This window comes from Rana temporaria, chromosome 3, assembly GCF_905171775.1.
Source record: "Rana temporaria chromosome 3, aRanTem1.1, whole genome shotgun sequence".
Classification (NCBI taxonomy): domain Eukaryota; kingdom Metazoa; phylum Chordata; class Amphibia; order Anura; family Ranidae; genus Rana; species Rana temporaria.
Genome location: NC_053491.1, coordinates 31483212 through 31555300, shown reverse-complemented (window position 1 = coordinate 31555300; position 72089 = coordinate 31483212). Strand labels below are relative to the sequence as shown.

The window sequence follows — 72089 nt, the reverse complement described above, 5'->3', positions numbered from 1 at the left end:
GTATTCGGGGGGGGGGGGGGACTCTGCACCCCCTAAATGATTGCTTTGTGACGCCTCTAATTGTATCGGAGTAATCACAGCAGTAATTGTCCTGATCAGAGTAATTATTTTATCTCGGGGTATTTATGATCTCAGTGCAGACAGACACATTGATTTCTTTCATCCAGGAGGCCAATTCCAACAAATCGATAGAGATTGCAGCAAATGAAGAGGCAGATCTATTTATATGATGGGTTTTCATAAAAAGCTGCGTCCAACTTTCCTTTATTTTTATTTTTTATTTTTTTGTGTGTGTGGCTAAATGCAGTGCACATGTGCAAATGCAGCTGTGTGTATGAGCAGCACAAGTCTGATCATTGGAGGAAAGCAAGCTTATTTCCCAGCATAGCTAGGGAACTGACTACGCTGTGCTCTCATGCCTAGTGTGGTCAGTGTAGGAAAGCGGAGAGAATGGCAGGAACACCAGGGATTTCACACAAAGGAATAGTGGTGCAAAGGATCGTCCGTGTTCAGATCGGCACACCACGTGATCCGCAGATTGAGCTCCTCGGCCATAGGAAAGGCCGCGGCTTCGGCCTAGCTCTAGAGCGGCGGCCATCTTGGTACACCCGGCGGCGGCCTAGGTGAGCTCCCCATAGAGCGGCGTGCTGACGTCGTCACCCGCCTCAACTGCTCGTGGATCTGCCTGCTTGTGTCATTCTGTTCTGTAATGGTAAGACTGAGCAAGCAGACAATCGCAGGGTTTGACAAATTTGCTTGGAATCTAGGAGCCAGCTAAAAAAGTTAGGAGCCAGAAAACGCGCCCCGTCCCAACGAGCTCGCACACAGAAGCGAACACATACGTGAGTAGCGCCCACATATGTAAACGGTATTCAAACCACACAAGTGAGGTATCGCCGCGATCGTTAGAGCGAGAGCAATAATTCTAGCCCTAGACCTCCTCTGTAACTCAAAACATGCAACCTGTAGAATTTTTTAAACGTCGCCTATGGAGATTTTAAAGGGTAAAAGTTTGTCGGCATTCCACAAGCGGGCACAATTTTGAAGCGTGACATGTTGGGTATCAATTTACTCGGCGTAACATTTATCTTTCATAATATAAAAAAAAAATGGGATAACTTTACTGTTGTCTTATTTTTTTATAAAAAAAAAGTGTATTTTTTTTCCCAAAAAAAATGCGCTTGTAAGACTGCTGCGCAAATACAGTGTGACAGAAAGTATTGCAACGATCACCATTTTATTCTCTAGGGTGTTAGAATAAAAAATATATATAATGTTTGGGGGTTCTAATTGGAGGGAAGGAGATGGCAGTGAAAACAGTGAGAAATGACACATTAGAACTGGTTTTACTTGTAATGCCAACGGCTACCACCAGATGGCGCAAGGTCACAGAAGGAAGCTCACAAAGCCGCAGCCTCAATTACCGGCCGCCGAGGTGCACGGAGACGCCCACCTCCCGGGGGCACCTGTGCGTCCCCACCTCTCGGCGGGCGCGCCACGGCCGGTAATTGAGCCCGCGGCTTTGCAGCCTTGTAGGCCGCGGCCTCAATTACCGGCGGGGGCTGGCGCCAGGTCACAATTTCTTGTCGCAATTGCGACCTGGCGCCCGGATATTTTCGAGCTCTGGACAATCGTATATATGGACATTACAGTTGGGACTATATATGGTGGTGATCTGAAAAATGATCCGATCCGTGACTCTGATCCGAGGAACGATCTGAACCGTGAGTTTTTTGATCCGTTGCACCCCTACAAAGGAAGCAATACAAAGAACAGGACAGGGGACTTAATCCTCGTACACATGATTGGATTTTCATCGGACAAAACAGGACTTTTTTGTCCGAAGGGCGTTGGCTGTGAACTTGTCTTGCATACAAACGGCAAAGAATTGTCGTCCAACAAACGCGGAACAACATGTTTTTTCAGATCTTTAGCGCCACCCTTTGGGCAACTTCTGCTAATGTTGTGTTATGGTGAGCATTGCTTCTGAGCATGCGTGTTTTGTACTTTGGAGTTTTGTCGGACGGACTTGTGTACACATAATCGGATAATCCGAAAACACACATTTGTTGGCGGACAATTTTGAAGCATGCTATCCCACATTTGTTGGTGGAAAATCTGACTACAATTGTCCAACAACAAGCCCATCATCACACAATTCATGTCGGATAATCCGATCGTGTGTACGAGGCTTTAGTCATACAAGTACGTGGCACAGCAGGCATATATGAGGAATATTAAATGTTGGGTTTGCTTATTTTTTTAAGGCTAAATTTACAAACGATCGCGATTCCGCCCCACAATTTCAAATGGCTGCAAAACGCGGGGGCGCAAATGTAATGCCATTACTTCTGATTGCACCCTAATGGCTACACAATTGTTGCGTGGTAATTCGCTCTGCATTCGCGTCAAATGCTTTCACCCAAAATAAGCTTGTGTCCTTTCTTGTTCAGTGTACTGCTGCTTCTCTTCCCCCAGCTCTTATGAAGCCTGAGAACAGAGTCGACGACGCGATTTCAAATGGCTGCAAAACGCAGGACGTGATTGCAATGCCATTACTTCTAAAAGCACCCCAAATGTGCCACAATTGTTGCACTGTAAACCATGCTGAATTTGCGACGCTTGTGATCGGTGCGGCGCTCGGGAAGGAGTTACAATCACCGATATCACTGTATAGATTTCAATAAAGCAGCTGAAAGCCGCGGGAGGGAGAGGAGGAGAAGCGGCTGTCAGCTGCTTTATTGAAATCGGTACAGGGAGATTGGTAATTGTAACTCCTCCCCCAGCGCCGCACCGATCACCCCTGACTGTTCAGGTATTGGAAGCATCGGAGCATTTGCCCGAGTACAAGTACAAATGCTCGGCGTATACAAAATTATCATTTTTACATTCCTTTTTTTTCTCTCCTTGATTGCAGTGTTCTAGGATGCTTCTGCAAAGATAAAAAAAGGAAAAAACGGAAGTGGGAGCACAATGCACAAAGAGAAGCGTGCCGTCACCCCGGAGGCCGGGATATAAAGCTTGTCAAACAAGCTATGAAAATGCAGAACATTCTTTCCCTTAGACCCAAAGAGCAGCACATTCCTGACGTTCCACTGAGGTCTGGACTAAACAGAATTTGCTTGTTGCTACAAATTCTACCTAGAGTAAACGGCCATGGGGGAAATGGGCTGAGCCAAATCGCACAACTTGCATAAAGCAAATCTCATCTAAAATACCCCATGCAACGTTGTAGTGGGTAAGTTTACTATTCGACGTGTAGCAGATGTGTATGACTGAAGAGGGACGAGAAGGCCTGCTTGCAGAGCTAGTGCAATGGGTACAAGATCAGAGTCCTGATCTTTTATGCATCTTTCTCTTAGTGTGTATCAAGTACTATTCCCACAAGCGGCTTACCCGCACCATCAGCAGAAAATAATAGTAAGCGGTACACCATTTTCCATGCAAGATAATCATATATGAAAAACCTATAGGAGGAGATTTACTAAAGCTGATACACGCAGAATCTGGTGCAGCTGTGCCGAGAAACCAATCAGCTTCCAGGTTTTATTGTCAAAGCTAACCACTTGTCGACTGTGCAGTGTAGCTTTACTACCACATGCGGGCCGGCTGCGCAGAATCACGTATGTGTGTGTGTACCGCGTTTCCCTGAAAATAAGCCCGGGTCTTGTATTAACTCTTTCACACCGACGGAACGCATATATGCGTCCTCGGCTTTCAGGGGTTATACCGGGATGATGCCTGAAGCTGCAGGCATCATCCCGGTACTGTTGTTTAGAGCCGGCGATCGGCTATCCAAACATAACAACCGATGCGGCTAAAAGCCGCTCGGTTGTTATGCCGGAGGAGCGGGAGGGGACATCCCCCCCCCCCCCCCTCTCGCCGCTCTAAACGGGCCTCCCGTCCCACCGGGAGACCCGATGCGGCGCCTCCAGTGTCCAGGCGCGCTCTGAAACAAAGCCGTAAACGGCTTTGATTCAGTCTCCGCATTGAAAACACGGATGCGACATCATGATGTCAGTTCCGGGTTTCTCGGCTGCCAATGGCGCCGGATTTAAAAAAGTACACAGTATTCAGAATCGCCGTTTTCGGCGATCTGAATACTTTGAAGTGCAAAGGAGGGCTCAGGGGTCTTTTAGACCCTCGATCCCTCCATAAAGAGTACCTGTCACCACCTATTACTGTCACAAGGGATGTTTACATTCCTTGTGACAGCAATAAAAGTGATCAAAATGTAAAAAAAAAAAAAAAAAAACACAATTTAACATTATAAGAATTTTTTTTTTTTTTTTAAAGCGCCCCTGTCCCCGCGAGCTTACGCAACAAAGAAAACGCATACGGAAGTCGCGCCCGCATATGAAAACGGTGTTCAAATCACACATGTGAGGAATCGCTGCGATCGTCAGAGCGAGAGCAATAATTCTATCACTACTCTGTAACTCTAACCTGGTAACCGTAAAAAAAGTTTAAAGCGTTGCCTATGGAGATTTTTAGGTACCGTAGTTTTTCGCAATTCCACGAGTGCTTGCAATTATAAAGCGTGACATGCTTGGTATCTATTTACTCGGTGTAACATCATCTTTCACATTATGCAAAAAAATTGGGCTAATTTTACTTTTTCATTTTTTTAAAATTCATGAAAGTAAATTTTTCCCAAAAAGTTGTGTTTAAAACACCGCCGCACAAATACAGTGTGACATAAAATATTGCAAAAATCGCCATTTTATTCTCTAGATTCTTTGCTAAAAAAAATATATATATATAATGTTTGGGGGTTCTAAGTAATTTTCTAGCCAAAAATATGGATTTTAACTCGTAAACACCAAATGTCATAAATAGGCTTAGGCATGAAAGGGTTAATATTGGCAACCAAAAACACGGTAGGGCTTATTTTCAGGGTAGGGCTTGCTATTTATTGTGCGGTCTTCTTTACCCCTCTCCCTCCCTGCCTGAAGGGGATCCCCTGTGTGAAGTAAAGTAAAATGTCTTGGGTCAGGTACCTTATTATAGCGCCGCTCCTGGCTTCCATAGCCTGCCTGAGCTCTCTTCCACGAGCCAAGCTTTGAAGAGGGGGGGCCAAGATCCCCCACTGACAGGAGAAGGAGATCTGAGTGCCACTCTGGGCTTTCATAGCCCGTCTGAGCTATCTTCCACAAGCTGAGGATTGCAGAGGGAGGGGGGTCGAGATCCCCCGCTGACAGGCAGGAGAAGAGGAGGAGACACCCACTTTAAAGTAGGTCTTGTTTTAGGCATAGGGCTTATATTGCAGCCCTCCTGGAAAACCAAGGTAGGTCTTATTTTCAGGGTAGGTCTTACTTTGGAGGAAACACGTTATATACGCGATTATGGTTCTCCGGGTAGGGGGCGCGCGTGCTGCCGGTGTCCCAGCTGTGCTGTAATTGGTCACAGCACAAGCCGATCAGCGGGTGGCGGCCAATGGATGACTGCCGCTACCTGATAATCGGCGGGGAAGAAGACAGGACAGAGCTCACTGTATGTAAACAAGGCAGAGGTCTCTCCGGTCAGTGAGGATATGCCGGTTTTTGTTTCTCTGCAAAGCACATCTTAGTAAAAGCACCACATAGTACACAGATAAAGACTGGTTAAGCACACGGTTAACTCTTTAATGGCCCCTTATGTTAACCCCTTTCCAGCCAGTGTTATTAGTACAGTGACAGTGCATATTCTTAGCACTGATCACTGTATTAGTGTCAGTGGTTCCCAAAAAGTGTCAAATAGAATGACGGGCGATCTGACACTAGAGCAGTGCCACTATAAGTTGCTGATCGCTGCCATTACTGGTATAAAAAATTTAATAGAAATGTGTGTGTAAAATATATGTATGTATGTGTGTGTGTGTGTGTGTGTGTGTGTGTGTGTGTGTGTGTTAAAATATACAGTGAAACCTCGGATTGCGAGTAACGTGGTTAATGAGCGTTTCGCAATACGAGCATTTAAATAAAATAAAATCATTACTCGGTTTGGGAGTGTTGTCTCGCAATACGAGCTGGATTCAAGCCTGTGCAGTACCACATTTGGCCAGAGTTGCGGGGGCGCCGGAGCTGATCGGAGCCGCTCGGAAATATTCCTAGCTTTCCTAGTTCAGCCGAACTGTCCCCTAGTATTTCTGAGGCTCTCCGGCGCCCCCCCCCCCACCTCTGGCCACATGCGGTATTGCATGCCATAGAAGTCAATGCGGAACAAATTATTTGCTTTTCCATCGACTTCTATGGGGAAACTCGCTTTGATATGTGAGTGCTTTGGATTACCTGGAATGGATTCTACTTGTAATCCAAGGTTCCACTGTATATATCATTTCTCTTTATCGCAAGCCAATCGATATACACTTTTTAAAAAAAAAAAAAAAATGTTCTTTGCCAATAGCAATACATATTGGGCTAAATTTTATGAAGACATTTTTTATTTTTTATTTTTTTAAATTTGGGATATGTTTTGTAGCCGAAAGTAAGATTCTGTGTGTGGGGTTTTTTTTTTTTTTTTTTTTTAACGCAGTGGTGATCAAATACCACCAAAAAAGCTCTATTTGTGGGAAAACCAATGATCTAAATATTTTTTTTATATACAGCATTGCATGATTCCGCAGTTGTCAGCTAAAGTAACAGATTCCCGTATACCGTAGCACAAAATGGCCTGGTCATATTAGTGAATAAAGGATTTATTTTTAGTAGTAGATGTTGCTGTACATGTTATGACTCCGGTAGCACCTGAAAAGTCCCAACATTTTCTCCTTTTTATTATTTGCAATGAAACTGTTGGGTGGTGGTGGGAGTTTTAAAAGTCTTACTGCTAAGAAGTTTTCATTCACTTGGCATCATCCGAATCCTGCTCGGCTGTATCCTGTGGGTGCCTTATGGAATAGCTGTTAATTACGCCTCCACACATAAAGAAAACTCCAGGAAGCATATTGTGATAATTATAGAAAATTAAGAGCCATTTCTTTACCTAGAAAAAAAAAAGAAATAATATTTTTTTATATAATATATAATTTTCTATTTCAATGAGGGATAACTTGTTCCTCTATCTGCAGGGGAAAGATGGATATAGATAAATGGGTATAACTTGTGTAGGAGGATTTTGTTTCATCTCTGTGTATCCCCTGAAGCCAGCCACTTCAGTGGGTATATGTAAGCATTTACAACCGATTTAAAACAAATGTTCAAGGGGCTGGTGCAGTGAGGCCATCCACAACATTGCCCCCCAACTACATCACCAACCTCATCTGCAGATATAGCTCAAATCTTCCTCCCAGGACCTCCTGCTCTCGGGTTCCCCTGTTACCTTCTCCCATGCTCGCCTACAGGACTTCTCCAGAGCCTCTCCTGTCCTCTGGAACTCCCTGCCCCAGTGTGTCTGATTTGCTCCTATGCTGTCCACCTTTTAGGCAATCCTTGAAAACTCACGTATCCAGGGATTCCTACCCCACCTCCATCTAAGAACTGTACTTGAGTCCCCTTTATCAGATAATCCCATGCAGCCATTACCTTTTGTACCACCTCCCCCTTCCCTTTAGATCAGTGGTTCTCAACTCCGGTCCTAGGGACCCACTAACAGGTCACGTTTTCAAAATAACTGAAATTAAGAGCCGGTTCACACAGGGGCAGCACGACTTCGGGGGCGACTCGGCCAGGTGACCTGAAGACGACTTCTAAGGCGATTTGCAAAATGATAAAAGGATGGAGTTGCGCTAGTAAAAATATGTCTTGGCAGATCATAAATGGTGAATACACAAAAAATGTCCAATAGTGAATGTGAATCTTCTCAAGATGTGTATAAAGAATGAAAATAAAAATGAAAAAAATTAAATGAATAAATATGTATATAAGTCAATGCAAATCGCCCCGAGTCGCCCCCGAAGTAGTACAAGAACCTTTTTCTAAGTCGGAGCGACTTGCGTCGCTCCTATTAGAACGGTTCTATTCACTACAATGGGACGCGACTTGTCAGGCGGCTATGTCGCCTGACGAGTCGCTCCAGTGTGAACCGGGTCTAACTGAAACGTTTTCCTCAAGGTAATATTTAAAATCTGGCCTGTGTGTGGGTCCCGAGGACCGGAGTTGAGAACCACTGCTTTAGATTGTACGATCCAGGAGCAGGGCCCCCTATTCCTTCTTTGTAACTGTATTGTAAATTATGCTGTTCCATTTTTCTTATTCCATTTTTTTTATTGTAAAGCACCGTGTAAACTGTTTGGTGTTCTTATATATAAATCCTGTATAATGGCCTATAACCCCATTCCTACCAAGTTCTCTCTATCGCTCTCTCTTTATTTAATCTTTTTTTTTCCGCTCCTTTTCTCTCTCGCTCTTTCTCCAGGGTCACAGGAATATATTTACTTTTGTTCTCCCATGGCCCAGAGTGAGCCTTCTCCACACTTGGCACTCATTTTTTTTGGGGGGGGGGGGGAGAGTCTGAGTGGAAGGTCACCCCCCTCCCTTTTCTCTGCAGCTTTTTGTCACATGTCCCAGAAGGCTGTGGTAACCATTTGCACAACTCATGCATGCGCAGTAAAAGGCTGGCTGTGAAGGCACAAGGAGTAAGTTTCCTTTTTATTAACCACCTCCCGCCCGCCATATTGTCACATGACGGACGGCGGCGGCTCTCTCGTTCTGAGACGACATCATATGATGTTGCTCCACTCTTGCCATGCTTGTCTCCCTGGGACACGTGCATCACCAATCTCCGTAAAGAGCCGATGTTGAGGATCTTTATCCCATGTGATCAGTTGTGTTCAATCCGATCACATGTAAACAAGGAAATTACAGTTATCGGCATTCCTTTCCTCTGACTGACAGCATGTGGGGAGAAGAGCACTGATCAGCGGCTGTACAGATCATTAGGGCTGCCCCAACAGTGCTGCCAGTCAGTGCTGAATTTTAGTGCCGCCTATCCAGGCCCAGCAGTGCTGCATAATAGTGCCGTGTCATCAGTGCCGCCTCATCAGTGTAGCCTATCCATACCCATCAGTGCAACCTCATCAGCACACATTAGTGAAGGAGAAAAATTACTTCTTTACAAATCAAATTTTTTTTTCTTTTTTTTTTTTTTTCTTCTAGTGTGACCTCCTTAGGCTGCATTTACACCTTGGCGTACCTAATCGCGGCGCTTTGTCCCGCGAATTGCGACGACAAATTGTGGCGTTTTGTACCGCGATTTGCGGCGACAAAATTCCGCGATTGTGAATGCAGCTTACCCCCGGGTCCACATCTCCTATGCCGAAAGCCGCCTGAAAAAAAGGCCCGGGACTTGTTTTTAGGCGTACGGCATTCGGCGTGGAGATGTAAACCATATCCATAGAGGGCAATGTAAAATCATCCCTCCAGCGTCTTAGGGGCTGCTGCGGCGTCGCACTACAGGCGTATATACGCCTAGGTGTGAACAGAGCCTAAACCACTTGCCGCCTGCCATATAGCAATATCACGTCGGCAACGTTGTTCTTTTATCCTGACCGGAGGTCATTTGACGTGATCAGGATAACAAGCCGCCACGCATCGCGGCGATCGTTGTTGCGGCGCGTCAGTCTGACACACCTCAACCGTGAACTAGGTAAATAGTCTCTGATAGTTACTCTTTACCACGTGATTAGCTGTGTCCAATCACAGCTGATCACGATGTAAACAGGAAGAGCCGTGTATCGGATTTTCCTCACTCGTGCTTGACAGAGATGAGTAGAAGAGAGACGATCGGGTGATCTCCTGACTGGAGGGGGGGGGTCTGTGCTGATTATCAGCGTAGCCTCCTGAGGATGCCCACCCAGGACCACCAGGGATGGCCACTACTGATGACCCCCAGGTATGCCACCCATGGCCACATATGATGCCAATCAGTGCCCATTAGCAATACCTGCCAGTGCCTCCATAGCAGTGATGCCCATCAGTGTCACCCATAAGTACTCATCAGTACAGCCTTTCAGTGCCACCTATGAGTGCCCATCTATACTGTATGTCAGTGTCGCATATCGGTGCCACAGCATCAATGCCCATCAGTAACGCCTTGTCAGTGCAGCCTCGTCAGTGAAGGAGAAAATTTACTTATTTACAACATTTTATAAAAGAAACCTTTTTTTTTTTTTTTTATTGACTATCTTTTTTTATTTGTCTTGGCAAAAATAAAAAACCCAGAGGTGATCAAATGCCACCAAAAGAAAGCTCTATTTGTAGGAACAAAATGATAAAAATGTTGTTTGGGTACAGTATAACATGACCGCGCAATTGTCATTTAAACAGCGACAGCGCAGAAAGCTGAAAATTGGTTTGGGGGGGGGGGGGTCTGTCTGGTATTGAAGTGGTTACATTTCTGATATTACCCATCTGCGATAGGAAGAAAAAGGGGCACCACTATTAAATGAAATGACATCTTCCTAAGGTACCGTCAGCCAGAGTGTCTACTGGCGAATAAATGGTTAATTTCCAGAAGACTGAGCGTGATGTGTGAGAGAGTTTTGACCTTTTTTCATTTACTTAGCAAATTCAATTTCCTCCAGCAGGTCTGATGGAGCATTGCAAATCAGATTTAGTCATATTATTAGTCTACCACAGTGCTTCTCAGCTGCTGTCTTTGAGTCCGTCTACAGTAAATGTTTGAGAACCTTTAGCAGTTTTCTGCTTAAATGGTTCCTAAAATGCGTTGTGATTCTTATCTAAATCGTAAGAAGAAGTCTCGTATCTAAAAGTCTAACACTAAACTTGCGCATGTGGCAGAATTTGTTACCCCTCGTAAAGTGATTGTAAATCTCAGATTAGAAATATGAACAAAGCATATCCTTCGATAGTGCGTGCCTGTCTCAATCTAGAGCACCAAGAGTCATCTGGGACTAGTGTGTTTCCCAGAAGACAGCGAGGGGGGGGGGGGGACCCCCGCGAGAGTCTATGCCCGGTGCAAATACCTGTCTTAGACGGATATCTGCACCCCCCTCCCCCTGCAAGGTGCCAAATGTTACCAAGGCTGGACTGGGACAGAAATTTGGCCCTGGACTTAATCCAGACTGGCCCACTTTGACAGGTCTCTCCCATGGTGGTCGGACAACTCCCGCACCCCCCCCTCCCAGCCACCCAAGCCCCCCCGCCACTAGCCATTCTATTTATTAGCGTAGAACGGCTGGTACTCTTATAGGCAGTACCAGTGGGGAAGCTAGACATTTTTTCACCCGGGACAAAGAATCAGTTCGGTGCCCCCCTTATGGGACAAGATTAGGCAGAAGTGAGAAACTCCCAGGCCATAGCTGTTGAGTCAGCTGTCATGCTCCTCTGTCGTCCCCTCTGCTCCTCCCCCTGCTTCTTTGTCCCCCCCAGGTGAGTGGTGTGGGGAGGGAGAGGAGGTGAGCACTGCGGGGAGGGAGAGACAGAGGAGCGGAGGGGGGAGGTGGTCCGCTGTCACTGAAGCCGGCCCACTGAGCCATCGGCCCACCGGGAAACTCCCTGTAGTCCCAATGGCCAGTCCATCCCTGAATGTGACATCGGAGGGGGGAGGGTTTCGAAAAGCGGAAGTTCCATTTTTGTGTGGACCTCCGCTTTAAGCATGCTAAGCAGTACAGATACAAGATGTGACAATTCAATTACCGGAATAGAATATTATATACCTCTGCATTCTGGGTTTCAGCTGCCAATCCTTACTACAGGACCCGGGGGGGGGGGGGGGGCTTACTGAGACCCCGGTCTCTATGCTGGGAGCGTGCCCCTAGTACAAAGACGCATGAACATATATGCAGCTCCACAGAAAAAAGACCAGTCCAGTGGGGCCACATACATGTGTACTGTCGGTAGAGCTGCACAATTAATCGTTAAAAAATTGTGATCTCGATTCAACCCCCCTGACGAATGCAGAGTTTGCGGGCAGTCTGCCAAGTTTTTAACGGGAAACATTGTAACTAATGCTTCCTTCTTAGATCAAAGGGATAAACTTCTGTGTGTGTGTGTGTGTGTGTGTGTGTGTGTGTGTGTGTGTGTAAAGAAAAAATCCAGGCAGTCTGCCAAGTTTTTAACAACATGAAACATTGTAACTAATTTTGATAAAACGAATGTGTGTAAGTGCAGGAAGTTTAACCACTTAAAGTCTAAATCTTTTCCTGACACTTGTTTCTTACTTTAAAATCAATATTTTGTGCAAGAAAATTACTTGGAACCCCCAAACATTATATATATATATTTTAGCAGAGACCCTAGGTCAGTGATGGCGAACCTTTTTGAGCCCGAGTGCCCAAACTCCAACACAAAACCTAATTTTTTTTTGAAGTGCCAACACTGCAATTAAACATGAATACCAAGGTTTTCGTTTAGAAAAATCAACTCGTACACTTGTCCAAACTAATTAACAGCTTTTGTTTTAAAAGAAAAACACAATAACAGAGCTTTCTATTAAACATTTTTTTTTTATTGAAAAAGATTCTCAACAACTGTACTTGTGCATGTATTTTTGGATAAGGATACATTTGCAGATCGCTGGTAAAGATGCCTTTGCTGATCGCTGGTAAGGATGCCTTTGCTAGGCATTTTCAAAGATGGCTTTGCTGGGCATTTCCAAAGATGGCTTTGCTGGGCATTTTCAAAGATGACTTTGCTGGGCATTTTCAAAGATGACTTTGCTGGCCATTTTCAAAGATGACTTTGCTGGGCATTTTCAAAGATGACTTTGCTGGGCATTTTCAAAGATGACTTTGCTGGGCATTTCCAAAGATGGCTTTGCTGGGCATTTCCAAAGATGGCTTTGCTGGGCATTTCCAAAGATGGCTTTGCTGGGCATTTCCAAAGATGGCTTTGCTGGGCATTTCCAAAGATGGCTTTGCTGGGCATTTCCAAAGATGGCTTTGCTGGGCATTTCCAATGATGGCTTTGCTGGGCATTTCCAAAGATGGCTTTGCTGGGCATTTCCAAAGATGGCTTTGCTGGGCATTTCCAAAGATGGCTTTGCTGGGCATTATTAAAGATGCCTTGGTAAGGCATCTTTAAAGATGCCATTGCTGGGCATTTTTAAAGATGCCTTGTCTGGGCATTGGTAAAGATTGGTAAAGATGCCTTGGCTGGGCATTAGATGCCTTGGCTGGGCATTGGTAAAGATGCATTTGCTTACACAAGGGATAGAGATCTACAATGCTGTGATGGGTACAGGCACAGTATACTTTGCATAGCTAAAAGACATTATTGAACATAAGCAGAGGATGAGTCTAATGATCTATTGCTGGGCATTATTAAAGATGCCTTGGCTGGGCATTGGTAAAGATGCCTTAGCTGGGCATTGGTAAAGATGCCTTGCCTGGGCATTATTAAAGATGCCATGACTGGGCATTTTTAAAGATGCCTTGGCTGGGCATTGGTAAAGATGCCTTGCCTGGGCATTATTAAAGATGCCATTGCTGGGCATTTTTAAAGATGCCTTGGCTGGGCATTGGTAAAGATGCCTTGCCTGGGCATTATTAAAGATGCCATTGCTGGGCATTTTTAAAGATGCCTTGGCTGGGCATTGGTAAAGATGCCTTGCCTGGGCATTATTAAAGATGCCATTGCTGGGCATTTTTAAAGATGCCTTGGCTGGGCATTGGTAAAGATGCCTTGTCTGGGCATTGGTAAAGATGCCTTGGCTGGGCATTGGTAAAGATGCCTTGCCTGGGCATTATTAAAGATGCCATTGCTGGGCATTTTTAAAGATGCCTTGGCTGGGCATTGGTAAAGATGCCTTGCCTGGGCATTATTAAAGATGCCATTGCTGGGCATCTTTAAAAATGCCTTGGCTGGGCATTGGTAAAGATGCCTTGTCTGGGCATTGGTAAAGATGCCTTGGCTGGGCATTGGTAAAGATGCAATGACACATTTTTGTTTTTTTCATTTTAGCCCTTTGGATTCTTCTTTGCAATTCTTGTAGATTAGAATCTACAGCAGCTTCCAGACCCAGCAGAGCAGTGGGCATTTTTAAAGATACCTTGGCTGGGCATTTTTAAAGATGCCTTGGCTGGGCATTGGTAAAGATGCCTTGCCTGGGCATTATTAAAGATGCCATTGCTGGGCATTTTTAAAGATGCCTTGGCTGGGCATTGGTAAAGATGCCTTGCCTGGGCATTATTAAAGATGCCATTGCTGGGCATTTTTAAAGATGCCTTGGCTGGGCATTGGTAAAGATGCCTTGTCTGGGCATTGGTAAAGATGCCTTGGCTGGGCATTGGTAAAGATGCCTTGCCTGGGCATTATTAAAGATGCCATTGCTGGGCATTTTTAAAGATGCCTTGGCTGGGCATTGGTAAAGATGCCTTGTCTGGGCATTGGTAAAGATGCCATTGCTGGGCATTTTTAAAGATGCCTTGGCTGGGCATTGGTAAAGATGCCTTGCCTGGGCATTATTAAAGATGCCATTGCTGGGCATTTTTAAAGATGCCTTGGCTGGGCATTGGTAAAGATGCCTTGGCTGGGCATTGGTAAAGATGCCTTGGCTGGGCATTGGTAAAGATGCCTTGCCTGGGCATTATTAAAGATGCCATTGCTGGGCATTTTTAAAGATGCCTTGGCTGGGCATTGGTAAAGATGCCTTGTCTGGGCATTGGTAAAGATGCCTTGGCTGGGCATTGGTAAAGATGCAATGACACATTTTTGTTTTTTTCATTTTAGCCCTTTGGATTCTTCTTTGCAATTTCATCCAAACAGGCTACAAATCTCTCCAAGACCCGTCCTCTGCTTAGCCATCGTACATTATTGTACATAAGTAAAGTATTATACTGTGCCTGTACCTCATCAAGAAGTGCTTGAAACTGTCGAAAATTAAGAGCACGAGCCATGATGTAATTCACCATTTTTGTGACATCCTTGAGGATATCGTCTAATATTTTGCTGCTTTCCTTGGCACAAAGAGCTTCTTGATGTATAATACAATGAAATTGAATGACTGGGTGCTTTGCTTCTTTGACAAAAAACTGTATGAAACCAGATGTTACCCCCACCATGGAAGGTGCCCCGTCACTAGTAACTGAAACCACTTTTTCTGGCCTTATGTCTTGTGAGACAAAAGCCTCCATCACAGCATTGTAGATATCTATCCCTTGTGTTCTTCCAGGCAAAGACAACAGTTTCATGAGCTCCTCTCTCATGGTGTCACCAACAGCATAACGCAAAATTACTGCTAGCCTTGCATGATTATTTATGTCTGTGCTTTCATCCAAGCACATGGAGTAACAGGCTGCCTTTTGTAAGTCAGTGGTGAGCTGCTGACTAACATCACTTGCCATACGCAGGACTCTATCTTTAACAGTATTTCTGCTAAGTGGCATTTCAGAGATTCGTTGCTTAATTTTGTCCTTGTTTGGAAATTCATGAAAAAGGGAATTACTCACAGCCAACATGGCCGTTTTGATAAAATCGCCATCAGAGAGGGGCTTTCCATGTTTTGCTATGCACAGTGAAATTTCAAAGCTGGCATTTGCCAGATAATTTGTTTTAGAAAGATAGTTGCAAAAACTACGATACTGGCAGTGATATCTCTTCAATTTCCCATCAAGAAACTCTTTTCTTTCAGCTACACCAAGTTCGGCAACACTTTTGTGGTTGGTATCAAAATGACGTTTGACACTAGATGTGCGAGATACCACACTTTCACTACACAGAACACATAACGCTTTCCCATTGCGTTCAATCACTCCAAATGACTGTGTCCAGGTCTCTTGGAATGATCTTCCACTATCTGTTTTTAATTTTGCTTTTTTTGATGTACTCATTTTTGGTTGTTCATGTCTACAAAAAACACAAAATGTATAAAATAAGGATGGATGAAGCACCCAATACAAATCTATCCCTACCTACCTATACCAAAAATATTATTGCAACATTTCACAAAAAAGGTAGAACAACTCACGGTTTTGTAGACAGATATACATCGTCCAATATCCTGTGAAACAAGAAGTCGCGCTGTGCCGCTGCTGACACCGCTATGCTGGGTCTGGAAGCTGCTGTAGATTCTGAATTGCAAAGAAGAATCCCAAAGAGAGGGCTGTAATGAAAAAAAAAATATGTTTTCATTGTTGTCCATAGGGACACAGGAAACTACCATAGCCCGGGGGCCAGATGTGACCCTTAGCAACTTACGTTTCTGTAATGTAGACAGATATAAGCTCAAATCGTCCAATGTCCTGTGAAACAACAAGGCGTGCTGTGCCGCTGCTGACACCGCTCTGCTGGGTCTGAAAGCTGCTGTACATTCTACAAGATTTGCAAAGTAGAATCCCGGAGAGAGGGCTGTAATGAAAAAAAAAATATGTTTTCATTGTTGTCCATAGGGACACAGGAAACTACCGTAGCCCGGGGGCCAGATGTGACCCTTAGCAACTTACTTTTTTTAATGTAGACAGATATAAGCTCAAATCGTCCAATGTCCTGTGAAACAAGAAGTCGCGCTGTGCCGCTGCTGACACCGCTCTGCTGGGTCTGGAAGCTGCTGTAGATTCTACAAGAATTGCAAAGAAGAATCCAAAGGGCTAAAATGAAAAAAAAAAAAAGTGTGTCATTGTTGTCCATAGGCCAGGACACAGGCCCAATAACAGCAATGATGGGGGTTATATGTTTGCAAATGACACCTATGCCCAATAACAGCAAACATATTACCTCCCTCATTGCTGTTTTTGGGCCTAGGTGTCATTTGCAAACATATTACCCCCCTCATTGCTGTTATTGGGCCTAGGTGTCATTTGCAAACATATTACCCCCCTCATTTGCAATGAGGGGGGTAATATGTTTGCAAAGGACACCTAGACCCAATAACAGCAATGAGGGGGGTAATATGTTTGCAAATGACACCTAGGCCCAATAACAGCAAACATATTACCCCCCTCATTGCTGTTATTGGGCCTGGGTGTCATTTGCAAACATATTACCCCCCTCATTGCTTTTATTGGGCCTAGGTGTCCTTTGCAAACATATTACCCCCCTCATTGCTGTTATTGGGCCTGGGTGTCATTTGCAAACATATTACCCCCCTCATTGCTTTTATTGGGCCTAGGTGTCCTTTGCAAACATATTACCCCCCTCATTGCAAATGACACCTATGCCCAATAACAGCAATGAGGGAGGTAATATGTTTGCAAATGACACCTATGCCCAATAACAGCAAACATATTACCTCCCTCATTGCTGTTTTTGGGCCTAGGTGTCATTTGCAAACATATTACCTCCCTCATTGCTGTTTTTGGGCCTAGGTGTCATTTGCAAACATATTACCTCCCTCATTGCTGTTATTGGGCATAGGTGTCATTTGCAATGAGGGGGGTAATATGTTTGCAAAGGACAACTAGACCCAATAACAGCAATGAGGGGGGTAATATGTTTGCAGAACAAAGTTTCCCAAGTCAGTCAGCAACTGTCAGAACACCCACCAGCGAGATTAGCTAAAGTAATTGTTCAGCAAAATTTTACATTTTAGATTGGGTGATGTTAGCAGGGCAACCCATAAAACGACCCAGGTATCCCATGTCTAAATAGTATTCGAGTAATAAGTATTCTTACCTTTGTCTGCAGCTGAATCAAACTGCGCAATGAAGAAGATGGCTTCACGAGTCTTGCAGCTCTTTCCCGCCGTGCGTCTTCTCCTCATGCTCCCAGTCACGCCCAGCAGCACGTCAGGCAGTGGATGATCTGAGAGCTCTCATTGGGTAGCAAGCTAACACGTGACCTCCGGGCGCTCATTCTAAGTTACGCCCACTCGGACACGTCACCGCTAGCACAGGGTAGTGTGGGAAATGTAGTTTCTAGTTGCGGTTGACGATTTAATTTTTTTTTCTTTGACATTTCTGCATTGTCACCGCGTGCCCACCAAAACAGCTTGCCGTGCCGGGAGCGGCACGCGTGCCACGCGTTCGCCATCACTGCACTATTCTTTGTTATCCCCCAATATTTGGGGACAGAGCCGAATACGGCAGACTAGCTAACTGCACCTGCTTAAAAGTGCAACCCAACAGTATATGATTCCTGTGACCCTCAATGGTCCAGTTAAATGTGGCTGACTGCTACTAGCTGTACCATGACCTGGATAAATTAGAAACTTCGCAGACCTATTCTTTCAGTGCAGATTCATAGATTATTCGTACCCCTGCTTACCACAACCCTGTTTACTTCTGAATAAACTTTGAGAAGATAATGCGGTACTGCATGGCTCATGCACTCTACCAAGAGTTTCTAAACTCCACAGCCAAATCATCTCCAACTTCTTACAACCCCATTTCTTCCGCATGACGGCAAAGTAAAATAAGGTATATATATGTTAGATATACACATATTAGGTACATATCCTATATGTGAAGATGAAAAGTAGACAGTAATTACACAATTGTCTTAACTTTTTCAGCATGTGTGACCTGTCTTTAAACATAGAAATCCAAAACAGGCCAAGAAGGAGCAGATATGGTCTGACAATCACTCACATGCAATCAGACGCAGTAGCTGGGTAGTTACTGGTAAAACTTTGTTGTACGGAAACTCTCTGTTCTGTTATTAGACTTTCACTAAAGAGGAGAGTATATAATAACATGTCTATTACATTGAAAGCTTTTCTGTTCTGGTGGCGTGAAATATTAAATGTATATATTCTATCAATCATGTAAAATAATTATTTACCTAGGGCTACTTGAATATAACACTTAAATTAAATTGGTATCCCAGGTTACACATACAATAGAATTGGGGATTTGAACTACCCTTGATGGCACAAAATACATTTCTCATTGATTTAGTATGCAATTTACAAACAAAACTTTAAATGCATTTTCTTGTGTTTATATGAAGTTTGTTTACCCTTAGATCTTGGACACTACAAATTCATTTCCTGTACAGGTGTCAGGGGAATGTAGAAATTTAGATTGTAGCTGTAACATCAATGATGCAAATTACTCTTCACAATGAATCTAAACAGGAATGTTTATTGAGTGGGTTTCTTACTATGTAGCATTTCCTAATCAGTAATTACATAGTGATTTCTTTCACTCTTACAGATAAGCGAGTGGAAGAGCATATATGAGTCTTCTCACCCTAATGAGATGGAACTACCAGACCCATGGGAGAATCTTTTGACTGATTTTCAGAAGTTACTGATACTACGGTGTATAAGACCTGACAAGGTAAATTTATATGTATTCTCTGATTTACTTGATAGTGCTGCATAAACTATGATTTTGTTTTTCAAAAACATGTCTAGGGAAACATTGATAATGCTTTGCATTTAAACAAAACAGGATGATATGAATACATTTTGCTTTAAAGAGATCCTGTCTCTATGCCAGGGGTGCCCAAACTTTTAAAGACTGAGGGCCACTTAAAGCGACTTAGTAACTAGTCGCGGGCCACAATAAACGGAGTGGGCAGATGACAGGTCTGTGTCCAGTCTGCATATGCCAAGCAGACACAGCCCAATCTACTCTATGGGCACTCTGATCCAATCTGATGGAAGGGGGACAGATCCTCTGTTTACATCTGCCGATTCATAGAGATGAATGGAGGGTCCAATTGGATCAGACCGATCGCTTGAAAGGGGCCTAAGGCTGCTTTTATACTGATGGTCTGTGGTCTATTGCGGTGCAGTGTACCTGTGCTTTTCCCGCTGGTTAGCTGCACTTTGCCATAGACGTCTATTATATCTTGCAGGCGTGGTGGACTTTCTGAAAAGCCGCTTGCTTCCACTACCGCCAGCTTTATTTACAACACTGATGCTCTTAGATGGCAGGTCGTCAACCTGCAATCTGGGCTTGCCAACCAGCCATCCCAGAGTAGGAGGTCGCGGGCCACATCAGAGGGCTCCGTGGGCCGCATGTGGCCCCCGGGCCACTGGTTGGGCACCCCTGATCTAGGCCATTCATTTTAACAAAAATATTTCCATACTGTAAGATTAAATGTTATTTTACCTGTAATTTGTAAAGTTGGTGACTTACTGTGTGGAAAATTTGTTATTGAATTAGGGTTTTTTTATTCACTTTTTAGAGGCAGTTGATAGGTGGCTCAGAGGTTATATGCCACCTCCTGGCTGTTTGTTTTAACCACTGAAAGCCCCAATATTGTGCTACATCCAACTCCATTACACGTGGTACTTGAATGTGTCAAATTTGGTCACATTAGATCCCATCTGCCAAACATGGTAATGTGCACTAACATGGCATTTGGCTATGTTAACTTGTGGCTTGGTTGGCATTAAGCAGTAAAACCACTTTTTATCTCCACTCAGTAACCCATGTAAACGAGACAATAATGAAAAAAGGTAAAAAAATATATGCTCTCACTGAAAATGAAAGATTATTCCATTAAAAAAAAAAATAACAAAAATGGGCATGGTTCTACAAATGGTATATGTGAAATCTATTGTACAATTTAAAGCAGAGCTCCACCCAAAAGGGGAAGCTTCCTCCCCCCTCCGCTGTCACATATGGCACCTTTTGGGGGAGGGGGGGGGTACCTTTTTAACAGGTACCCGTCCCCACTTCTGGGTGACCTTGCCGTGGCGAGGTCCCCGTAAGTTCGGTCCCCCTCCTCCTTTCCCCACTGCTGCATCATTGACAAAGTGCTGCGTGCTTGCGCAGTAGGGAGCCGCCTGTCAAGCCGCAAGGCTTTACTGACGGTTTCCCTTACAAGGAATGGTGACAGCAGCACACAAGAGCCGATTGAAAAATCAGCTAGCGTGCCAACATCGCTGGATCCCTGGACAGGTAAGTGTCCTAATATTAACAGTCAGCAGCTACAGCATTTGTAGGGGGGCTGGAGCTCTGCTTTAACTTGAAAATACTGTATATACAGGAAGATTTATCATAATAGGGATGGGAACGCAGCCAAGAAGGTATTGATACAGGAAGATTTATCATAATAAGAACAGAAAGACAGCCAGCCAAGAAGTTATGGTTCACTAGTAAAATTATTTAGGTATTTTAAGACTTATACTTAGCTACTACAGTCTATTTAAAGTGCTGCAACCCAACAGCTCTTACAGGGAGTATAGCAAAACATACAAATTTCACTGCAAACACATTTGGCATACATTTTATATTGAACTTATTGCTGAGTACTGCAACACCTTCTGGGACTGCTGGTGAGTTAAAGGTTTTTGTAGATGGCAAAATAACGGTGTAATAAAACTAGTTAGGTGGCATTACACTGCAGTGAATTCTGAATCACACATAGCAAAGATGAGAAATCCTTTGCATGTATGTATCTAAATAGGGAAGCCATGATGCCCAGTAGTATTGCCTGTAACCCTTTTTTTCGGAGACCCTAAATAACTGCTGCCCTTTGCTGCAGTGTTTATAAGCAAGTCCCATACAAATACCTTGGCCCTCCTTCTGCTATTCTTACACACTAGGTTATTAACCACTCAGTGGCCACTCCACGTAAATTTCCTGCAGCAAGATCATGTACCTAGTACTGCTGGTGACCCACTTCTGCTGTGATTTGACACACTGTCTGCTGGGATCCGCCCATCATTTGGGAAAGAGGCAAAAATAATTATGTGATGCAACCAACCTGTGCTCGTATCCCCATCTGAAATAAAGGTTTCAAGAAGAACAATGCTTAAAACACCACAATAGGCTGCCAAACAATCCTCAATGTAGGATGATGTTAAGGAACTTTTAATGAGCAGTAGTCAAAAGTGTGCTGTGGCCAACTGCAGGATTGGCAGTGGTAGCAATGTTTGAAAATACTCAAATGAGCATGTGAATATGCTGGCTACAATAGTGATTACATCCTTTTTCAGTTCAGGTGCAGCATAAAGTGAATTTCACAAACCAAACACAAAGGAAGACTTTCAAGTCCACAGAAAAATGAAGGTGTAACTTGATCAAAGGTCCCTGGCTGGTCTCTGTGGATCACTATCCCGAGACAAATATGTCTGCCTCTGAGATATGTTGGCATGGTGTGAATCTAGTTGTGTAGCATTGGCCCAATTCACTACTGATAACAAACCACCATATCTGGCCACTTACATACCACTTGTTGGACTCCCACACTGCAGTGAGGTGCCCCCTCATTGCATCCCCTAGCACACCGCATTGCTATAGTAACTCTCAACACGTCTCTATGCCCTATCTATGTCATGGGGCGGCAAACGAGAGTGTGGAGAGCAGAGTATTCTGTTGTGCTGCATAGAAGATGCTGAGTCTGTGAAAAGGAATCTGGGACCCAGTTCAAGACAGAGGCATGACAGCTTGCTAAAAAGTGGGATTATCCAAGATAACCAAGGACAATTGATAAGTATGCTTTTGTTGCAATATTTCAGTCGGGAGCTCTCCACAGCAATACTTCTTTCCACCACAAGATGCCCTCAGTCTAATAGTCTAAAGCAGGGGTGCCCAACCTTTTGAAGAGCGAGGGCCACTTAAGCAACTTGGTAACCAGTCGAGGGCCACGATGAGCAGAGTGGGCAGATGACAGGTCATGGCTACTCTATAGGCCCTCAAGATTAAAGGGGATGAATTCCCTTCTGTTTGTCGCTCTATATCGGTGAATTGAGGGTCCCATTTGGTCGGGCTGATCGTGTGAAAAGGGCCTAAGATTGCTGTAGAGGACGCATCGGCTTATGGGGCTCTGCCCCACAGCTGCTTTCTTCCTCCAACACCAGCTTCATTCACAACACTGATGCTGCGGTATGGCGGGCCGGCAACCTGCGATCTGGGCTTGCCATCCGCCATTCCAGAGCAGGAGGTTGCAAGCCACATAGGAGGGCTCTGTGGGCCACATGTGGCCCCCGGGCCACTGGTTGGCCACCCCTGGTCTAAAGCAACCCACATCCTCTAAACTAGGGGTTAATGAATTAGTTTTACTTGGAGATTTTTAAAAAACATTTTTTGTAATCTGCATGACATGATTCAGAAAAACAGAGAAATAACTACAGTAAAAGAAAGTAAACAAATTCCAAATAAACTTGAGCCATTAATAGAGGTCAAACAAAAATACATTCAGATTGTTCCTTTCTCCTCAGAGTCCCACTTAAATCACAGACCCAATCAGAATCCCTGATTACATGAGAGTCAACCCTTACATCATGAGCCCCATAATTCCCCTTAAATAAGAGTGCCCCTTATATCAGAGTTCTCTTTATGTCTGAGTACACTGAGTAATGGGGACCCTTACCTAAGGGTCCCCATTAGAGTCCATACTTACATCAAGGTCCCTATCATAATCCTCCTTACATCAGAGTCTTTATTAGAGTACACTCTTACATCAGAGTCCACATTAAACTCCCATTAAACTCCCACCTTACATCAGATTTAGAGTCCCCCTTACATCGTCAAGGGCCAAAAATATTTTTGTAGTAAGCAGAGTGTGGCCTATGGGCCATAGTTTGAAGACCCCTGCTCTAACCCCAGACTGTTCTTAACCTGCCCCAGCCTGTGACTGAACAATGAAGGCAAAAGCAGTACAGTGATGAACACATGTTACATTGTCATCCAGCTTATTTTTTTCATGTCAACATGCTCCTTGTCAGCACATGAACTGATTGGCTCCTTGTGATTTGTATTCCTCTCCTATTCAAGTTTTGCTGTACAGGGACTGAAAAATAGCTTGCTTTAAAAACAAATACAATGACATAATAATCCTATGCATTTAGGTGAAAAAACTTCTGGCAATGACTGGCCCCCCGGGCCCCCCTCCCATTTTACTTACCTGAGCCCCGTTATTCCCTTGGTGGAGACGCGCTCTCCCTCTTTTCACGGGGTCCTGGCACTCGGCTGGATAGATTGATAGCAGCGCAGTCATTGGCTCCTGCTGCTATCAATCAAATCTAATGACGCAGGCGCCGGGGGGCGGGGCCAAGCCTGTCATTTGTGTCTATGGACAGCGAATGCTGGGCGCGGGAGCGCACCCACACAGTAACCCCCCGGGAGAGTGCTTCTCCTAGGGGGTTATCTAACGTGAGGAGGAGCATGAGAGCTGCCGAGGAATGCCAGAAGAGGATGATCGGGGGCCACTCTGTGCAAAACGAGCTGCACAGTGGTAGTAAGTATGACATGTTTGTTATTTAAAAAAAACAGGAATGTTTACAATCACTGTAAATAGGAGCACAGTATAAACAGATTTCTTTAGTGTATCTGTTCCAAATCCAAAAATTGTTGCTATTGATTACACCAGCTAGATCAGTTATCTACTCATCTTATTGAATTCCATTATATTTTATGAATAATATGTAGCTTAAACACTCAGAATTTTTAGAAAATAGGTCTCATACCAAAGGTATGAAAATTAAACCTTAAAGCATATTACAGGGAGAAATAAATAAAAAGCTGCTTGCACTGTTATAGGTCCTCTATTTAAAACTATTTTCCTTGGCAGTGGACACAGCTTCTACAATAAATAGAAAAGTCCAACAGCTGATCTTTTCTTTTAAGGAGCAGCAAAGGACATAATGAAAATTTCATGTGCAAGCAACGGCAAATTTAAGTGAAATGTATTTTCGACAAGAGAAAGCAGCAGGTCCTCCTCAAATCATGCCAGTTCTTTTTAATGGTGAAGACTGACACTCAGGAAACCTCATAGCTTTTATTGTACTTTCCAAAAAATATTACAGCAGGGAAGAAACAGCAGATGTTGATTCCCAATATTTTATAGCAGCTCGGTGGTACCTCTCTCCGATGCAGCCAAACTTTCTGGGGGGGTACTTTTGAAGAGTAAATAATTAGGTCAGATCTATTAAATAGGAACAGAACTTCAACTAATTTGAAGAGACCTCAGACTGTGTGTCTTTGCTGTGTCCAATATGTGACTAATATCAATAAATTAACTCCATAGGACATTTGCTAAGCCGCAGAAATGAAGAAGCACTGTGATGCCTTTCCTTCAGGGAGGATTACAAGCTATTTCACCTTTCTATTTGCTCTGTTTCTATGCAAGCTTAACTGGGATTGTTTTGCAGAAATAAAGTGATAAAGAGTGCAGGGCTGAAAGTACATACAAATATTCAAGATCTATTAACCTTAAGCTGCCCATGGGCATTTGATGACAGTTCCCTAATCTTGCTGTCTCTAAACAGATCAAGTCACAATCTCTTGTCTATAGATCCTGCAATAAAATTATAAAATTAATCCCCAGGATCAAATAATTTTTGAATTAAGGTTTCAGGGATCACAAACTGGGGGTTACTGAGGGAGCACGGAGATGAGGGAGGCCATATGATGAACAAGGTACAGCTGTCTGTCACTCTTCCTCGGATATCAAACGGTAGACTGGCCAGTTATTGTGAGGACTCCAAAGTTCCACATTTTTGACACAAGTAACAGCCAAAAAACAACATAACACAAAAGCACACAAATTCCTCAATTGCCCTCACTACTCATAAACGACAGGTTTGTGATGAACTTTTCTTCTGACATTTTTAGTTTCATAAAGATTTTATTAGGTTTGAACAGACATCAACCAATCCATAGAGTGTATTGATCAATATAGGATTCACAGCTTCAAAGGAGACAGGGATAACAAATAACTAAAGTCCAACACTGACTCATAGATGCGTTGGCTTAGAGGAAGTATGTCTTCGTGAGTCCTTGTTTGCTGTAATCATAACCTGCTGGGGAAAAGCCATGTAATTAAAGCAGTAATCAATAAGCAACAGCAACTCAAAATGCTATCATGGGCCTCTAGAGGAACAATATTAGATGCTTCATCAATAAAAAGCCCCAGTCAATGTTGAATCAGTTGTGTGGAAACACTTAGCATATCTGCAAGACTCAATCCCATATAGAACATATATACAACACCAATAAGAACATTTTGTTTGCAAACCTATGGTGCCTCCACTCAGGGTCAGAACGACGCAACCAAAAATGTCAATCCGACTGCGGTTTTATAAGTATAAAAAACAAGAGGTGCCTCTCTTCCTGGTTTTAGAAGTATACACATACAGTTTGAAGATTCCATCACTGCAGCAAACTTTCCAACCAGCTGGTCTATTGGCCGCCTCTATAAGGTATCACTATAGTGCTGAGCAAGCTTACTGTTGACCATCTATGCAAAGGAGAAATGAATTGTTTTTTTTTAACATATTAACCTTTGGCAACATTAAATCGATAAATAGTTCTGCTTATTGATTTTTGCCTGTTCATTTTGTCCACACAAGACTTGGCCCAAATAGCGCTTTTTTGTATGGTTGCTTCTGATTGTATACACATAGAGTTTGTACCCCTGATGGGGTAGTAAAGAGGGGGGAAAAAGAAAGAAAGGAAGTATCTAAGGAAGGGAATAAGAGAAAAAAGCTACAAGAGTAGGATAGCGAGTGGGGTGCTCTGGAATAGAATGGGTTGCAAACCTCTACCTACCACCAGTAAAGAGCCAAACCTGAAAAAGGAGTGGGGAAGGCACTCGCCTATGTGATAACAGTCCTCAAACAGCTCACGTAGATGATGATATCACATTAAAACCTGTTAGGGGAGCGTTGAGTGACATCATCTCAAACTAGTCCATAGGGGGCAGCATGTGTGGGCTTGTTTATACCATGCTGTTTTCCTCTTGTTTCGGGCATGACACAGTAAAATGTAAGTTAAATCGCTTATTTCTAGGGATGGGCCAAATGACCCCCTAGTTTGGTTCGCACCAGAACTTTCAAACATTGCAAAAGTTCTAATCCGAATAATGAACCCCATTGAAGTCTGTGGGAGCAGAATGTGAAAAATCAAAAGTGCCCATTTTGAAGGTTTATATACAAGTAATTGGGCAAACAATGATTATGGGGGTTCGGGTACTCTCCTGGAGGACATGTATCAATGAAAATAGTTTGTAAAAAACGTAATTGTTAAATAAGAAGTGATTTATTGATGCTTAAAGTGAAAAACCTGTAAGGTGAACTTACACAGAACTCCCAACTCACCCCTAGTCCTGCTGACCTGTTGTGTGGCAAACTCCCGTTCTCAGCCCAGTATAGCTGTGTCAGGGGTCTGGGGCTTAGAAATCCCCTCGGAATTCATTCATCTTCTTCACCGCTGACAGGATGGGCTACGCAGGTTCTAAATGGTCAGCACGGTCCATGTGATGGCGCCGACCAATTCGAATGCTCCGAAGTGTCCCTCCTGATCGGGTACATTTTGGAGATTCAGCTGCAGTGATTTATAAGTCTGGACCCCTGACACGGCTATACTGGGGCTCAAAACTGCATGCGTTAAACTTGCAGTACTGCACTGAACTGAAGTCTGAGGGGTCCAGACTTAGAAATCACTGCAGCTGAATCTCCAAAACTTACCCGGTGTTTAACAGCAGTAGTTCATCACCGATGATGGGTCTTTCTCTTATTTGGGTATAGCTGTAATGTGTGCCTCAAGAATTGGCTTGGAAGACTGTGGCCCTCTGACACTGAGTTAAAAGCCTACAGAAAATATGGGGTCAGGATGTCAAGAAAACCCTTATAATATTGCATTGTCAGACTGTCAGGACCCCGGGCTTTTACCAAGTTTCATCTATTTGATCGCTTGGCCAAGTTCATCTGTTGTAAAGGGGCGTTCCAAAGAATCAGCATCCTCAGGTTTTATGGGAGGAATCCCATGTTCTGAGAGTGCAACATAAGGCAACTACGTGAGGTCGACAGTGGTGCAGATGGGGAAGCCAAGGAGATGTTATACAAAGACTTGTAATATTCTTGAAATTGCTGGACGATGTCTTCTGTTTTATGTAACACATTATCAATGGAAAATCAGACAGTCAATTCTTCTGACACTTTTAATCTAAACACTCTGCACTCAAGCAGACTAGCATACAGACTTTGCAGACCAGACACAATGCTCTCACTAGCAGAGATGTGTTAGCTAAGCCAAACAATACCACTTATAGAGTTAGTATGAACACATACCGTATTTATCGGCGTATAACACGCACAGGCGTATAACACGCACCCTAACTTTAAGAGGGAAGTTTCAGGAAAAAAACTTTCCACAGCCCTTGCGTATAACACGCAGGCACAGTTTACCCTCTATTTTCAGGGGGAAAAAAGTGAGCGTTATACGCCAATAAATACAGTACTTGCAATCTCTTACCACCAGCTGCCACTAGATTGCAACTACTCAAAATCGAGCTGACTGGATACATGCGCGCAAATGCATGTCCCACATATACTCTGGTGCACTGTCAAGTGATTAATGTGGGCTTCTGAGATTTCCAGGCTATCCTGTGAGGAAAGTTCCTCACACAGCAATCTTTCCCATTGCCCCCACACACACACATTAGACACGCAGATCCCCCTTGTCTTTACTAATGTTCACATGATAACCTTTATGCAGTCAGATTGGCCATCTTGTTCTCTGTCTGTCAACCAATGCAATTGCATAGAACCCGAGGATGAAGTCATACTAGGCAATCTGACACCAATTTACAGTCTCTCCAGATTTGTGCATTATTTAGAGCAAAATAAAAAACAGTGTTTTTTATTTTTATTTTTAATCTCCCTATGTGTTCAGTGCAAAGCTATAAAATGACAAAAACAATAGTGACAGAGTGAGGCATACATGCAAGCAAACAGTTTTAAAACAAATGGGGTAAACATACAGAAATTCACTATGTGCCATTTGCAGAGTTGGATAGAAAATGTGGAACTCCCCCCACATTGAAGGGACCCCCTAGGTATGGAAAAATTTGGTTTCAGATCTTCACTGCTATACGATAGAGATCAAAACGGAGTTCTCACCTATTTAGACTATCCAATTGGATGGAGGGGTATGGCCACTGCCTATTACTGAACTAAAGCTAGCCACAGATGGGTAGAATTTCAAAAGGAAATGCTCAGGAAAAGTCTTGGAAAATATGTATCAACAGATTAGATTTGCTTTTAACACTTGATTTTGAAATGAATGAACTAATGAAAACCATATTTCTTGAAAAGTGTGAAAATGGTTTCTGCTGGTGTCCTGCTGTGTGTACAGTCCAAGCATTGACTCCAATCATTGAACAAATATACAAAGAACAAATATATATATTCCCTTTAAAATGTATGTCTAGCCTAAACTTTTTTTTTTTTTTTTTAGCGCTGAAAAGAGTGTGTAGGCAGGTAGCCTACTGTATATGTAGTTAGTACCTGGCTGCTCAGTAAAGGGGAAAAGGGTTAATTGTTTTGCTGGCCTTCCCTGGTGTGTTCACTGGCTTTCACTTGGGTCCAGCCTGCCTCCCATGTTCTATAAAATGGAAGAGGTCTGGATACTAGGGGGGCTCCGGGGAGCTCCTGAAGAAATTAATGGGGAAAACACACAGCTAGAAGACATGATCATACCTTTGGTCTACTCTGGAATGGTAATTCACTGGAAGACCACAGAAACATGGATTTCCTTGTTCAAGCATTGACAAGCATGGACTTTTTTCAAAGAGACTTCACCTGTGCAGGTAACCTGGGGCAGCAAAAGTTAGGTTTAGTTAGGAAAAGGATGTTATTGCATGCTATACATGTTGTGCCAAGTTTACAGTAAAAGTTGATTCAATTGTTCTGAGCCTGGTCTGAATTTAATCATAGGGTTGCATGTGAGGTCTTGCCATGTTTTTAAAGAACTTGGGTCCAAAACTACAAAATGGGGTATGAGTAACATCACTACATCAAAGGTTCAATCAACAAGACAAGAAGAAAAGGGTGGTTGCCATGAGTGATCACGAGGAGAAATAAGCAACCAGTCAACGGCATGGTAGCTGGTTAGGTAACAGGTTCTCTGGTAGCAAGGGGGTTGGTACTTTTACTCCCTCACTAACTGTCCGTCTCTGCTGGTCACTGGGAGAGGACTGGCGTTACAGTGATCTATGGCATGGTCACTAGGCATGGGAAAAGAAGAGTTAAGTCAGAACACTTTTGTGCTCATCAGGACCCCAGTCTGTTACTGGGAATGGGGTAACAGGTCCATGCTATGTGCTCAGCAGGATTATATTCTGTTACTGGGAGTGAGGAAACAGGTCCGTGCTATGTGCTCGTCAGGACCATATTCTGTTACTTGGAGGTATGCTGATTGGTGGAGTGAGCAGAGCCTGTCTCTCTGAATGCAATATATACATCAATCCAAGTATGTAGAAATTGGAAAGAAGAAGCTTATGGAGAAACTCTGTATTTTGGGTACTGCATACATGTGGCTCATCTCTGATTTGGGAGGCTTTGTTAATGTTTGACTCTTCACATGACTTCAGCTCCTGTCTGGTCCCAGGCATTCATGAGCACTCCTTCAGGAGAAGTGTTACCCCGCATGCAAGGGTTAGTGACCCCATTCAACGCCTGGCATAGCCCATAGAACCCACCCGGGGTAAGCCTCTCATGACCCTTGACCCATGATCCTTGGTTGGTATTCAACGAGGAAGGAAAAAATCACATGACAACCACCCTATCAACCTACCCTATACAAGTGGATATGGGTAACAGCCCCTGTAAGGTTTTTACTGCTATTAGGCGAGATTTAGCCTTGCTTCCTGTCCTGCTGACAACATTCTACCGTAAGTTAAAACTCAAATCTAGCCAACATTTTTTTTAGTTGAATTTATATTTGGGAAGAACCATTACTTCTCTGAATTTTTTTTTGCTGTCCATGACATAGATGCAGGGATATTATCTCACGTACTGTCGAAGCTGTTTCAGGAAGATATCTCTGTTTCAGGAAGAAATCTCTCATAGAGGCTCACAAACAGAATTTAAAAAGTTGACAGAAGTTTTAACTATTAAATAAAAAAAACTGACAGAAGTTCCATCCCTTCTCCATTGAGCATAGAAATGTTGAAGTTGTGTTTTATTTGGTAGTACATAATGAGTGTATTTTTAGTTCTAAAGGATAAAAATTCTCAATGATGAAAAGGCACATGGAAAGTGCAGTTACCGTATATTTTTCTCCATGGCATGAATTTGAATTGTGACCTCTGTAATTGAAGCGGTGGATTAATAAGCAGACATTTTGTTGGCCACATAAAGGGACTGTGCAGCCATCCCAAAAATGAAAGCGGTCAATAAAAAACCCACTGTTGTCTTTCAGTAACTAGAATGCTGTGGTTTATTACCTAGCATATATGTGTAAAGTTATAAATTCAGAGGATTAAAAAATGTCAGAGGCAGTATGGCAAATGAGATGCTTTGACCAAATCATAGAGCATTTCTGAATGATAGGAGTTTTATTGCCTCTTCTGCATGGAGGTCATAACAACATTATGCATTATACAGCTTAGTTTTACTATTTATACACGGAGGTGACATTTATCTTTGGAATATATGAGCACATCTAATTATCCAGAAATACTTGGTTACTGCTATCAATGTTACCGATAGCCTCAAATTATACTACCAATTATACTATGTTTAATGTCAGCTAAGTGTTGACAACCACTGACATGTCTAGCAAATGCAAGGAAGCTTATGTTGTCCACTATAATTGCAGTGACACAGCCCCACCCTTTTGACTTGTATTTAATAAACAATTTTTTAGGTTGTGTACACATCATCTCACTTACTACATTGACTGAGGCAGTAAGTTGTGTCTCTTTCTATCATTTTTTCTAGCATTTTTTGTAAATCTAACTCATGTTTGGGGTTAAAGGGATCATACTTTTTTCCCTAAACAACTGTGACAGTTTGTTTTTCACTTAAGATTTGATATATTCTAAGAGACTTTTGGTCTTTTTTAAATACATTCCAGACTAAGCTCAAACTCTTCTTCTTAAACCCCACCCAAACCATCTAGGAAATGGGGAGGGAAAGGACTTATTCTCAATTTGAACAGAAGCCAAGGTCCTGTGTACAGCCTAGTCCTAAAATTCTGAATTCAAAAGGGATTAATCAAAAGATCAACACAGATCCCTCAAGCACCACATGGTTGTTTTGAACAGTCTAGTATTAATTTGAAGGTACTATGATACCTATCAAGAAAGTTTAGGTTTAACACAAATAAGAGGTAAAAGTCTACTTAATTAAAGATGTAAAAGGGAGAACTTAGAGTTAAAAATAGGGTAATATGTACAAAGAAAGAAAATATTGAATCTAGCCATACACAATCAAATTAACCCTAAACTATCTATTTTTCCTAGGTGAAGCATTTAAAGTATTACTGTGTATATATATACTGTATATATACACAAGTTAATAACTCATATACAGGCATAACCCACTTTTAAATACACAATGGTGTTTATTTACTAAAGCTACAAGTGCAAAATCAGGCTCACTTTTGCATAGAAACCAATGAGCTTCTAACCCCAGCTTGTTCAGTTAAGCTTTGGTAATAAAACCTAAAAGCTCATTGGTTTCTATGCAGAAGTGAGCCTGATTTTGCACTTTCCAACTTTAGTAAATAAACCCCACTGTGTACTTAAAAGTGGGGTATGCCTGTACACAGTTATTACTTATGCCTCGTACACACGACCGGACTTTCCGAGAAAAAAAAGTCAGACAGGCTTTATTTCTCGGAAAGTCCGGCCGTGTGTAGCCTCCATCTGACTTTTTTTGTCGGAAGTCTGAATGACATTAGATAGAGAACCTGTTCTCTATCTTTGCGTCAGACTTCCGATGGACTCACGGCGGACTTTTGCATGGTCAAAAGTCTGACCGTGTGTACAAGGCATTAGAGTTGATGCAGAGTCTTCAACCAGTTCTGAAGGTTCCTTCCTGTCTCTCTCCATTTCCTGTATCTACTATAAGTAGCCACACAATGGTGCCATAATTTAGTAATGTTTTTGCCTAAGGCATTTTTAGGCCAGGTGAGTTTTTCACATTAAACATGAAAATTACTCAGTATTTCCTCCTGCAAAATGTGTATCCCGAAATGATGTAGAGGTCAACAGGAGAAGCAACTGAGCACATCAGGGGACCAGGAGATTGACACTGCTAGAAGTGTAAGTTTCTGAAAAGACTTCAGCAGAGATTTCTCTGCATCAGAGCAACATCTGTTGGTGTGGGCAGCAGGATTGTTTAAGTATGTACTATATCCCTTTTGCAGAGACCGTTTTTTGGGTATTTTTTATTTTTGGGAGGTCTTTGCATTATCAGACTTATCACAAATAAGTTGAATTCTTATTTCATTATGCATTGCTGTTGCTTGTACCACTGTCTGGCCTGAAAAGAGCTTGCACTCACCACAAGAGTGTATTCTGGAGCTGTAATATTTAAGTACGGTAGCTTCACATTGCATAATAAAAATTACATCCAAGAGACCAGGAATTGATGACTGTATTTTCAACAGATCAACTGATTTCTAGTCTGCACCATATGAGAGGGGCACAACTCTTCACTGTGAAGCAGAACATGGGTTATGTGCTTTTAAATTTCATCAATTTTACACATTTATGAAGCATGTTAGATGATGCTGTTAAAATATTGTTTCCTTCATGAAAAGAAAAATTATGCATTTGTTTGTTAAACTTAAGAAAAATATAAATATAATATATGTTTTTCTATTCTTTATAGATTATTCCTGCAGTCCAGCAATTTGTCACTGATAAGATGGGTCCCACATATATAGATCCTCCAACCTTTGACCTGCAGCATAGTTACATGGGCTCCACGTCTAATACACCATTAATATTTGTTCTGTCTTCTGGTGCTGATCCTTTAGCATTATTAATGAAATTTGCAGAAGAAAAAGGTGATGGTTAACTTCTATTTTATACTATAAAATTGTTAGCTATACCTTAGATAAGGGAAAAATATAGAAATCTGGAACATATCATTTAGTGCTTATTAGGTGATGATTGTTCTTTAGAAAGCAAATTGGCACCCACACTATTTCATATATCAAAGGACATTGTGCAAAGCACATCTTAAGAGCTGGTTCACACTGGGGCGACTTGCGATCCGACTTCATGTCGCCTCAAGTCGTCCCAAGTCGCGCTGTAGAGAAAAACAATGGAAGTGAATAGGAGCGGTGTTAATACACACGACTCAAGGCGATCCGACTTCAGAAAAGGTTCCTGTACTACTTCAATCCGACTTGTAGGCGATTTGTACCCATTGATTTCAATGGAAGTCGCCTCAGAAGTCGGATCACTGTCTTATCTGAAGCTACTTTCCAGGAAGATAACATACATTTCTCAGGCAAATCTCTCCTGCCCCCCTCCCTCCCCCTCCCTCTCCCAGAGCTGATTGTTGTTTTATTGGCCACTGGAAAGTCTCCTGTCCTGGAGACAACTTCAAGTCGTGTTGTAAATCGCCCCAGATTGCCCTGTGGTTCATGTTCAAGACGTGTCGGAGTCGCCTCTGAAAGTCGCGCTGGAAGTCGTGTCGCCCTAGTGTGAACCGGCTCTAAATGTGAAATGTAAACATTTCACCAAGCTTATTGCTACAATAACATTCTAGGATAAACATGTTTAACCCATTCAACATAACCTTTACATGACTGAGATTCTGAGATGTGAACATTTATATTGCACACCATGTTAATTTATCATTCAATGGTATCAAAATGTGTAGTAAAACATCACAATATAAATATTTTATGCACAAGGATTCCTGCCATCATCTTTAAACAATTTAGCTGCTGTACAGTGTATACCTATTAGATGGCTGTGTGGTCACCTTGTCAGATACTGTATACTGGACCCCCAGTCTGATGCTGAAGCCTCATAATAAAAATTGTTGCCAGTTAGTGGTCTCAAGCACTTTATTGGGAATGGGAGTATTAAAGTGAACCTGTTACTTTGCCTGTATAGGCTTGCTTTAAGACAATAACTTGCTTATCTCTGTGCATTTGTGAAAAAACATAAGAGACGATTAGTCATTAGTCACATTAGTCACAAACTACACACTAAACAACACATTAATATCCTGGTAAGATATCTGAAATATTTAAACAATATGTAGGGAAGATGTCCACATTTTGATATATACCTTGTAGAAAGTTTGTACATTTTGGAAACAATTCGAAGTTCTGATCTAATTGCTTTCAGTGTGATCAAATTGTAATTTGATAAGTCATACTATTAAATAAAGATAGTCTGATTTTTTTCAAGCAGCAAACACATTTTATATTGCCATACCTTTTCTGAACAGTCTAGGTAATTACCGGTTATAGAAAATGCAAACCAATTTATTAGATAGTTGTGGAACCTTCTTTACTGGTGATGATTTCAAGCATACACTTTCTCTAACCTCTTATCAGACCTTGAGGCATGACTACTTATTGTAGTCTATTTTTTGTGCAAAACTGTTTCAATGTATGTATATTGTGGTGTATCTTGAATGTCCAGCCTCAGATCACACAACAGAATTTTTGTTTGAGTGAGGTCATTCTAAAACACAGAATTGCTGCTGTTGGAGACACTTTGTTGTTGACTCACCCCTGTGTTTTCAATTATTGTAATTTTTAATGACCCCATCTTTTTTGAATTTTAGATTAACACATGCCCAACTTCAAATGCAGAATGAACTAATACTGTACAACTAAAGTAATACCCCCAATCTCTGTTAAAAAAAAAAAAAAACGATTACCCCCATATTAAATGTGACAAACATCCAAGCAGAGGTACCATCAATATCACTTGCCTGACGAAGGGGCCCTGGGTGGCTCTGAGGCCCCATACACACGACCGAGTTTCTCGGCAGAATTCAGCCAGAAACTCGATCGAAGCTGAATTCTGCCGAGAAACCTGGCCGTGTGTACACTTTCGGCCGAGGAAGCCGACGAGTTCCTCGTCGAGCCAAATAGAGAACATGTTCTCTATTTCCTCATTGTTCAATGAGGAAAGTTGGCTCGCCGAGATCCTCGGCGGCTTCACACAGAACTCGACGAGCAAAACGATGAGTTTTGCCCGTCGAGTTCCTCGGACGTGTGTACGGGGCCTGAGACCATATGTTTATCATGTGACCACGAAAATAAAGCTTTGGACCTTTTCGGGGGAATCCTTGGTGTGCTGATGACATTTATTCACTTCTCTATACTGGGCTGAGCCAGCACTCCTTACCAAGTTGTTAATGCTCTGCATCATTGCAAGCTGATTCTGTAGATCTGGTTTTTGGGCTTCAAAACAAACAAAAAACTTGCTCACATCTCACACCACAGTATTTATCTTTAAATGGTTGTTCAAGGGGTGACTAGATAGAGCAGGCAAACAAAAAAATAATAAAAACCTGTCTGAGATTTTCCAAGATGATTAGTCTCAAGGGTATACATATTGGTAACCTTGTGAAATCAATTTGATTGTTTATACATAGAGCAGGATGGGCACTGAGGTTCATTACCACTCCTAGAAGACACGGTTGCCTCTAGCTGTCATGAGGACACTTACATTTTTAATGTACTGATACAGTTTACAAAACTGTTGTTAATTAGTTTGAGACCTTAATCTTGGTCTGAATAGGCAACACCTTACGGTATGCTATTTCCGTTTGTCAACTATACAGCAATGCTCTTAAAACAGGAAACCTCACAATCCAAAAAACATCAGTCTCATATTCAGTATATTGAGGGCACCTCCACTTGAATAGATGCCATGTTTGATATGCTTGAAAGCTTGTTTTAAAAAGTACATATTAATAAAGTTTTTATTGAAGATTGTGCATAAGACACTCTTTGTATTTTATAGTGTTCATTAAAGATTTCCCAGTCTGGAGAGAGTACATTTTAATTTGTATCTACAGTCCCATTTGAATATTTGAAGTGATTTTAGACAATGGTTCACCAGTGGGATTGTATCTTTTTATCACTTGAAAACTGGCAGGTGGTAAATTTTTTAAGAAATAAAAATACAGTCAAAAGTTCTAATCTTTTCTCACGCTACAAAAAAATCTGTTTTTATCTGTGTTAAAAAGATCGGAGGTGCAACTGCTGGCTTTATTAAATGGTGCAATGAACTCAGAACAACACAACCCACATACTTGTTTAGAGAGAATGACTTGTTAAGTAGCTGTTAAAATATAGGTCAGGTATGTATTTTTACTGATTGGAAGACTCGGCATATTGACTGGAATGTATGCTTGCAACTCACATAATATTGTCCAGATGATTAAATTATTTGATGAATAAAGACATAGCAATATAAAATGGTGCTGGTTGTCATTGGTAAATAAGATACCAATATATATATATATATATATATATATATATATATATATATATATATATATATATATATATATATATATATATATATATATAAATATGTGTTTGTGTGTGTGTGTGTGTGTAAAGCGATGTGTAAACTGACAGCGCTATATAAGTACCTGTAATAAATAAATTAATGTTTTTTTCTTTTAAAATAACAAATATATTATACTTACGCGGGCTCAGGTAAGTATTAAGGAGGGTAAGGGGAGAAACACATATTGAAATATTTATTACCTTAAAGCAGGGAATGCATTAACCACTTGACCTTCGGAAGATTTACCCCCTTCATGACCAGGCCATTTTTTGAGATACAGCACTGCGATACTTTAACTGACAATTGCACAGTCATGCAACACTGCACATAAATTATATGTATGTCCTTTTTTCTCACAAATAGAGCTTTTTTTTGGTGGTCACCACAGTGTTTTTTGTTTTTTTTGCGCTATAAACAAAAACAGATGGTCAACTTTGAAAATATATATATATATTTTTTTACTTTCTACTATAAAACATATCCAATTAAAAAAAAATGTAAAAATCCAATTTCTTCATGAATTTAGGCCAATATGTATTCTGCTACCTATTTTGGCAAACAAAAACCCAATAACCATACATTGACTGGTTACGCAAAAGTTATATTTACTAGTAATGGCAGCAATTAGCGACTTATAGTGGGACTGACATGTTTGACACTTATTGGTAACCAGTGACACTAATACAGTGATCAGGGCTAAAAATATGCACTGTACTAAGGACACTGGCTGGGGAGAGGTTAAACCTCTAGGACAGTGAAAGGGTTAAATGTGTGTCTAACAAGGGTTTTTGGTGTACTGTTTGTAGTGCTTTTGCTAAGGGAAGTAATGCATTTTATTACCTGCTTTGCAGGGAAAGAAAGTCTATTACTTCCACGCTGACTGGACAGAGCTCTGCCTTGTTTACATCGGCACGGCTATGTCCTGTGTGTCTTCTCAATGATCGGTGGGTGCCAGCGGTCATCCACTGCTAATCGGCATCTGCTGTGTATAATCACAGCACAGCCTGGTGGCCAGCGGCAAGAGCGCTCCCTCTACTGAGAATTGCCTGATCACATACCTAGTACATGATCCAGCGCAGCAGAGCCACCTTACATATTAGTGATATAGTCGGCAAGCAGTTAAATTAAAAAATGTTTGGGCATTACAACCACTTTAGTATCAACTCACATTTTGGGAGCCATACATTCTGGAAGAATCCTGCCAAAACACATGGGGGAAGTCTTTCCTGGAGGTATGGGGCAAGAGAGAAGACAGAGTGAGTAGTCAACACTGTGGGGACTAACAAAGGGTGAGACTGCTACATGTAGCCAGACTCCCTTGAAGACAGCCGTGTGCTTAAGTCTTCAGCTTTTCCCTAGAGATCTGTCGGATGGGCTGGAGAAGAGTCAGCTGGGTTGGCTAGTGAAGAGTCTGTTGAGTAGACTGGTGTAGAGAGACAGCCAGGATGGCTAGTGAAATGGGCATCTTCAGCCATGTGAGTTGGCAGTGCCTGAATAGGTGGTGCTGGGATCAGTGTCCACAGAGGAGATGTTATAAGCTGTTTTTCTACAACTGAGCTACACTAAAAGGGACTATGAGTTCCTCCCTGTAATGTGCTATTGCTAATCTGACTGGGAGCCTGTCAGATAAATCAGAGTGACTCAGCTGGAGCAGTCAAGTGAATGTGCAGGAGGAAAGTGAAAGAGATGGTATATAGAAAGATGTTCCTGAAGTTTTGCTGAACCTCCCATCTCTATCCAAGTTATTAACCCTTATATAAAAAAACAACAAAACAAAGTCACGGACTGTTCTCTGACTCGGGGTGCTTATGAAAATTTGGTGTGCCTGGCTGTGCAGGAGTGGGGCATCCAAGTTCATCTGCAGTCCCTACTGGGGTATGCAACACTTCCTTTGAGCTTAATTGATTCCCACTGCCCCCACAGTGGAGATGAAGAGACACGTTTGATGTCTAATCTAGGTGACATTCATGGCTTCCTTCATAGATTCAGTGGAGTGAGCGAGCATAACCACACTATGAAACACTTTTTTTTAACCACTTACCGACCGGCTCATGTACATATACGTCAGCAGTTTAAAGATGGATATCTCGGTAACGGCAGCAGCTGCTGCCACAACTTTTCAGCAGCCGGTCGGGTAAACGATAGTGGTGGTCTTAAGCGGATTCGCCCCAAGATCACTGTTCTCGGCGGCGAGAGAGGCCCCCCCGCTGCTCTCCCGTGCCCTCCGCCATTTACCGGAGCCGTCGGCAGTGGTGGAGGCGATCGGGACCTGTCAGCGGCTGTGTATGAAGATGAGTGAGGAGAAGATGGCCCCCACCCTTCTCCATATCACTGCAGGGCGGAAGCGATGTCAAATCGCCACTTAAGCCCATATGTCTTAAAGGGACATTTTTCAAGTGACATTTTTTTTTTTAACTGCATTTAAGTCCAAATATGAGATCTGAAGTCTTTTTGACCCCAGATCTCATATTTAGGAGGACCTGTCATGTTCTTTTCTATTACAAGGGATGTTTAAATTCCTTGTAATAGAAATAAAAGTGGCCCACTTAAAAAAAAAAAAAACAGTGCTAGATCAAAAAAATTAAGTAAAATAAATAAGATTAATAAAGCACCCTGTCCCGACGAGCTCGCGTGCAGAAACAAACGCATACATGAGCAGCGCCCGCATATGAAAATGGTCTTCAAACCACACATGTGAGGTATCGCCACAATCGTTAGAGCAAGAGCAACAATTCTATTCTAGACCTCTGTAACTCAAAACATGCAACCTGTAGAATTTTTAAAACGTTGCCTATGGAGATTTTTAAGGGTAAAAGTAAAAGTTTGACACCATTCTACGAGCGGACGCAATTTTGAAGCGTGACATGTTGGGTATAAATTTATTCGGCGTAACATTATCTTTCACAATATAAAAAAAATTGGGCTAACTTTACTGTTGTCTTATTTTTTTATTTAAAAAAGTGAATTTTTTCCAAAAAAAGTGCGCTTGTAAGACTGCTGCCCAAATACAGTGTGACAAAAAGTATTGCAATGACTGCCATTTTATTCTCTAGGGTGTTAGAAAAAAATGTACAATGTTTGGGGATTCTAAGTAATTTTCTAGCAAAAAAAAATAACTTGTAAACACAGAGTCTGAAAAACAGGCTTGGTGCTTAAGTGGTTAAATTATAATGAAGCCATTCCTTTGATGTGGTGGCTGTATTAATTTTATTTTTTCAGTCTTTTTCCATTTATTTACCCCTGATAATCCTGAAAATAGCACACTTCCTTTCCTAGGGTACCTACGATCTCTCATAATATCTTTGTTTTCTGGTTTAGATAAGCAATATAGTGATATTAAAGGCTTTCTCTTTTTTTTATAACAAGCATGTCATACCTGCTTGGTGCGTTGGTTTTGAACAGCGGTCCTCTTCTTATCAGGACCCTTGCTGGCACTTTTGGCCCCTACCCCCTGCCAAGTGCCCCCAGAGCAAGTCGGTTTTGCAATAGGGGCACCCAAGCAGACTCATTCCCAAGCCAGGGCTCTGCGTGTCTATTCACACATAGAGCCGTGGCTCGGCCCTGCCCCCTCTCTCTCCTCTTTGCCTCACTGGCTGTGATTGAGAGTAGTGGGATCCAATGGCTTCCAGTGCTATTTCAGTAAATGAGGAGGGAGAGTCCCTGGAGAGCTGAGGCTCTTTAGAGTCACTTTAATTTAGACCTCCACGGTAGCATCTTCATACCTTTGTTTTACTCCCTCACTGCTCTTCCCAACCCCTGGGAGTGAAAGAAAATCTCTGTAAAAGCAACAAGCTATAGCTTGGAGCTATGAACTTTCCTGTTACAGCACTGATTGGTCCAACACTCATGGATGAGTCTCATGGATGAGTTACATGACATACCCAGAGGTACCTGATAATTCCTTTGGCTTCAAATTGAGCAGTAGAGAAATGAATGAAAGGTAATTTTGTAAAGCACTGTGCAAACTGTTGGAGCTATATAAATCCTGTATAATAATAATATAAAATAAATACTGCTGAAGTTGGGGGATTAAAGAAAATATGCTTTGCATGGGAAACCACATTTTTTTCTTAAGGGTGTTCCCATGCAGCTTGAGTCTTATGAAAGGCTTCCTGCAAGCTTTTCCAGCTGTATACAGCTCTATGGTCCTATTGAAGCCATAAATATGCTAGGCCTTATAGGCTTGTGTGTACAGTATGTATTTTTTTTTGTATTTTCTATTCAAATATAGTGAACTAAGCATTTGTAACTGCCCCTCATCTCTTCCTTTACAAATAAGCAACATTAGCAAAATATTCACTTGGGGCCTCATCAGATGACTGAATTCAACAATCATAAAATAGGTGCAAATGAATGTTATTTTGCTGGATTTAACCTTCAAGGTAAACAAAAGGAGATGCAGAATGTAAAAAAAAGTAGCAGCCAGCACATCATTGTCAGTATTACAGAATTAAGGCTAGAATGAGAAGCAAGAGTGGTAGTCAATTACATATTTGTGTGATGGAAACACCATTATTTCTGACAAGCTGCCAAGTTTCTGCTAGCTATTAGTGAAAGGATATGAAAACAAGCCAAATAATCACATTTCAATTTAGTCGGCATAAACTATCATTTCACAATCTCAGTCTCCCCAATTTGATCTTTTTAGTATGCTTTTGCATTGTTACTCTTGGCTATGTCCTGGATTTGTCAAGGGGTGTAACATTTTACCACTCGTTAACAGTAAACATTTTTTCCTATTGCTGTGCCAAAGATGCTGCACATACTGTAAGAAAGAGCACTGACAGCTATTACTTGGTTTATTGTCAGGTTGTTGGGATGCTTGTTTATGTGATATTTTTAAGTGGTAGCTGTAACTAGTACAGGACGGTTTGATGGCAGTTAATTACCTTTTGGCCCACATACAATGTCCATTTTGTTATGTTGCTAATAGGGTTCTATCCACTGGAAAATAAAAATAAAAAGACACAAGTAGACCTTATTCAGCACAGTTTCTCAAAGAACAAATTCAGTCAAGACAGACCATTTTAAAATATATATATTTTTTTTCTACAGCTACCTTGTGCTACTGAGAGTATCTGTTACTAAAGAACACACTGCAAACACATGGGTCATTATTTAAAGATGAACCATAACCAAGCACTGATTCAATTAAAACAGTTATAAATATACATAAGTGACATAATCTATGTATATAAAAAAGTCTTGTGAATAAAATAATCAAAGTCCATAGTAAATAATAGATAAAGAAAATCCCCAAAAAATCGGTTGAGTTTAAAAAATCCATGTGTCAAAGGATTCCAACCAATAGAACAAAGAATACTTGGTGTAAGAACATACACTGCAGCTCCTTGCCAGATTACAATGACCCCTGTGTAAACAGATACTGTAGGTCTAACAGCTCTTAGCAAGATAGAATGGTCAATTAATGCCTAACATCCTCCAGCAGATCCTCCGGCATCCTCCAGTACTGCACTTTATTACCACTTTGGGAGTTCTGGAATTAAGACATAAATGTATGCAAAAATATAAACATGGATGACATGGATTAGTGATTTTGGTGTGGAGAAACTTGACTGGACTGCACAGAGTCCTGACCTCTACCCGATAGAACACTTTTGGGATGAATTAGAGCAGAGACTGCGAGCCAGGCCATCTCATCCACATCAGTGCCTGACCTCATAAACGTGCTTCTGGAAGAATGGTCAAACATTCTCATAGACACACTCCTAAACCTTGTGGATATCCTTCCCAAAAGAGTTGAATCTGTTATAGCTGCAAAGGGTGGGCCAACTCAAGATTGAACGCTACGTACTAAGACTGGGATGCCCATTAAAGTTCATGTGCGTGTAAAGGCAGGCATCCCAATACTTTTGATAATATAGTGTGTGTGTGTGTATATATATATATATATATATACTGTATATAGTAGATATGTTTTTTTTATATATATACTGTATGCTTGGAGTTTTGTTTTAAGCAAACTAGCAGCTATAAAACCAATGTGGGGTTGTACTTTCTTATGTGGCTATTGTGTTTTAAATGTACAATTATTATTTTTTTCTTATCCTGAACCTCATTGCTTCAAAGTACTGCCCATAAATGTAAACACTTGCATATTTTTCTTTCAGACATGGGCGGTATTAATCTTCAGACTATTTCTCTGGGCCAAGGCCAAGGTCCTATTGCTCGAAAAATGATTGAAAAGGTAAAGTGCTATAAAGTGCTAAAGCAAAAGCTTGGGAGATATTGTAGTGAGACTGGCACTTACACAAAGATGTGTACAGAAAAAAACATGTTTTCTATGCAATAGTGACCACATTCCTTTATTCCTTTTCATAATAAAAAAGTGGCTTGGGTAATAAACAGTCTAGTCTTTTTAAAGAAAAATTGGTTCATCAAAGTAGAAAGGTCACCTTGACATACGGTAATCACAATAGCTACTTCAATCCAGAAACATCGGCAGAAAATGTAGTAAACTATCATATCAATACGTGTTGGCAGTAAACTATTATAATCAAGCCAATTGTGTTAATAGAAAAAAGTAAAAACATATGTAGTTGATGAGTTAAATATCAGTGAATTAATACCCAAGCAGGGTAAGTGGGATATTTATGAGACCCAAAACGATAACAAAAGACTTATGCCCTGTACATATGATCGGTCAATCCGATGAGAACGGTCTGATGGATTTTTCCATCAGTTAACCGATGAAGCTGACTGGTGGTCAGTCGTGCCTACACACCATCAGTCAAAAAAACGATCGTGTCAGAATGCGGTGACGTAAAACACATCGACGTGCTGAAAAAAACGAAGTTCAATGCTTCCAAGCATGCGTCGACTTGATTCTGAGCATGCGTGGATTTTTAACCGATGGAAGTGCCTACAAACGATCGTTTTTTTTCTATCGGTTAGGTATCTATCGGTTAATTTTAAAACAAGTTTCACATTTTTTAACCGATGGATAAATAACCAATGGGGCCCACACACGATTGGTTTGGTCTGATGAAAACAGTCCATCAGTTTGTACTAGCATGAATTGTTACCCAGGCATCATACATATTGTTTGTGTATTATGGCCTTGACAGAATTGAGTACGTAAGATAAGATGCTTTACTTATCAGTGTGTTAAAACACTAAAAAACTTTTGTTAGGTATCACTGTCCTCCACATAAAAGTATACAATCATAATAAGTTAAGAAAATGAAAGCAATGCATATACGTTATAGTACACCTTAATTGTTTTTGCATTAAAAATCCCACTTAAAACTAACCTTGCTTCCACAATTCATCTACAGCTCTAGGGAAAAAAACTTGTATTAAAAAATGTTTTTAATTATGACTTCTATGCATTAAAGCATAGCAAAGCTTAGACTAAAATGTCTGATATCATATGTATGTAAATGAGATGATCTTCATAATGTTATTAAAATATATTTATCTCAACAAATGCAGCAAGTTTAATTTGGATTTTCCTATTTTACCAAAAGAACCTATTTATAAAAAGCATGCTTATAAAAGCATGTTTGCGAGTCCTGTTCACTGTTAGCGTTTATTTGCAAAGGTTTGAGTATAGCCTCACATAAAATGATATAGTAAACCATAATATAGAACCATCATCCACATTGATATAGGGAAATGAGAGCAAGATGGGAATGTGAGGGCAATAGTACCCTTTCTGAGATATTGGAATTGATATACTAAAGGCAAATAGATTGTGCCCTTTGCAAGTGCAGTTGCAGTCTGCAAATTGCAGTTCCACTAATAGTAGTAATGTGGTAAATGTAATGTGGTAAAGTCTCACTTTGTTGAGAATGTAAAAAAGAGTGCCAAGAATTTTTTTTAAAATGATTTTATTATGCACAAGATTGGATGATGCCGATAATCAGACTTTACCACATTTACTAAGCTCTGGGGAAAACGAAAGCAACTGCACTTGCAAAGGGCACAGTTTATTTGCCTTTAGTAAATCTACCCCATTGCTAGAAAGTTTAATGAAGGCAACTTGGAGTTGACCACCATGCATGGACAATTATGTATCACAGATGTGCCCAAAGTTAATTTTGTACTACATTTTTGACAGACTTTGAGGAAACATATTACTTTTTCTAATTAGTGAACTGCAGAATGTAAAAGTACTGCTTTTGGTGAAATATCCCCTTTAAAGAGTATATAAATCTCACAATGCACATAACAAATTACTTTTAATTGCAGCTCTGCAATAATATATGAAATATTTTACGCAGGTAACTTTTGCACTTTCTTTTACTTTTTCATATCTCATAAATATATTACAGAGAAATTGTATCAAAAGGCCAAGCATCTATTATTTCTTCACAATGACACTCATTTAATAGCCATTAAAATGCAAATATGTCTATGATTTTTAAATCAGGGAATTAACATTAACAGTTGGATGATTGATTAAAGGTCACGGAGTCTGTATAACTTAATTTCTCAGATAATAATTGTGTTTGGGTTTTCTCCAGCTTGTTTGGGATTCACTGTTAATTTTATCTGTTGACAGGTGAATAATTTGCTTGTTAACTTATTATTCAAAATATTGATCGATTATTGCAGGCAGCAGAAGAAGGAACTTGGGTCGTGCTTCAGAACTGCCACTTGGCCACAAGTTGGCTCACAGAGCTTGAACATATCTGTGAAGAAGTGATCACAGATCCTGAAAAGACCAAGTCTAGCTTTCGCTTATGGCTGACTAGTTACCCCTCCCAAGATTTTCCTGTATCAGTCCTACAATATGGAATAAAGATGACCAATGAACCCCCAAAGGGACTAAGGGCAAACCTGCTCAAGTCATACCTCAGTGATCCAATTTGCAATCCAACTTTCTTTAATGGCTGTAATAAACCAAAGGTAGGCTTCTTTTACTGTGTCAGTGCATTCAACAAGCTCATTAGTGTCTAGGGCCAACATTCATAAAGCTTTACTGGAAAGGAGGACAATTGATGTTAAAACCGGTATCAATGCGGTATTCATTAGTGACTTCAATAGTTATGCTTTTCAGTTCCAAATAATATGTGGTTAGTTAACTAATAAAACCCTTTGTTGCTGGCATTCAGTGCTTAGTTAAAATGCTTTCAATAGGCGCTCTGTGGTGAAAAGAGGAGGAGCTCTTGTGTCAAGAAATACATGAATTTATAATGGCAATTTATTTTCTAGGAAGGTTTAGTTTAATAATTATCTATACAAAAGATCTCCATAGTTGTAGTTGTCAACCTGTTGCAAAACAACATTAATCTTTCTGATTTGGCCATATGTGTCTTGATTCAAAGTTATAACAAATGCTGTTTGGTTTTAAGATGAAGTGCAGGTAAAAACAAATACTGTGTAAATACAAGAAGCATGTGTATTCTTGCTTGAATTTTGGTGTCTATGGGGGTCTATGGGGTTATTTACTAAAGGCAAATCCACTCTGCACTACAAGTGCACTGAAAGTGGAAGTGCAGTCACTGTAGATCTGAGGCCTCTTACACACGACCGAGAAACTCGACGGGCGAAACACATCGTTTTCCTCGTCGAGTTCCTTGTGAAGCCGCCGAGAAACTCGACAAGCCAATTTTCTCCATTCCCGTCAAGGAAATAGAGAACATGCTTTCTTTTTGGCTCGGAGTTTCTCGACAGTTTCCTCGACGAAAATGTACACACGACCGGTTTCCTCGGCAAAAAAATATCTCTCAGCAAGTTTCTTGCTGGTTTTTGCCGAGAAACTTGGTCGTGTGTACGAGGCCTCAGGGGAAGATCTGAAATTAGTAGAATCTCTGCTGATTTTATCATCCAATCATGTTCAAGCAAAAATAGATTTTTTTTTTAATTTTCCCTGCATATCCCCCTCAGATTTACAGCGACTGCACTTCTAAGTGCACTTGCAGTACACTTGGAGGTGCACAGTGGATTTCCTCCAGATCTGTGCAGTAATCCAGTGTGAATATTTAGCTCCTTACTCCCTGTACTCTGGTGGCCGAAAACGGGTAGAACCTTTTTCTTTCTTTGATTTTTCAAAAGCCTATTTAGGCTTATTATACAAGGTAAAATACTCATAAAGTGTTGAACGTTTTTTGATTTGCCTTACAGTAGAAAATTGGTCATAAAACCGAAACTTTGATCATTTTAACATTCTGTTTTAAATCACAGCATAAACCAATTCTGGAAATATGCCAGCAACGTTATGAGCAAAAATTAATTGTTTTATAAATATTATATGAGAGCATGTCTTTTTATAACCAAACCATTTAACGTCCTAAAAAAGTGTTTACTTGATATATTCATAAACATCCCAACAACAGCAGTGACAATACTGTAAAATTGGGGCAATAAATAATAAAAAGTGACCTTTTAATCTGTACATCTTGTCCACTGCAATTGGCAGGGTTCATATTAAATACAAAGAAGAGAATGCTAATCCAAAGAATGGAATCCCTTGTTTTCATGCTCCATCATCAAAATGTCAACAGAAATGATAGTTCCTAGGATAGGGGAAATTCTCTTTGCAGCTGTGCTGAGAGGTCTCTTGACATGTATGCCAACAAAAATCCAGTCACATCACTCAGATTTTTCATCTTCCAGTTTATTTTGTTGTATGTCTGCTGCAGAGTAACCTTGTCGTGATTGAAAGATAGCTGAACTATTGCAAGAATATTCTGCGCCATGTAATGACTTGTTCAATATGTCATCGTTCTAGTTTCATAAATGTACAGCACATTGTCTGTGACGTTTCTTCTGACATGCTTGCAAGTACAGGGAAACAGACACATACTGCAAATTACCATATATATTTTATTATGCCTCATACAACCGAAATGCATCTAATGTCCACTCACCCGCACTGTAGTGACAAAAAAAAATATGTATGTGAAAAACACTAAACAGCTGCTGCCACGATACATTTAGGAGGAAATTTACTAAAACTGGTTCAGACAGAATCAGGTGCAGCGGTGCATAGTAATCAATCAGCTTCTAACTTCAGCATGTTCAATTAAGGTTTGACAATAATAACTAGAAGAATGGTTACTATGCACAGCTGCACCAGATTTTTTTCTGCACCAGGTTTTTGTAAATCTCCCCCATAATGTTCAAAAATCCCAAACTTAACCCTCTAATGAGAGAAGATAGCGCTCACAAAATCTGTTCAGTTTTAAACAAAAGTAGAAAACATATAACATAATTCTATAATTCTTAAGCCCTGTACACACGCTCGGTTTTCTCGGCAGTAAAAAGTCTGCCGAGAAAACCGAGGGGAAAGTCGAGAACCCGGCAGGAAAACTGCCTTGGCGCTTTGGCCGGGAATCCCGGCCATATGTATGCTCTATCGGCACTGCCTCTCAGTGTTTCCCATAGGTAAATAGTAGATAAAAAAAAAAAACACCAGGAATCCCGACTGGAAAATAGAGAGCAGGTTCTCTATTTTCCCGCCAGGATTCCCGGCTGTTTTCCTGACGGGAAAACTGCGAGGAAGCATACACATGTCCGGTTTTCCCAGCCAAAAGCTCTCCTGGCAGTTTTCCTGATGGGAAAACTGGTTGTGTGTATGAGGCTTGAGTGAAAATTTATGAAAAAAGTCACACATATGAAAACAGTAATGGGGATCAGTGTTCCTTGTTAAACAGTAACTTAAATGTTACAAAAGTTAAAGTAACTTAGGTGCCACAACAAGAGGTGATAGCACTCTTCCACTCAAATGTGCCCCGAATCCTCACACCACACTCACCATGTCAAATACACTTTTTGAATAACCAAGAAAGTCAAATTGTGCTAAAGAAACAAGGGATATCCCACTGGGTAAGCACATCTCCAGAATCCCATGTGATAATTATGGATGCCCAACATTTCCAGGAAGAAGGAAAGGGGGAAAGCTTCACATAGTGTAAAATTGTATATTAAATACGTTTAAAAGAAAAATCAAATACACTTACATTAGCAAAGAGTAATTTCTTGTTTACACCAGGAATTGCTGCTGTGCCCTCCAGTGTTGCATTCCAGACAGTGGAAGTGGCATCACTGGATGTCCTGTCCTATGCGTTTCGTCAATAAACTGTGGTGTCTTCAGGATGAGATCTTAAAGAGACACCAGCAAACATGGAATTCTGGAGAGGTGCTTACCAAGTGGGATGCCCCTTACACATTTTGACTTTATTGTTAATTCAATAAGTCATTTTGATCTAGTGAGTGTGGTGTGAGGATTTGGGCACATTGGAGTGGAAGCGTGCTAACACCTCTTGTGACACCTAAGTTACTATTTAACAAGTGACACTAAGCAATGTTTGGATGTTATTCGAGTGACTTTTTTTCATGAATTTTCACCAAGAATTAGAAATATTATATGTTTTCTACTTATGTAGACAACTGCATGGATATTGTAAGCACTGTCTTCTCTCATTAAAAGGTTAAGTTAGTAAAATTCAACTAATGTATAATTAAGGGTTCCAACGAATCACAGCAAAAAAAAAAATCTAGACCTAAAGACAACCATTTGCGTTTAGCTGTGTGTAGAAAACTGACTGACTGACTGAAATCTTTATTATTTTACTGTATACAAGGTTAATAAATTTAGCTTTACCTAGTATTTTGATAAGCTTGACACTTTGGCTCGTGTTCCAGGCACAGTTGCTTCACATGAACTGCCTGAAATCCCCCACTGCACACTCAAAAGTTGGGAGGCAGGGTGTGAGGTCATGTAGTTGACAAGCAGCAAATGGGAGATTTCAGGTGCCCTCTGATCTTGTAATTATGCAGCAGTTGCAACACCGAAAATTGCTATGTTGACAGCTTAGTCTTTAGTTGAAATGTTAACGGAGCAAACTGGATTTTCTTTGCTATTTTCTTCCACAATGAACACAGAATAATAGTGTTTTTTATTTATTTATGTATATATATATATATATATATATATATATATATATATATATATATATATATATATATATATATACATACATATATATATATACTGTGTAAGATTCCTCTCGTGAGCCAGGCACTTGGGCTGTGGAAGAGAGTGGGTGGGACCACATCCTGGCCACCTCACTCCAGAGGTCCACCAACAGGATACTTGACTTGTTAAAAGTGCTGGAAGGTCTCACAGCCACAGGAATGGGCTGTGAAAAGGCCCCTTCACACATGCCTGCATGCTAATCCAGAGTCTGTTTTGGACTGCAGAGCAATGTGGCTGGGGGTGGTGTGATGTATGTTTTATCGCATCACATGATATGCTTTTTTTTGTTTCAGCCTTATGTGGAGTATACAAAGTGACACATACTTTATATCACTGTACAGTAGTGTGGTGTGCTGTGCTTGGTGTGAGGTGACAGTGACATGGAGGGCCAGAGAGGTGCGATATTATGCAAACATGTTGCCTAATATTGCACAGTTCTAGAACGCAGTGAAACATTGAACTCTGGCACGAATATGACATATAAAAAAACTATTGTTTTTTGTGTGTCATTGCAATTAACTGAATTTATCCATGAGGAAAATAAACATAGTGTGGACAATCCCTTAAAAATACTGTGAGCATACATACTGTTTGCTGTGTGAGAACACTTGGACATTTCACTCAGCAGACTGTGATCTGTTTATGCTGAGCAAAAAGCCTGCTGTATGAATTGTGTTCTTAGTGCTGCAGTAAGCAAGACTTTGTTTTGCTGCTTCTTTGCTGAAGTAAAGCTGTTTTCCGTTTTCTGAATACAAACATGTAATCAATAGCGATGAGTCAAATGTACCTGGATTTGGTTTGGGGTGGATTTGGTGAACATGCTGTATCCAAACGCCATTGAAATAAAAATTAACCAGATGTTAAAAATGAGTAATGAATGTTTTTTGCTCAGCTAATAGTCAAGGGAATGGCAAACAAATGGCATGGGGAGCTGGACACTGTCCTAGTAACATTTACCCAAGCAGAACAAAATGTAAACATTTAGTTTGGGAGAAAAAGCATCTTTAGTAATGTTTTAAGAGCTAAATTAAAAACGCAGAGTTTCGTACAATGTCTACAACCAAGTACACCAAAACTGCCATTTACAAAGTAAAAAATGCCAATAAAATTGTCAGCAAATGGCAGCTTCAGCTGCTTTACTTCTGTTTGCAAACAGACTGCAAGGCATCCCTTTTGCCAGACGCAAGTCTGGTATAGGGGACCCCACAAAAAAAGCACGGAGTTCCCCCTAAAATTACATAGCATTCCCTTAGACCCCTTTCACACTGGGGTGCTTTGCGGGCGCTATAACGCTAAAAATAGCACCTGCAAAGGCAGAGGCGCTTTGCAGTGGTTTTAACCCTTTCTCAGCCGCTAGCGGGGGGGTAAAAGCGCCCCGCTAGCAGCCGAATAGCGCAGCAAAATTTATGGTGATACAATCATAATAAGTTAAGAAAATGAAAGCAATGCATATACGTTATAGTACACCTTAATTGTTTTTGCATTTTCCAGGCGTTTTAGTGCTATAAATAGTGCCTGTAAAGCATCTGAAACCTGCCTCCCATGCCGCCCGAATGTGAAAGCCTGAGTGCTTTCACACTGGGGCGGTGCGCTTGCGGGGCATTAGAAAAAGTCCTGCAAGCAGCATCTTTGGGGTGGTTTGGGAGCGCTGTATACAGAGCTCCCAAAACGCCCATTGCATCGAATGGGCAGCATTTCTGTAGCACCTAAAAAGCACACCGCAACACAGGCATTTTTAACCCCTTCTTTGGCTGCTAACGGGGGGTTAAAAGTGCCCGCTAGCGACCGAAAAGTGACGCTTAAACAGCGGTAAAGCGGTGCTTTACTCCTAATGCTGAGGCGGCCCCAGTGTTAAAGGGGTCTGAATAAAGCTAGTCCTACTAAAGTAACTTTACTTGTCAAATGCTAAATTTGCCATTCAAACACACGCACCTACTAGTGCATAGAAAAAATACACATTCAAAAAGAATTACCATAACTATGAGCCCTTTTTAAGCCTCTGGTTGCTAACTGCCTGTTCTCCAATGGCTTAATTTCCTCAGTAATCACAGTGTACGCTAACATTTTAATATAGGGCTCAAAGGGGAAAGTAAAGGGGCTCATATTTAGCCTGGAGTGAGGCTTAAAGCTCCAGGCAAGCAGCTACTGTAAATACACAGCTGAAATACTCAAGTAAAATGTTTTACCTTCCAAATTATTTGCGAGCCATTTTTGAGATCCATTTCAGGAATACAGCCCAGCCTGCTACTTGGCTATAAAGGAGCAGCATCACACTAATGAGACAATTCCCTTACTCCTTCTGCTCTCTTCTCCTGTTGGCAGGTTTCTCTAGAAACATAGAATACATTAAGATAAAAACCTTCTGACTTTACAACTCCTTAACCACTTACCCCCCGGACCATATTGCTGCCCAAAGACCAGAGTACTTTTTGCGATTCGGGACTGCGTCGCTTTAACAGACAATTGCGCGGTCGTGCGACGTGGCTCCCAAACAAAATTGGCGTCCTTTTTTTCCCACAAATAGAGCTTTCTTTTGGTGGTATTTGATCACCTCTGCGTTTTTTATTTTTTGCGCTATAAACAAAAATAGAACGACAATTTTGAAAAAAATGAATATTTTTTACTTTTTGCTGTAATAAATATCCCCCAAAAATATATAAAAAAACATTTTTTTTCCTCAGTTTAGGCCGATACGTATTCTTCTACATATTTTTCGTAAAAAAAAATCGCAATAAGCGTTTATTGATTGGTTTGCGCAAAAGTTATAGCGTTTACAAAATAGGGGGTATTTTTATGGCATTTTTATTAATATTTTTTTTACTAGTAATGGCGGCGATCAGCGATTTTTTTTTCGGTATTGCGACATTATGGCGGACACTTCGGACATTTTTGACACATTTTTGGGACCATTGGCATTTTTATAGCGATCAGTGCTATAAAAATGCATTAGATTACTATAAAAATGCCACTGGCAGTGAAGGGGTTAACACTAGGGGGCGAGGAAGGGGTTAAGTATGCCTGGGTGTGTTCTTACTGTGGGGGGGGGGGTGGCCTCACATGGGGAAACACTGATCCTCGGTTCATACATTGTATGAACCGAAGAAAAGCATTTCCCCCCCTGACAGGAACGAGAGCTGTGTGTTTACACACACAGCTCCCGTTCCCCGCTCTGTACCGAGCGATCGCGTGTGCCCGGCGGCGATCGCGCCCGCCGGGCACACGCACGGGAGTCGGGGGCGAGCGGGGGGCGCGCGCGCGCGCCTCCGGCGGCGCGCGTGCGCCCCCTAGTGGCGGCTAAAAGGTAGGACGTCATAATACGTGATCTCGCCTAGGAGAGCCACCTTGTGGACGTATTATGACGGTGCGGCGACGGCAAGTAGTTAAAAGGAAACCTGTACTCAGAAAAATACTTAGACTACCATTGCTGACTTCTCCTTCGGAAAATGCTAGTTAGCCAGCTGTCATGTTAATCCAGTGAATTCAATACTGCATGAGCCACTGAGCCAAAACAAGTATGCAAGTAAAGTTTTGACTGCATTGGTCCCAGATCTCAAAATGTATCAAACCTAAAGGCGGCTTTGCGATTTTAAAAGGAAAAGCGCAACAGCAGACATGGTTTCCCTAGTACAAGTCTTCTTTAAAAGTATCTCTCTCTCTCTCTCTCTCTCTCTCTCTCTCTCTCTCTCTCTCTCTCTGAACGGAATATTGTTTATGTGTAGTTATATATTCAAGTGATCAGTGTGGCATAATCTGATTATAATGTCTACACAGTAAATAAATAACACAGGCTTCCTATAAGAATGAATTGGCTTGGTATTCCCATTATGCCTTTGAATTGGATTTTTCTTCCAACCATTCTGTCTTCTGAGGTGTAGAGTTCTCCTGTGCGCAAGGATGATTTCAAGTCATTTGATGATGGAAAAGGGCCAGCTTCCTTTAACAAGTACATATTGCTATTCGAAAACTTGTTTACACATAATCATAAACCAAAGTGAGAGGTGCTATACACAAAGCAATTGATTCAAGAGGCAGATGTACATAAGGCTGCACCTGTTTTTTGTTATTGCGGTCCTCTGAAGAAACAACTTGTAGAGTGCCAGAGTAACAATCAGTTAATCATTGATCTTCCCTTCAACAGTTTTTTGTCTGCTGCATTTCCTGTGTTTCGTTTAGGTATCAAAAGCTTAAAGTGTAAGTATGTGCAAAATCATAAATGGCATATTTGATACAGTCCGTCACAAGCATGAATACAAAAGTTTTGTTTTCTTGCTTTGACCCTGGTGCTGCTTAGCTTTAATGTATTTGTCTTTTTAAAAGTGTATTTAAGATACATATACCATTTAAAGCAGGGGTCTCAAAATGGTAGCCCTCCAGCTGTTTGCAAAACTACAAGTCCCATGAGGCATTGCAAGGCTGAAGCCTCGTACACAAGACCGAGTTTCTCGGCAAAAACCAGCAAGAAACTTGCTGGGATTTTTTTTCGACGAGGAAACTGTCGAGGATCCGGTCGAGCCAAAAAGAGAGCATGTCTCCTTTTTCCTCAAAGGGAATGGAGAAACTTGCCTTGTCGAGTTCCTCGACAGCCTAACAAGGAACTCAACGAGGAAAACGATGTGTTTCGCCCGTCGAGTTCCTCTGTCGTGTGTACGAGGCTTGACAGTTACAAGCTTGACTCCCACAGGCAGAGGCATGATGGGACTTGTAGTTTTGCAACAGCTGGAGGGCCACCAGTTTGAGACCCCTGATATAAAGCCTAGTATACATGAGCCGAATGTCGAGCGATCTCGGCCGACAGAAGCCTGTGGTTTGGCCGACTTTTGTCGAACGAGAATGCTGGAAAACCAGCAGCTGAATGGCTCCTGATCAATGCTGATTGGAGTGTTTTGGCAGGGGGGCGATCCCTCTGTCAGAACACAATATCTAAGCAGAGGAGATCACTGTACTACCATCGGATTCTTAGTACAGCGGCTCTGATCTGAGCTATCAGTTTTTTTTTGTTCAACCCGCTGGATTGAACAAAAAAAAACTGATAGCGTGTACTAGGCTTAAGGCTGGCCATAGTTTGAATCTTGGCTGGTTAAGCCAGAACCGGCCGAGATCCGGACCATGTATTGGCAGATTGAATGTACCAAGTTGATCGATCGACTTGGGTACAACCAGTCTGCCATGTTTAGCAGCTGGTGAAGCCACTAGCAATAATCGCTGTCTTCTCCTGCCAGGAGAATACAATGACACGGCAGAAATAATTTTCCCTGTCAACACTGTCTATGGTTGGAGGAAAATAAGTTTGCTCCATGTATGGGCTGCTTTAGGCTGGGTTCACACTACTACACTACTTTCATCCTACTTTGCTCTGTGTTCAATGTTTCCCTATGAGAGCGTCTTGTAGCGTCCTACACAAGTCAGTCCGACTTTGAAAATGCTCCCTGTACTACTTTTGGTCCTACATTGATCCTACTTCAGGCCCATTGAATATCATTGAAGTCGGACCAAAGTAGTATCCTGTTCATGAAAGTAGGATGGATGTAGGACCAATGTAGGATAAATGTAGGACCAATGTAGCAGAGCAAAGTAGGATCAAAGTAGTGTAGTAGTGTGAACCCAGCCTTAGACTATCCTGTACACAGAATAACAGCGCTGCTGATCAATATCTGAGAAAATAGTGTTGTCACTGTATTCCAGGAATAGGACAGATCTATAGGCAGGATCAAAAGGTAACTATGTTACAGAGCGGAGGGTCAGAAAGTGAACTAAAACTATGCCAGTGAGAGACTGCATCATATATGTATTTTTCTTTTTTCTTTTGTTTGCCCATAGTTACAGTTTAAATTCTATTTCCTTAAAATGACTGAAAATAACTTTTTAAATGCAATGTTTTAAGGAATATATTTCTTTTATTGTTCACCTGGGAGTGATAGAGTTAAGTTTCGTTGTCACAGCTGGCCGTAGTTTACCTTTCCACCTTCGCATCAATAAATGTGATTTAATTTGACAAGAGGGATTCTTGTCATTGTCAAACGACCACAGTCAATTCTCCCTGCAGCTGAACAAAACAGCAGGAACTGCATTAGAAGAATTAAGGCTCAGAAATAGGAAGGACTGAAAGAGATTACATTATGTCCAGAGAAAGACAGGATAGCCTACACGTTTAGGGAGGTGTCCATCTACATTTGTCAAAACAGGGAAAAACCCAATGGATTGATTTATTGGACAAATGAATTCATTTTTAAGGAATGGCTTTTAAATGAAGATTTGTGCCAAAGGGGGATGTTTAAAATATTACCTATTAAATTTGTGGTGTGGGAATTAAAATCACTTTTACATAACTAAATAATCCCCTTGATTCAAATGTCTTTCTGCCAACATTCATTTGTTCCAGAAATGTGAGTTGTGTGATACATTTTCTAAATATAGTTTGGCACCATGGCTGTAAATGAGCAATATCTCGTTGGATCAGGAGGTGTTTTTATGCACATGCTGCCTTTGGCTATCATCATGCATCTAGCTGTGCCTGGACCACTTATTGTTCCAGGACTTGACTCTTTAGTCTTTATGCCTAGAATCTTAACAGGGTTGTTTGCATAATGCTGAACAGGCATGGCTGGCATAAAGTACACAAAGTGCATAGCAAATGCACAGACGCAACAGTTGGAATCTTCTCATTAAATCCCACATCCATCAAGTTTCCTTAGCATGTTGCCATGTAAATTAAGAGACAACTTGGCTATATCGAATATAATGATCCTATTTCTACCCAGAAATGTAAACAATATTTGTGCAATCATTACTTGTTAAAACAGGAAGCGTTTCACTTTATAAAGATGCTTATTAGAAATAGGTCTTTATAACCATGCTTTAGAAATATTTTTTTTATTTATTTTTTTGATAAAAAAAGGATAGAAATGTATTGGGGGAGTAAACAGTTTGATAAATCTACATCATTCAATCATTTATTGTCATGGGGCCATGGAGGTCAGCAGGCTAAGTTTGGTAGCAAAGGCTTTTCTGTGCTGACCACAGACACAGACTGCTGAGGAATTTTGACATGTCCCCAGGACAAAATAAAGTTGTCCAATATATTTTAGATACACAATGGACACTTCTCCCAGATAGATATGCCTGGAATAACACAGGTGGCATCTGTAAGTCCAGACCTTTTAAACCAATGGTGATGAGCAGATTGATTCACATGACCTGTACATTTTTGGCCCTGATGGATGATCCACTTGGGAAATTAGGGTCACTCTAAAGTACATCTGAAAAAAAAAATATATTTTTTGTTTTAAATTTTAGTAAAACACAGTTATTTATTTTTTTCAGTCTATGCCCCATTGGGAAGATCTCTCTTCATTTTGTTTCCTGGAGGCATAACAAGAAGTGAAAAAAGTCAATTCAAAGCAAGGATCTGAAAAAGTTGTTACCACAACCATTATGCACTGGAAGATTTCAACTTTATTCCTGTGTCTCCCATTGTTTTCTGTCTAGGCAATGTCACCATAAATGTAGGGAGTAATTCTACCTGTAGCGCTGGTCTCCAATTGAGTCGGGCGATATTGTAAATTTAGAGGTGTCTGGGCTCAGACTTTGCTAATTTGATGTAAATTAGCATCTGTTCTAGCTGTGGTTGTGCTCGATAGAAATGTTCTCCTGTTGCCTGTAGGTGGCGTTACCACCTCAGACCCATCTTGGAACTCGGTCGAGCCATGGTGTGTTAAGTGAACCTTCTGGGCAGCAGCCCAGTGGGAGTGGTGCCCCGCTGTGCATGCTGGGAGGAGATACTTAAGGGGCAGACGCCGTTTTCCAGGGTCCTTCGCCTCGTGACCCTCCTGGCGTGAGGTGCGTGTGTGATTTCAGCCATGGGACCACGTTGGTCCGAGGCTGTGTTCCTATCAGGTGAGTTCAGTTATGCTGGCTGGGGCCTATGGTTCTAAAAGGGATCCCAAGCTGTCCATTCAAGCGGGGGAAGCAGCTTAGCGAAGGAAACCGGGGGAGGAACTGCCCTGGAGGAGACCAAGCAAGGCAAGCTGATGTCTCAGGGTAGGCCTGATGACCTTGTTAAGGAAAGGGATCCACTATGCAATTTGTCTTACAGCCCGCCAAATTGGCTTAAAGGCTCTTTTGCTGTAAGGCAGGAAGTTCGGGACTGAAATCCTGTGGCAGAGGATTTCTGACTTTCCATTTTTCTGTTTCTCAGACAGTCTGTGGCAGAGACTGTTTCTATACTTCCATGGTTCATTCCGGCTCCTAGGCCATGTGAGAGGGGTCTATCCGGGTAAGCAATACCCACTCAGGAGTGAGTGGCGAACATTGGAACTTTGAATACTTTTTGCACATTCTGTACTGCGTACCTGAACCTTCCCCTTCTCTCTATACTCTCTACTTCCTTCACAAGTTTATGCAGTAAAAATAAAACCAACAGTTGAAGGTTTTACATCTTGTGTGGACATTCCAATTACCAAAGACTTTCTTCACTAGACAACGAAATTAAAGGTAACGTGCAAAACCTAAATCTAAACCAGCAGCTCCTTCTGGGGTAGTGCTACATACCCATTAAGGACATAGACAGCAATAAAACCTTAACAAAGTTTTAACATTTTTCACACTCTAAACTGAAAAAAAGTTTTGGGTTTAGATATAACTTAAAGTGAAACTATACTCACCTGTTCTTCAGTGCTATGATGCCACTGGCATCTTCAGCCTAAAGACTTCCGGGTATCAATCCCCAGTGGTTTCCATTGCTCCAGCTAAAATTGTGTTCAATGTGTGGTATTCGCACATTAACATGCCTTAATTTGATTTAAATGGGCTACCAATACACTGCAATACACATATAACCAGGCATTCAGCACAGTGTAAGTGCATTGCTGTTCACTGCCTAGGTGTGTTGGGATCAATAAAAGATGGCTTTGCAACTCACATTTCAAGGGGTAACATGCAGTAAAATGTACATTTTTACAACGTGTTATCCCAACACACTAGAGTGAATAAAGACTTATGCCGCATACACACACTTGGAATTTCCGACAACAAATGTTTGATGGGAGCTTTTGGTTGGAAATTCCAACTGTGTGTAGGCCCCATCGGACATTTTCTGTCGGAATGTCCGACAACAAAAATTTTGCAGCAGGTTCTCAAATTTTCCGACAACAAAATCTGTTCTCGGAAATTCCGATCATGTGTGGATAATTTCAATGCACAAAATTCCACGCATGTTCTGAATCAAGTACGAGATGGAAGCGCTCGGTCTGGTAAAACCAGTGTTCGTAATGGAGATAGCACATTTGTCACGCTGTAACGGACTGAAAATCATGAGGCTGGAAAGCGCAAATTGTCTTTCACCAAACTTCTACTAACACAACAGGTATTGAACTTCTCTTTTGTAGTTCCATCACACGTGTTGTACGTCACCGCGTTCTTGACGTTTGGAATTTCCAATAACATTTGTGTGACCGTGTGTATGCAAGACAAGTTTGAGCCAACATCCGTCAGAAATGTATCCACGGTTTTGTTGTTGGATCGTCTGTACACGGCATTAGAATGAACTGCTAACACACAGCAAAAGAAAGAATGCAGACATATGGTATATTTTTTTCAATGCAGTGTCCCACATCACTCAGCAAGTGCAGGTCCATTGGCGCTTCTTGTACTTGTACATTGAGGTGTCATTCTAAATAAAACGCACTGCAATACACCACGGAGCATGCTATGCATTACTGTGCATTGTGTGTAACTGCTTTAGGTGTATAGCAGCTGTATAGAAGCATATTAGGGCACACATAAATCATTTTTGGATTAGTAAGGTTATCCAGGTACTTTATTCAAGATGATTCCTGACCATCCCACGCATGTTTGTTTTGACAATAACATGAAAGTAAAGTGTATAAATTGTGCGTTATTCTGGTGCTCATTAAGCTCTCATCACACAGCTTTGTGCTTCCCAGCTGATATAGACGGATATTTCACAGTAATGAGCATGCTGCTTTGACTTTTTGCTTAATTAAGAAATATTTTCTTGTGTTTGGGTAGTTCATGGGAGGATTATTGTTCTGCCGCAAACCTCTCTCCTAACCTTGGAAAGATATCTATCATGCATTACCCCAGGATAGGAAAAATAAAATGGAAAAGTTGAGCACGCAACTTACAAGACAGGTTGCCATGGCAACTTAAGCTTTTTTTTATTTTTTTAAGAACTTTTCTATTTGCAGCTGCAAACCACTTGAAAAGTGTCATATCTGAATGAATTTTATATCAAAGCTATTATATTTCTCTTCATTCCATAGCAGGCTTTCTTAATAACAATATAAATTGATTTACAACTTCCAGGTCATGTCCTTGTTTACTGGTGTAACCTCTCACGTATAATGTGAAGGTCAACATACACAAATTCAAGCTATCGGCTGTCACATCCTACAGACATTAATCTATCTTTATAGGAACCAGTGTAAAATCCTGCAGCTTTTTTTTTTTATTATTGATGTGCATTTTTATATATAGCTTGTGCATAGAACTATTTACATTTAATCTGAATGCTATTTACATAGTACAAATCTATGAGATCCCCTGAATTTACTTTTCCTGCCATGTGAATAATAAGAAACTGCATACCAAAGCATCATTCAAGGCTTCCTTAATAAGTTGTTTCTGTCAAGGTTTTATCATTCAACACATGGATAAAGTCAAATGGAATGCATAAAAAGGTTTTTCAGAGAAACTTCAGCCTACCCAGCTAAAATATAATTTTCAGTCCATGGTAATTGTTCCTATATGTTCACAAAAAAAATACATTTAGTCCAGCATTTTCCCCTTTCCAGACCAAATTTCTTCTTTGTCATTGACTGCAGCACCACCATGAAATGATATCCTGTGTATATGCAGGCATAACCTGAACCTGCACAGATGCAAAATCCCTGCTCATTTGCAGATACACAGCACAGCTTTTTGGTCCCAATTAGGGTTGTCCCGATACCACTTTTTTAAGACCGAGTACAAGTACCGATACTTTTTTTCAAGTACTCGCCGATACCGAATACCGATACTTTTTTTAAATCTCATGTGACATTTTTTTTATTCTTTTGTTTTTTTATTCTTTATTTTTTTAATTTATTTTTTCAGCCCTGTTGGGGGGGCTTTGGTGAGATATCAGGGGTCTTAACAGACATCTTAACATCTGACATCTCCCCTCTGAGACAGAGAAAGGGACCAGGGACACATGTACCCCTGTCCCTTTCTCAGCAGCATCAGCTGCGCTGAAAATGAAAGGAGAGAAGACAGCGTCTTCTCTTCATTCATAAACTGAAACATTGTAATCACAGTTTACAATGTTTCAGTTATGTGAATAGACAGAGTCAGTGATCACTGACTTTGTCCATTCGGAGCAGTAAGGAGCCGGATTTACCGGCTCCTACCCCGCTCTCCATCCTGACATTTTCAGGGGGTGGAGGAGGAGCACGGAAGGGGAGAGAAACATGGCGGGATGCACGGGATACACGGCGGGATGCACGGGATACATGGCGGGATACACGGAGGGAGACTGCAGCAAAACGGAGGGGGGCTGGAGGAGGACACGGGACAGTCAGGGGTGATCGTGTGTGTGGGGGAGTTACAAGCACCGATCACCGCTGATTTTAAAGCAGCTGAAAGCCGCGCGGGGGGAGGGGTGTAGAGAGAAGCGGAGAAATTAATTTTAAATCTATACAGCGGTGATCGGTGCTTGTAAATTCCCCAAGCACTGATCACCGCTGACAGTACAAGTATCGGGTGAAGCATCGGGAGCATTTGCCCGAGTACAAGTACTCAGGCAAATGCTTGGTATCGGTCCCGATACCGATACTAGTATCGGTATCGGGACAACCCTAGTCCCAATAATTGGCAGAGACCTTCTTCTTTCTGCACATGTACGGGGGCTGTGCATGACTTTGCACATGTGCAGACAAGCCATGGGTTCCTGTAAGATCCTATATAACCACTGTGTGTCTGCTCATGTGCAAGATATGCACAAATGTCATTCTAGATATGTCATCCTCACCTTTACTGTTAAAAAAATGAATTCACAATTTTGGAAGGGGGAGTCAGCGGAGAGGAAGTCATATCATATTCATGAGCGAAGGTCCACTTTAAATAATATAGCAATTGCATGCAGCAACAAGGAGCCACTACCTTCCATTGCTATTTTCAGTGTTAAAGAGACACTGTCACCTGGTCATTCCTGACCATGTAAGAATGCCAACCTCTCAACATGGTATACTGAGCAATTTACTAACTCCCATGCTACCTAACCAATGCAGGGGTCCACCTTGAGTAAGTTCCAGTATTGGAAGGTGTTAGAACTCACTAAGGAGGATTACATCACTGCCCCTCACTGGTAATTGATTGCTTAGGTTGGAGTGCTTGGATGAGGTCACATGCCCCCCAATACCCTGAAGTCTCTTTATATTACAGTAATTTAATAAGGACAAAGTGACAGTGGCTCTTTAAATACCATTGTATGGGTTAAATTCTATGGCCTTCTATGACCTGCATAAGACATTTGTAACCCATTTCTGGTCGTGTTTTCGTAGTCTGGAGCCTTGCACTATATGTATGACAATCCTTACACCTCCACTGTAATCAGGGCCAGATTTGCATAGAATCTTTTTTTCGTGTGTCTTCCATGAGCTCCTGAACCTCTCCTCCCTTGTTGCTTCTTTTAAGCAAGCATTTCATGTTATTTGTGACCTTATGCACTGCTTTGTGTACACTGTGGGGTTAATTAACTAAAACTGGAGAGTGCAATATCTGGTGCAGCACTGCATAGAAACCAATAGAACTGACCACGATGTGTTCTCTTGCTTAGAAGGGCTGACAGGAACACCAGGGATTTCTCACAAAGAAAGCAATAAAAGGAGAACAGAATACTTTCTCATACAAGTACATGGTACAACAGGCACATACCAAAAATATGAACTGTTGAGTTTACTCTTTAAATGAACAAGCTGAAACTAGAAGCTGATTGGCTACCATGCACAGCTGCACCAGATTTTGCACTCTCCAGTTTTAGTAAATAAACCCCTATAAATCCTATATATTCTATATTTTTATATATAGTACATTCATATACACAGCAGGACCATGGGGAACAAACATAGCCACTCTAATAGGAAGTCTGAACACAGCTGCACAATAAACAATATTTCGCAGATTTGGGAAAAACTGAGAGAAAAACTTTTTTTTTGGTTTAGTTAACCACTTCCCGATGGCCGTACGAATATATGCGGCCGCAGGGTGGTTCTAAATCTCTAACAGGACGCATATATGCGTCCTCCGCTCTTCCAGGCCACTAGAGGGTGCGCGAGCGGCGCGCGCGTGCCCGCCGCATTCCTGAGATACCGATGCGCGTGCCTGGCGGCCGCGATGTCCGCCAGGCACTCGCAGTCGGCGGCTACAGGGACAAGACGTGGATCTCTGTGTGTAAACACAGAGCTCCACGTCCTGTCAGGGAGAGAGGAGACCGATCTGTGTCTCTTGTACAGAGGGACACAGCATCGGTCACCTCCCCCAGTCACCCCCCTCCCCCCACAGTTAGAACACACCCAGGGAATACATTTAACCCCTGCCATGCCCCCCTAGTGTTAACCCCTTCACTGCCAGTCACATTTATACAGTAATCGGTGCATTTTTATAGCACTGATCGCAGTATAAATGTGAATGGCGCCAAAAATGTGTCAAAAGTGTCCGATGTGTCCACCATAACGTCGCAGTCCCAATAAAAATCGCAGATCGCCGCCATTACTAGTAAAAAAAAATTATAATAAAAATGAATAATAATTCTGTCCCCTATTTTGTAAGCGCTATAACTTTTGCGCAAACCAGTCGCTTATTGCGATTTTTTTATTTTTACCAAAAATATGTAGAAGAATTCGTATCGGCCTAAACTGAGAAAAAAAAATATTTTTGTTTTTTTAAAAAAATTGGATATTTATTATAGTAACAAGTAAAAAATATTGACTTTTTTTCAAAATTGTCGCTCTTTTTTTGTTTATGGCGCAAAAAATAAAAACCGCAGAGGTGATCAAATACCACCAAAAGAAAGCTCTATTTGTGGGGGAAAAAGGACGCCAATTTTGTTTGGGAGCCACATCGCACGACCGCGCAATTGTCAGTTAAAGCGACGCAGTGCCAGAAGCTGAAATTTCACCTGGTCAGGAAGGGGTATACGTGCCCAGTAAGGAAGTGGTTAAGAATACATACTTGAATCGATTTTATTTTTTATAAACATGACTTTATTATCACTTTAAGCAAAACCGTCCACTAAAGTGGGCCCTGCAGAGATTTTGGGTTGTTCTTTAAAATCCTACTTTCACCTACAATTGCAATCTGCAATTGGACAAAAAGGTCCAAAATACCAAAATACTCTACATAGTTTTTCCCAGCCTGTACTGATTGCTGTACAAACATAATAACATCATACTGTATCCAACTTGCCTTCTGCTCCACTGTAGGATAGTTTTGGACTTTTAGCTTATGAATATAAAATTATTGATTTATGGAGTGATTAAATCCCACTGTCCATTTTTTTTTCTTTTGAGTCCTGTTCAAGAGATTTCCTTCCATATGCTTTTGTTCTCCAGAGTGAAGAGAAATACCCTCTTGAATAGCTGTCACGAGTCCAAGACTATCCTATACTAAAAAATAAAATACAGGTTTGGTGTAAAAATACAATTCATTAATTAAGATGATATTTCCAACAGATACAGATAGATTTTTTTTTTTTAACAATTGTGCCTGTGATAATATATGTAGCATAATACCTAAAACCTCATATATCCTACATTACATATATGCATATTCTATTCATTACAAGACAGCTTTCTTGAAGACGATGTTCAAAAGGAAACATGCAGTCTGACGTGACCTTAGCACAGAATAAAAACTGTTAGAATAGGGAGTAGAGAGCATTTTTGGAAAATCTCACATAGAGCTTAACTTCTCCAGAACCTACTGTTCTTTTATTATTCTGGGAGATCTTAATGCTATTGCAAAGGTCACTCAGTGTGCGAGAATTCTTAGCTTTCCTGCCTGGAGAAATCACTTGAGAGGAGGAAGTAACTAGGAGACATAAACTGCTTAGTTACAATATATGAATTTATTGGCAGTTATATTAAATAACTGCAATACATAACAGCATACTTTTTTTTTTACCTTTTGCTGTGTTTTTAGAAACTGGAAATCTTAAAGTAAACATTGTCTAGACAATGTTAAAATAATATCACATTTATCCTACCTAATAAACAGTGATTGTCTAGGGAAAGTATGATGTGTTTAAGAAAAATGGGAACTAAATGTGATATAATAAATAAAGTGCATAGATTTGTGACGGAATTTAAATTACCGTATTTGCCGGCATATAAGGCGACTGGGCATATAAGACGACCCCCTAATTTTCCAGCTAAAACATTGGTTTTGGGATATACTCACTGTATAAGATGACCCCCTTTCGACTAGTCTGTCTAGTAGCTTAGGTAACATACTGAAACAGCAATAATAAGTCTGTGCAACTTGATCACCAGCTTTGTGAAGCAATGCTGCGGTGGTAAATACCTCATGTGCCTGGCACAATCCACTGTAGGGGGATAACCAATGTGTGCAGAGCCAGATGAAGGGTCAGGTGCTTCAAATGAAAGCTCCGATGGTGGATGGAGAGATGGCCGTGGAAGGAAGAGGAGCCAAGGGGTAGCTGGAACAGGCATGATTTTGTCCAAACAAGATGGTTCCAATCAGCGCATTTGGTAACATACTGTATACAGTATACATACAGTATACCCCGATGAGTCAATCACGGCGAGCGTGGTATTCTATTAATGAACACAAAGCCTGCTCAGATTGGCTTTGAGATTCAGAGAGGCACGGGCTGATGATAATACAAACTCTGCCAATCAGGGCAGGCTTTTTATTCATTAATAGAATACATCGCTCGCCGTGATTGGCAGAGGTTGGAACATCATCAGCCCGCGCCTCTCTGACTCACAAAGCCAATCCGAGCAGGCTTTGTATTCATTAATAGAATACATTGCTCGACGTGACTGGCTCAGCCTGATATACTGTATGTAGCCGAAGCTGCATACAGTATTAATGCACATCCAGTGGACTGAAATCCAGCGGGTGGCATTTTGTACCGGCGTATAAGACGACCCCCAATTTTTAGGGGATTATTTTAACCACTTCCCGACCGCCGCATGTAGATGTACATCGGCACGGACAGGCACATCAACATACCTGTACGTGCCTGCCTAGACGTGGGTCGGCTACATGCGGCGGTCAGATCCCCTCGGGGAGCGATCCGGGACGACGGTGCGGCTATTCGTTTATAGCCGCTCCGTCACGATCGCTCCCCGGAGCTGAAGAACGGGGAGAGCCGTATGTAAACACGGCTTGCTCGTGCTTCACTATGGCGGCGCATCGATCGTGTCATCCCCTTTACAGGGGAGACACAATCGATGACGTCAGTCTTACAGCCACACCCCCCTACTGTTGTAAACACACACTAGGTGAACACTAAATCCTACAGCGCCCCCTGTGGTTAACTCCCAAACTGCAACTGTCATTTTCACAATAAAGAATGCAATTTAAATGCATTTTTGCTGTGAAAATGACAGTGGTCCCAAAAATGTGTCAAAATTGTCCGAAGTGTCCGCCATAATGTCGCAGTCATGAAAAAAATCACTGATCGCCGCCATTAGTAGTAAAAAATTATTTTTTATAAAAATGCAATAAAACTATCCCCTATTTTGTAAACGCTATAAATTTTGCGCAAACCAATCCATAAACGCTTATTGCGATTTTTTTTACCAAAAATAGGTAGACGAATACGTATCGGCCTAAACTGAGGAAAAAAATGTTTTAGATATGTTTTTGGGGGATATTTATTATAGCAAAAAGTAAAAAATATTGCATTTTTTTCAAAATTGTCGCTCTATTTTTGTTTATAGCGCAAAAAATAAAAACCGCAGAGGTGATCAAATACCACCAAAAGAAAGCTCTATTTGTGGGGAAAAAAGGACGCCAATTTTGTTTGGGAGCCACGTCGCACGAGCGCGCAATTGTCTGTTAAAGCGACGCAGTGCCGAATTGTAAAAACCCCTTGGGTCATTTAGCTGCATATTGGTCCGGTCCTTAAGTGGTTAAGTATAAAAGGTTGTCTTATACGCCCGAATATATGGTATGTGCAAAACTGGCCATAATCAGGTAAATAATAAAGATGATCTATTTAGGTAACAAGCCCATCTTCCAACACCAAAATGCTGTAAATCCCCCACCAGCTGAAGAGACTGCTTACCAGCTCCTGTGGACCCCTTATTATAGGGGGTCGGATATAGCCTGTGGCTTATCACCCAGCCCGGGCCTTTCTCCTCATCTCACAGCTGCTCCACACATCCACACATCCAGGATCACTCGATAGGTGAACGATGGGATATGGCACCAAAAAGAGACCAGGAAGGCTCCACATAGCTTAAAAGTCGTTTGGATTTATTTGGTAAAAAAAATAGCACTCATGCGTTTAAAACAAAACAGAATAGCATCTATAATTTGGTGTGTCAGCTGTACACAACCAGATTACCCGTCCGTTGAGACACGATAGTGGTGGTGATGGAGCAACACGCTGACTGCAAGGGCAGTTGCTTCAGATCTTAGTAAATGAGCAAAAGCTCTGCTGACTTCCATCATTCAATCACGTGCAAGCAAAAATGAATGTGATTGGGTATTTTTCGGAAAATGTAGCTTTACCTGATTTACTAAGCTCTGGAGCAACTGCACTTGCAGAATGCAAGTGTGCATTCTATTTGCCTTTAGTACCCCCAAAATGCTAATAGTAGTGTTTGCAAAATGTTCAAATTGATATGTTAGGTATGTTTTATCACTGGATGGTTTATATTATATACTATTGTGTATACTATACACCAGGGATATGCAATTAGTGGACCTCCTGCTGTTGCAGAACTACAAGTCCCATGAGGAATAACAAGACTCTGACAGCCACAAGCATGACACCCAGAGGCAGAGACATGATGGGACTTGCAACAGCTGAAGGTCTGCTAATTGCATATACACAATCATTCTTAATTTACACAATTGTTTCCAAATACAAGTTTTTTTTTTATAAAGACAACCTTACAAATCAAAATTGTGTTACTATTTTTAAATGTGCTTAGAGAAGTGTTTATTTAAAAAAAAAAAACATTTTAGTTCCCACATGGGACATGTAGCACTTGGTCCTGTTCTGATCCTTAGCCCCTTTGTGCATTAAAGCACATTTTTTTCTTCTGTCTGTGCTGTGGCTCCACCCAGGCTGAAACCCAATTTATGGGTGTTCTCATGGAGAATCTATAGCCAGTACTGTAGTCTCCACTCACTCTCTCAGCAACAGCCCCCCCCCCCCCCACAGCCACTCAGTGCTGATTGCTCAGAGATCTGTGGCACAGTGTTTGCTTTTTCAGCACTTACAGATTTATCACTTAGTCCTGTCTGCTACTAGTAAACATACACTTTACAGCAGAGCTAACCAATTTTTTTATCTCATTCTGTAAAAGGAGCTGACCTCACCCCATGGTGCGCTAAATATGGGAGATCATCTTCAGTGTGTGTCTACTCTACTTCCAGAGACCAGAGATAGCAATCAGCAAACATTATGTATGCTAGCAGTATAGACAGACAGCGGTAGGGGTAAAAGCTTCATGACCGCGCTGTGCGCTGAGAAACTGAGCCATCTGCTGCTCAGGCATCTAGGTGGATCCCAACATTAAAGTCAGGATCCCTCCAGAGCCTGCTTTCGCTTGCTGGACTTTATCCTGTGGGTTTATTGGCTGAACCCATAGGAAAAGTAGGGGCAAAAGAGCATTGGCCATACTTCTCCTTTTATAAAGATTTAACAAATGTAGTGAATCTTCTTCTTTAAGGCAGTAAAATATACATTTTACCTTAACAGCTGTCCTGTACCAGAAGATAGCATTTCTGTGGATTGGACTGTTGTATGAGGTGTTTCCACTCACAGAAATTGGAGGTGACTCCAGGAGGATTTAACCACTTCCAGACCGCCGCATGTATATGTACGTTGGCAGAATGGCACGTACAGGCACATTGGCGTACCTGTACGTCCCTGCCTAGACGTGGGTCAGGGGTCCGATCGGGACCCCCCCCCCCCGCTACATGTGGCGGTCGGATTCCCGCGGGGAGCGATCCGGGACGACGGCGCGGCTATTCGTTTATAGTTGCCCCATCGCGATCGCTCCCTGTAGCTGAAGAACGGGGAGAGCCGTATGTAAACACGGCTTCCCCGTGCTTCACTGTGGCGGCTGCATCGATCGAGTGATCCCTTTTATAGGGAGACTCGATCGATGATGTCAGTCCTACAGCCACACCCCCTACAGTTGTAAACACACACTAGGTGAACCCTAACTCCTACCCCCTGTGGTTAACTCCCAAACTGCAACTGTCATTTTCACAATAAACAATGCAATTTAAATGCATTTTTTGCTGTGAAAATGACAATGGTCCCAAAAATGTGTCAAAATTGTCCGAAGTGTCCGCCATAATGTCGCAGTCACAAAAAAAATCACTGATCGCCACCATTAGTAGTGAAAAAAATAAAAAATAAAACTATCCCCTATTTTGTAAACGCTATAAATTTTGCGCAAACCAATCGATAAACGCTTATTGCGATTTTTTTACCAAAAATAGGTAGAAGAATACGTATCGGCCTAAACTGAGGAAAACATTTTTTTTTTATATATATATGTTTTTGGGGGATATTTATTACAGCAAAAAGTAAAAAATATTGATTTTTTTTCAAAATTGTCGCTCTATTTTTGTTTATAGCGCAAAAAATAAAAACCGCAGAGGTGATCAAATACCACCAAAAGAAAGCTCTATTTGTGGGGAAAAAAGGACGCCAATTTTGTTTGGGAGCCACGTCGCACGACAGCGCAATTGTCTGTTAAAGCGACGCAGTGCCGAATTGTAAAAACCCCTTGGGTCATTTAGCAGCATATTGGTCCGGTCCTTAAGTGGTTAATGGGCAAAAAAGAGAGAACTAGTTTGCTAAGTAGAATTGTTGTGTACAGGCACCCCTAAAACAAAATATAAGTGTGGGCAGGTCAGGAATGCATTAGGACACATTTATAAAAAAGCAAAATAATTGCTCTGTCCAGCAGTGCATGGGGCCTGAAAGAATTTAGTTGTCCCTGAATATAAATAAACCAGTAGTAGGAAGTCTATGTAAAGTGTGTGTATTCAACACTTAATTTTAATTTGGAACAAAAAATACTTATTAATTGCCCATGCACAGAGAGATGGTGCACATTTATAGAAATATGTGCCCATCTTCAAAATTAAAACTGAGCACCTAAATATTTTTTCACTTACCGTATTTATCGGCGTATAAGACGCACAGGTGTATAACACGCACCCCAAGTTTAGGAGGGAAGTTTAAGGAAAAAAAATTACATTTTCAATGCCCATCAATGTAGCCTCATCAGTGTCCATCTGCAGCCTTGCCCATCATTGCAGAATGATCAGTATCCATCTACAGTCTTATGCCGCGTACACACGATCGTTTTTTGTCTTGTAAAAAAACGTAGTTTTTTCTCATTAAAAAAACGAAGTTTTTCAAACTTCATTTTAAAAAACGACGTTGCCTACACACCATCGTTTTTTCAAAATGCTCTAGCAAAGTGCGGTTACGTTCAGCGCGTATGCGGCACTCTGTTCCATTCAAGCTCGCGTCATAACTTGCTTCTGAGCATGCGCAGGTTTAAAAACGTTATTTTAAACGTCGTTTTAGTCCACACACTGTCATTTTTTATGACACAAAAAACAACGTTTTGAAAAACGACATAAAAAATTGAAGCATGTTCGAATTTTGTTTTTGTCGTTTTTCAGAAGACATAAAACAAAGTTTTCCCAACACACGGTCATTTTAAATGACGTTTTTAAAAATGTCGTTTTTTTTCATCACAAAAAACAACCGTGTGTACGCGGCATTTCTCATTATTGCAGAATGATCAGTGTCCATCTGCAGCCTTGCCCAAAATTGCAGCACGGTCAGTGTCCATCTGCAGCCTTACTCAAAATTGCAGCAAGGTCAACCCCCCCCCCCCTCTCACTGCCTCCATGTCTTCCTATTGCTAAACACTATAGGGGTGAGATATAATATGCTGATTAATTACATTCACCAAGAAACTCACAAAACTTTTAGTTTTGTTATAAATTAGTAATGAAAATATCAACTGTAATTGCTAATACCTGTAAAGTAAAAAAAAAAAACTTGGATGCAGATGTCCTCTGAACAAAATGAGAGCTAGTGTCATCTCTTACTTTGCCTACGCCATATTAATGCACAAAAAAATACACATTTGAGGAGGTGGGGGTGTGACCGGAAGATGGTGGAGTAGAGACAGACACGCTCCACAGCTATAGCTACGCTCCTCCACTCCTGACCAGGTCTAGATGAAGTATTTATCCCACAAACACCTGGAAATCCTGTAAAATATTTGAAAATTTTCTGCATGCTACGGCGGTACGGACAGTGAATAGCACACCTCACAAAACCCTCCTGGATAGAGGGAACCGGGGGAGAAGGTACGAGATCGGGTAATGAGGAGGAAAAAGGAGGCTATTCAATTACCTGGCGAGGAGCGGCATAAGGAGTTGTCCCTGGAACCGCAGACACTTGAGCTGTCCGTAGCGGGTAGACAGCCTAAGCAGATCCCCCTGTCTCAGCCGGAGATTCAGCGCTACTTCCCGCTGACAAGGTCGGCTGCAAACAGATATCGCGAGACCGGGTCACGTGTAGCCGTGACGTGTGAGGAGAAGCTCAAGCCCGCGGCGGTTCTTTCTACGCAGCCGACAGGGGGGACGGTGATGCTGCAGACCGGAGGAGGAGAGGTAAGGGGGAGCGGAGGAGGAGGTGAAAATCTGCAGGTTCAGAGAGACCTGGGCGGGACAGTTAACACAGATTTATCGCTAGGAGACCAGAGGTCAGAGCTGAAAGAGCTGAAAGCTATGTTATTGGCTATGCCGACTAAGACTGATATGGAGACCCTGGTGAAGCGAATGGAGGAAGCCCACCGAAAGGATATGGAGGTGGTTCGAGAGGAAGTATT

At 41.5% G+C, this 72089-nt stretch overlaps 1 protein-coding gene across 1 annotated transcript; it reads left to right on the top strand.

Annotated features, from left to right (window-relative positions):
- The first annotated feature begins 18788 nt into the window (after positions 1 to 18788).
- Positions 18789 to 46419, top strand: LOC120931181 (dynein heavy chain 12, axonemal-like). The gene is made up of 4 exons (XM_040342384.1): positions 18789 to 19096; positions 33340 to 33517; positions 43139 to 43215; positions 45588 to 46419. The coding sequence occupies exons 1-4, from the start codon at positions 19016 to 19018 to the stop codon at positions 45930 to 45932; spliced, it is 681 nt and encodes a 226-aa protein (XP_040198318.1). The 5' UTR covers positions 18789 to 19015; the 3' UTR covers positions 45933 to 46419.
- Positions 46420 to 72089: the final 25670 nt, after the last annotated feature.

Coding starts and splice junctions, on each gene's coding strand:
- LOC120931181 (XM_040342384.1), top strand. CDS start 19,016: ATGGAACTACCAGACCCATGGGAGAATCTTTTGACTGATTTTCAGAAG. Junction 19,097..33,339: donor GGTGTATAAGACCTGACAAG/GTAAATTTATAT, acceptor TATTCTTTATAG/ATTATTCCTGCAGTCCAGCA. Junction 33,518..43,138: donor GAAATTTGCAGAAGAAAAAG/GTGATGGTTAAC, acceptor TTTTTCTTTCAG/ACATGGGCGGTATTAATCTT.